Genomic DNA, 72089 nt, shown 5'->3' with positions numbered 1-72089 from the left:
ACGCGGCCACTCTTCGTGAATCTTTGCAAAATGAAACAAGCAAGAATTTGCAGCAGAATGGTCAGTCCAAAGGTATGAATAGTGGCGGAAAAGCTCGTGGGAAGAAACAGGGGCGTAAAAGAGATGTGGTCGATTTGAGAACTCTGTTGACACTCTGTGCACAATCTGTTGCAGCGGACGATAGGAGGAGCGCTGAGGAGTTTTTAAAGCAAATCAGACATCATTCATCTTCTATAGGAGATGGGATGCAGAGAATGGCCCACTATTTTGCTGATGGTCTTGAGGCACGAATGGCTGGTTCTGGTACTCAAATTTACAAGGCACTTATAACCAAGCCAACATCAGCCGCTGATGTTTTGAAAGCCTACCATCTATTTCTTGCTGCTTGTCCGTTTAAGAAGCTGTCAAATTTCTTCTCAAATAAGACAATTATGAATTTAGCGGCGAAGGCAACAAGGCTTCACATTATTGATTTTGGTATTCTTTATGGTTTTCAATGGCCATGCCTTATACAACGTCTTTCTTCTAGGGCTGGAGGTCCTCCAAAGCTTCGGATTACTGGGATTGATTTTCCGCAACCTGGTTTTCGACCAGCAGAAAGGGTTGAAGAAACTGGATGTCGCTTAGAAAACTATGCAAAAACTTTTAATGTTCCATTTGAGTTCAATGCAATAGCACAAAAGTGGGACACTATCCGAATTGAGGATCTTAAACTTGACAAAGATGAGGTTCTTGTTGTCAACTGCATGCACAGATTCAGAAATCTGCTTGATGAAACTGTCTTGGTAGACAGTCCAAGAGATATTGTTTTGAACCTTATCAGGAAAATGAATCCAGATGTTTTCATACTGGGAACTGTAAATGGAGCTTATACTGCACCATTCTTTATCACGCGATTTCGAGAGGCTCTTTACCACTTCTCTACATTGTTTGATATGCTTGAGACAAATGTGCCTCGTGAGACTCCAGAGAGGATGCTGATTGAAAGGGAGATATTTGGTCGTGAGGCAATGAATGTCATTGCATGTGAAGGTGCAGAAAGAATTGAAAGGCCGGAAACTTACAAGCAATGGCATGTCCGTATGTTGAGGGCTGGATTTAGGCAGCTCCCATTGAACCAGGAGATTATGCAGACGGCAAAGGACAGGGTGAATTCGTACTACCATAAGGATTTTGTGATTGATAAAGATGGACAATGGCTGCTGAAGGGGTGGAAGGGACGGATTGCTTATGCACTCTCTTCTTGGAGCCCAGTTTGCTGAAAAACATGAACTGTTGTGTTCATTAAATTCAAGTTGAGGGAACTACCATGGTGGTGGACTTACCAACCATGAATTTGATGGTATTGATAATGATTTGATAATCATCCAAAGATCTCTCTGCCATCAAACAGTAAGTTCTTATATTAGTGTTTTTATATTAGTGTTCTTATATTAGTGTTCTTTCTGTGTTGATGTGTTCTATCACATTTCTTAATAATATAAACCATCTGATTACTTGTTGATTATTTATTTTAGGGAAGCAGCTTTGTTAGAATGAGAAATTTGGCTGCTACCAAATCATCTTCATACTTTATAAGATATTAAAAGACATGCCTTTCAAGCGGGAGAGGTAGAAGGGCCAAACAATTTATGCCTGAGCGAAGAATCAAGAATGAGTGAAAATGCCACACTTAAAGCTATATGTGAGCTTTGTTGTGCATAGTCAAGAGCTAAATATATATGTTAAGCTGTCTCCAGTAGTAGTCAAAGAAATTGCAACAGCATAACATGCACAAATGTTTTCAATTAGTATCACTGTGCAGCAGATGTTTTTAGCCAGAAAATTTGTTTATTTAGTTTGACTTTTGAGAGAAGTCATGGGGCTGTGTCAACAATGATGTCGACCTTGGAACTTCTCAGCGGTTATTGGTCTCTCAATATTGTTTTTTTTTTTTTAATTCACAGACGTCTCTGACCATTGATTATGAAATGAAAAACAATTTTTTTTAGGCATTATCTTGTGGAAACTAATGTGAACTCTTTGAGCCCCACTATCTACCCATACATGAGTTTGTATGAGTGCTGTCGCTTCTGAATCTGCCCTTTTTGACGTTTTGTGGTACAGTGGGCCTATCTATCTACCAAGTTCATTCACACATTGCTTTCTCTTCATTTAACGCTGCTATTTTTTATTTATCGTTTGTTCATTTAATATCAAATCCTAGATCTGCTTAATTATTTCCATGTCTATTCTCAATTTTTTCCCAGGATTTTGCCATTGTTTGAGGATTTTAGCCAGGACATATCATGATCATTATTATTAGTTCCTTTATACCAATATTTACACTTCAAACTCCAATTATTTACCATATTCTCCGTACAATTATTTGAAGATTTTGATTGGTTAAAAACTAGTATCATTTTTTTTATTTTTTTTATTTTACTATAAGGATGTTGGGTAATATCATTAAAACTATTCAAAGAATTGAAAGCCGGTTCATTTTCGATTTTTTATTGTATTTGTAACACTTACGTACTTAAATTATTTTTTTGGTAGCGAAAATACCTTCTGTCCATGTTTTAGTGTAATTTAGTGTTTTCGTTTGTTTTGCAGTTAAGTCTATCACCATGACATGAAATTTTTTTATAACTTGGATACATTCGCCACAAATATATCATAAATTGAGTACTTTCGCCTTAAATATTCATTTAATTGGGCACTTTCGCCGCAAATATCTATTTAATTGGGTACTTTCGTCTATATGTTACAATTGAACTTAACAGTGAGAATTGACAGTTGTATTAAGCTGCACAAAAACATGGACGGAATGTACTTTCTCTGCTAAAAAATAATTTGGATACTTAAATGCTACAAATATAATAAATTGGGTTCTATCTCTACAAATATCCCAATAAACTATGATAGAAACTCTTGATTGTGAGAAAGGTGAGAATTGACTTGTCCTTGTCTCCCTCACAACATGTTATCATCAATTACATCAAATTATATATATATATACTAGATACAAACAACATACATATTTGCTTAGTTTTATTCATAAAATTTATTAATTATGTTTAATAAATTTGTATCATTATCAAATAAATAAACAATATTATATATAAAAGAATGACATAAATATATTAAATAAAAAATTAAACCAAAATATTGTTTATGATTTTTTAAATATATATAATATGATAACATTTTTAAACATGTATATAATTTTTTTAATAAAAATTAAGATAATAATAATATTATAATAATTTTTTATAATATTTAAATTTATATTATTCTTGTATTAAAAATTATTATAATAATATTTTATAACATTTAAATTTATATTAATATAATTATTAAATATTTAATTTTGTATTATATATTATTATAATAATGATATTTATAACATTTGTATTTGAATTTATATTAATATAATTATTATATATGTAGTTTTATATTAAATATTATTATAATAATAATATTTTATAATATTTGAATTTATATTAATATAATTAATAAATATTTATTTTTAGTTAGTTTTAAATGTATATTAAGTTAAATATTTAGAATATTTTGTTAAAGTTAACAAAATAAGCTATCTACAAAAGAGATATATAGTTTGATAAATGTGTTTATCTCCTTTTATTCTTTTCTAATGTATGGTTGTGAAGATCATTAAAAAATGGTCGACACCAAAGAAAGAAGCAACTTCGGTATTGATGTGTTAAGCAATAATCTAATCCAGTGTTGTAGTAATATTCTACGAGGAGGAGGATAAAGAATCAATATAACACGGTTCCCTTGGCATAAAGTCCGGCTCAAATATTTTATTCTACTTCTTTATGAGTTTCTTCATATTGGAGAATTATCGGAATACCAACTTTTGTTTGGATTTTGAATTTTTAAAGAAAAACAAATAAATTCTAAAAGAATTCATTTTCTCTTCTTGTTTGGGTAAAAACAAAAAATTGAAAAATTCGTCTTAAGAAAAATAATACATGAATATTGTATATGTTATATCCATTTTTGAAGTATCATTACTCATCAGCTCAGATAATATCTAAAGCCTAGTCAATTGTAAATTTGTATAATTCTTGGGTCAAGTCCAATAACTTAAGTCCGCACTCAAATGTAACCCTAACTCTTCAATATAAATAAGAGGAGAGGGGAGAGGAAAAGGAGGGTGACAACTTTTCACAGAGAGAGCTCTCTCCATCTTCAATGGAGTCAAATAGTTAAGAGTTAAATACAAATGCAATCTATGGCTTGCAAGATTAGTAACAGTAACTTTTTGGGGCCGAACCGCTATAAAACTCTCTTTATCCATTATTTCTCGGCACTAGACACATTTCTTATACTTTATTTAGCTCTAAAAAATCTTCTCAATATTATTTTTTGAGTGTTAGACGAGTTAACGAAAAAACGAGTCAACATTTTGGTGCTTTTATTGAGAGCTGAATTCAAGAAAAAAAAACGTTGGTTTCATTGAAATTCACCCCAGAAATAGGCTGCCCCAAACCATCTATGTTCAACAATATTTCAGACATATATGTACAGTAGCTCGCAGATCCACATGTCTAGGGTCGCTTGGGAGTGCCTGAAGGGAGGAGTTACTTTGGAGCATTCCTTCTTCTGGGTTCCTAAAGGTCCTCAGGCCAGGAGAACCTTGGCCCTGGAGGACCTCTTGCCTGGAAGACCTCTCGCTCGGAGGACCTCGGGCCTGGAGGACCTCTTGCCTAGAGGACCTCGGCCGCGGAAGCCTGGAGTACCTCTCGCCCAAAGGACCTCTTGCCTGGAGGACCTCGGCCCCAAAGGCCTGGAGGACCCCTCTCCCAGAGGACATCTCGCTTGGAGGACCTCACTTGGAGGACTTCTTGAGTGGAAGACCTCTCGCCCGGAGGACCTCTCGCCTGAAGGACCTCGACCTCGGAAGCCTGGAGGACGTCTCACCCGAAGGACCTCACCTGGAGGACTTCTCGCCTGGAGGACCTCTCACCCGGAGGACCTCGACCCCGGAAGCCTAGAGAACCTCTCGCCTAAAAGACCTCCGCCCCGGAAGCCTGGAGGACCTCTCGCCCAAAGGACCTCAGCCCCGGAAGCCTGGAGGACGTCTCGCCTGGAGAACCTCGACCTCAGGCCTGGAGGACCTCGGCCCTGGAAGCCTAGAGGACCTCTTGCCTGAAGGACCTCTGCCTCGGAAGCCTGGAGGACCTCTCGCCCGGAGGACCTCGGCCTTGGGCCTAGGGGACCTCACCTAGAGGACTTCTCACCTAGAGGAACTTGGGCATGTAGGACCTCGCCTGGAGGACCTCACCTGGACGAAAACCTCAAGCCTAGAGGACAACCTTGTCATCGGCCTTAGAGGACGACCTCGGGAGTGGAGGACAACCTCAGCCATGGAGGAAGACATTAGGCTTGGAAGACAACCTTGTCCTTGGCCTTGGAGGTCGACCTCTGGCCTGGAGGACAATCCCGACCTTGGAGGATAACCTCGACCTTGGAGGACAACCTCAAGCCTGGAGGACAACCTTATCCTCGGCCTTGGAGGATGACCTTGGGCCTAAAGAACATCCTCAGGCTTGGAGGACAACCTCGACCTTGGAGGAAGACCTCAGGCTTGGAGGACAACCTTGTCCTCGACCTTGGAGGTCGACCTCTGGCCTGGAGGACAACCTCGGCCTTGGAGGACAACCTTGACCTTAGAGGAAGACCTCGGGCTTGGAGGAAAACCTTGTCCTCGACCTTGGAGGACAGCCTCAGGCCTGGAGGACAACCTCGTCAGGCTTGGAGGACGACCTCAGGCCTGGAGGATAACCTTGACCTTGGAGGAAGACCTTTGGCCTGGAGGACAACCTCGACCTCTTTCCTGGATGACAACCTCGACCTTGGAGGATAATCTCAGGCTTGGAGGAAAACCTCGGCCTTGGAGGACAACCTTTGGCCTGGAGGACAACCTTGTCCTCGGCCTTGGAGGACAACCTCGGCCTTGGAGGAATGCCTCATGCTTGGAGGACTGTCCTCGACCTTGGAGGTCGACCTCTGGCCTAGAGGTCAACCTCAACATTGGAGGACGACCTCGGGCCTGTAGGACAACCTCAGGCTTGGAGGACAACCTCGGCCTTGGAGGAAGACGTCAGGCTTGGAGGACAACCTTTTCCTCGGCCTTGGAGGACAACCTCAAGCTTGGAGGCCAACCTCGACCTTGGAGGAAGACCTCAGGCTTGGAGGACAACCTTGTCCTCGATCTTGAAGGTCGACCTTTGGCCTAGAGGACAACCTCGGCCTTGGAGGGCAGCCTAAGGCCTAGAGGAAGACCTTAGGCTTGGAGAACAACCTTATCCTCGGCCTTGGAGGATAGCCTTGGCCTTGGAGGAAGACCTTTGGCCTAAAGGAAAACCTCGGCCTTTGAGGATAATCTCAAGCCTGGAGGACAACCTCGGCCTTGGAGGACAACCTCAGGCTTGGAGGACAACCTCAGCCTTGGAGGAAGACCTCAGGCTTGGAGGATAACCTTGTCCTCAGCCTTGGAGGACGGCCTCAGACCTGGAGGACAACCTTGTCCTCGGCCTTAGAGGACGACCTCGGGCCTGGAGGACAACCTCAGGCTTGGAGGACAACCTTGTCCTCGGCCTTGGAGGAGGACCTCTCGGGCCTGGAGAACAAACTCAGCCTTGGAGTACAACCTTAAGCCTGGAGGATGGCCTCAGGCCTAGAGGACAACCTCAGCCTTGGAGGGCCCAGAGAACAACCTCATGCCTGGAGGACAACCTCGGCCTTGGTGGACAGCCTCAGGCCTGGAGGACAACCTTTTCCTCGGCCTTGGAGGACAAACTTGACCTTGGAGGACAAACTTGGCCTTGGAGGAAAACCTTGTCATCGGCCCTTGAAGACAACCTCGGCCTTGGAGGACAACCTCAGGCCTAGAGGACAACCTCCTCAAGCCTGGAGGTCGACCTCAGACCTAGAGGACAACCTCAGCCTTGGTGGACCTTGCCTGGGGGACCTTGTGACCTAGGGAACTGAAGAAAAAAAAGGAGCCTATATGGGGCACCTTAGAGTAATCCTAGTGTGACTATGCTTCTGAGAAGCCTGAAGTCTCTTAGACTCGAGCATAGGTTCCTCGGCATTGGAGGACCTTGGACAACTCAGCCCTGGAAGACCTCGAAATCTGGAGCATTCATCTTGATTGGTTCTTGGAGGTCCTAGGAACCATGAAAGACAAATTTGTCTCCTTGAGTCACTTGGATCTTCAATCATAAGAATTGGCTAAGGTCTTTAAGCAGCTTGGATCTTTTTACTGTCACTATTTTCCATGCTCGGGTCTGAAGCATCTCGAAGGGCTTACAAGACAACTCGTGAGGCTATACGCACCAGAATCACTATTAAAAGAACGACGAAGTTAAGTAATGACATGTCCAAGGCCTAAAGGTTTGGTCCTCGTGAAGAGAAACCTGAATAGAGTTCACACGATAAGTCAGCCTTATGCAAACATGAAGACTGACTTGAGGGGCAATTGTTATACCCATTTTTTGAGTATCACTACCCATCAGCCTAGATCATGCCTAGAGCCTTGTCAATTGTAACTTTGTATAATTCTTGGGCCAAGCCCAATAACTTAAGCCTACACTCAAATGTAACCCTAACTCTTCAATATAAATAAGAGGAGAAGGGAGAGGAAAAGGGGGGCGGCAGCTTTTCACAGAGAGAGCTCTCTTCGTCTTCAATGGAGCCAAATAGCTAACAGGTGAATACAAATGTAATCCATGGCTTGCAAGATCAATAACAGTGACTAAGTGGATGCATGCCATCTTTTTGGGGCTGAACCACTATAAAACTCCATCTTTCCATTAATTTTGGGCACTAGACACATTTCTTATACTTTATTTAGCTCTAAAAAATCTTCTCAATATTATTCTTTGGATGTTAGACGAGTTAAGAAAAAAACGAGTCTATAGTATAATTTCATAAAATTTCGAACAATTATATATATATATATTTAAAAAGAAAAAATATTTCAAAAAATCTCTAATAAAATTTTAAGACAATATTTTTCCTTTAATTTTTTTTTGTCACAAATTTTTTGTCTTCTGAAATCCAAAAATTCAAACAGAATCCGATTATTCAATGTTTCGATATATATCTTTATATATTATAAATGTGAGTTTAACAGATATTGTTGTTTTCCATTAGATTTAACATTTTTTTTATTGTTTTCTAGCACCCTTATTTTTAAAGTCATCTAAATAAGGTAAATAAATTAAAAAAAATAATAATATATGAGTCATAATAATTTCTCTTCACATATTTTAAAATTTCATATTAAAGTAAATTACTCTATCAATTATGTTTTCAAGACTATAATCCAAAAATATTTGTGTGCTTAAATTTATTTTTTTCTTTCTTTTATTAATTATTTATTTGATCATTTAATGTATTTTGTTTATCCAAACATATATGTAATAGTAAAATAAGACATAAATATACATATTTTTATATTTTTCTGTTTAGTTTTTTTAATAAGAAATTACTTATTTTAATTGTTCTAGCCATTAATTAAATAATTTGTATTTATATATAATTTTTTGTTGGCTTTAAAATTTTTTTAAATTAAATTTGATCAAATAAACTTTTTAAATTCATAGCTTTAATATAATTTTTTAATATTTTATTATATTAAAATTCATACATATTTTTTCTAAAATACAAATAGAAAAAAAGTAATTAATTTAAAAATTAGAATGTTCAATATCTTTATATATAAAAAATTTGTATCTAATGGATTACTGGTTTAACATATTTTTATTTATTTTATTTTTTTAAATTATCTTATTTTTTATTTAGAATTTTTAAAACTATAAATAATGTTTTGATTTAATTTTTTTAATATGTTTATGTTATTCTTTTATAATAAATAATATTGTTTATATATTTAAAATTCATATGAAAAATAAAAAACATAATAAGACTAAATTAATGTATTTTTTTAAAAATAAAACTATATAAACACGCATTCAATGTGTTTTAACCTAATATATATATATATATATATAAATATTAGTTGTAGGTCAAATTATATATAAATATATATTATTTAACTAATGTTTAGAGCAATTAAAATATGTAATTTCTCATTAAAATAACTAAATGGTAAAATAAAAATATGTATATTCATATCTTACTTCATTATTACATATACTTTTAGATAGATAAAATATATTAAATAATTAACTAGGTAACGCGGTCCTACACAATTAGTATAAAATGAAAATCTTCACCTGATGAGGATATATCTTTGTTTGTTTGCGTAATCCCATCATCTCATTATCCCATATTAAAAAATGCATTTGAATTTTGTATGCAACTCACAAACATTCCATAAATCGCTAAAAGACTTATTACACTAATCTAATACAAAGCCAGTACAGAAAATGAAAAGAGTACAAGTATAATTACATAAAATTTTTAATTAACTCAGAAAAATAACTTTTTTAGAATTTTATATTGAAATTTAGTTCAATTGTCTTTTCCCCTTAAATACATATTTTGTGTTAAAACATTAAGCAATGTTAAGGGAAATTCCTATTTTTCAATATGTACCACCAGTATAACATTGTTATGTTGGATATAACAAAGTGTATTGAAATATTAGTTCTTTCTCTTTCAAGAAATATATTTTTACACAATGCAAAAAAAAAAAAAAAAAAAACCAATAAATGAAAAACACCATAACTTATTTTTGCCTATTTTTGGATTGAATTCTACAATGACAAAGCAGGACAATACTACCAAGTAATAGTAAGCATGATAAGATACATGTAGCCTTGCATATGGGAAAAAATTAAAACAAATAAATATTTCACTTGCGATGAATACAACCAAGAGGGAGGCTTATTATTATTATTATTATTATTGTCGTGAATAGCAAGGCTTATTATTAATCCAACATAGTTTGAATCAAATACTCCTGTTAAATCACCAAGCAGTTATCTAGTCTCTATACCACCGAAAATAGTAACAGTAAGTTCTTACATGTGTACATGAGGAGCAAGAGAGAGAGAGAATGCCTCTATTTCTTTTACATTTAAGAAATATTGAAACAACAAGCAAATGTATGGTTAAACAAAAAGACAGAGGGAGTGATATTGAAGCAAAACTGACCATTCTTGCTGCGACGACATCATTTCCAAGGGGAGCTAAGATACCAAGACCTTCAGATGAAACTCTGCATTGTGAAGCACATATGTCTCTCTCTACCAGAATACTCTACCAAACAAAAGGTTAGATGAATATAGATAAAAATTTCAATCAATGATTTAGTGCAAGCATCCTAAAATTTGGGCACCTAAAAATTAGAATGTGTAGAGTTTTGTTTAGTATATCCTATTCTTGAGGTGATCATTGTATGACCATGTGCTCACACAAAATGTGCATTCTTATATGTAAATAGGTGAGCATATGGTCATTTTTTAAAATAGATTTTGTTAGAATTTACATATAAGAATGCATATTAGAATTTATTAAACACAGCATGTGCTCACACTTGTTATTTCGGAATTGAAATAAAATATGGAACAAATTACCGATAGAAATTTCTGGCAAAGTCGTGGACTATGTCGCTTTCTTTAAAACGTTTTGCACCTCTATCCAAGTGTGCACGGTATCTTATCAATTGTAATGCCTCAAATTTCCTAATAAGGTTTAAGACCTTGATTAGGAGGTCGGGAGGGCCATAATTGATCTATTATACCATTACATAATTATATGCATGTTTATGTGAATTATATTATAATATAATGATAAATGCATGATATGGGTTCATTTTTAATTATAAAAGCATTTTTGGTAATTTGGCCCGTTGAGGGCATAATTGTGTATTTTGGTGCATATTTGTGATTAATTGATAAGGCCACATTGCAATGTGGATTTGTTCGAACCATTCGACATGAGACGATCTTGAGTGCAAAGTAGCGGTTTAGTCATAACGGGATTAAGTTCGGGGTTCGGGGTTCAGGGTGAGTCTCGGGGTGATTTTAATGATTAGAGCATTGCCGAGAATTAAAGGGTACCAGGATATGAAGTATTGGTGTTTGAGAATTTTGAGAATAACGGGAATTGGAGGGCGTTAATTATAATTAACGAGATAGGCAGGAAATGACGATTTTTCCCTTGGTAGCCTTAAGAAGAGTTTTATGAAGCTTAGGGGCATTATGGTCTTTTGACCTAAAGGATATATATTAACCATTAAGGTTGTAGAAAGCTGTAGAAAACAGAGTATTGCTCTTCTTCTCCTCCTGATGGTTTTTCCCTCATTTTCTCTTTGAATTCTCAAGCTCTTTTTGAGGAATCAAGCCAAGGAACCGAGTCTTGATGATCTAGGGTTATGCTCTACCATTGAAGAAGGTGTGATTCTGAGATTAAGGTGAGTTTCTAGCCATAAAAACATTAGTTCTTGCTCTGTTTTTCCATTTGAGTTTCAGCTGGTTTGTGAGTTGGAAAGTTGAGTTTCAATGGATATTTTTGGCTAGGGTTCTTGGGGTTGTGATGCCTAGGACATGTGGGGATGGTTTTTGGGTTCATTTGGGACTTAAAATGAAGTTGGGAAGCTTTTGGTTAAGGTTGGAAATGGAGGAGTCGAAGGAGAAAGTTTCAGGGCACTTTCTGGCTAAGTGTAGCGCTGTAGCGCCCACTAAGGGGCGCTACAGCGCTACTCAGGGTGGTTTTGGGTGTTTTGGTTCTGATTAGAGCATAGGGGCGCAACCCTGTTCCATCAGATTCCCGTTTTAGGCATTTTAAAGGGTTTTTGGCTCAGGGTTTCAATCCTTAAGGCTCGGGATCGAATCTACTCACCGTTTGGGTACAATTCGGGGCCCCGAGAGTGAGGTTTAGGTCAAGACCCTATTATTGTTGATTTTCATTAATGGAAGTTATAATTGGTTATGACTAGGTGACCGCTAAGGGATCAAAAGATCGATCGTTCTCAACGGTCGTTCAATTGTTATTTCTCGCTCGAACCAGAGGTAAGAAAACTGCACCCAGATTGTGATGCATGTGATGCACGAGAAACATGTGAATAGGGCATGCCATGAATGTTGAGTATGAGATTGATCAGAGCTTGAGTCTCTGTGTTTGTGCATGATCATAATTATGCTAGCAACTATTAAGTAAGCATGTTGAATGCCCTACATTTTGACATATGATATATGCCTAGTAGCATTGCTTACTTGTGTGTGGCACTGACTAACTAGTCAGGATTGGCAATGGTGTCAGTATTAACTGTGAAGCTGTGACCTACTTGTCAAGTTCGGCAGTAATACTGAGCACTAGTCACATGGCATTGACTAAAAAGTCAAGAAGGGTCTTAGCGTGTTTAATGCAAGTCAATAAAGATTAGATCTAATCGACATCTGCATTGAATGACTCAAAAAAGCATTAATGCCGGACCGACCTCAAGTTCGATGAAAAGTAAAAGCACTTGTCTAGCCAAATGCTAGTTACTTAGAGCCAGGGCCAGAGAGCCCCAGTGACTGTTTAGTCACATGGCTATGGGTGCTAAGCCCCATAGTGATTACCCATCAGTCACTCAACTGTTTAAGCAGTGACTACCCATCAGTCACTCAACTGTTTAAGTAGTGACTTACCCATCAGTCACTCATCTAATTAGAGCCATTGCCAGAAAGCCCAGGTGACTATTTCGTCACATGGCTATGGGTGCTGAGCCCTGTAGTGACTTGCTTGTCAGTCACTCATTATGGTTAACATAACCTCAAGTGTTAAATCACTCATCTGATTAAGGCTATAAGCCTCAGCATGGTTAAACAGAACCTCAAAGTGAGATTCACTCATCTGCTCAGGGCTATAAGCTCTGCATGATCATAATGATCATCATTCGCATGGCTGTGGGTGTTGAGCCCCTGGTGACTTGCTTGACAGTCACTCATTTTGGTTAACGGAACCACCAGTGTTGAATCACTCATCTGATTAGGATTGACTTGATAGTCATCCACTCAGGTGGGCAGGATTTCTAATCCTGGATACCCATCATTATTTGAACTTATTTGCATGTGTGATTAAGGATATTATGGCTAGGCATGCACTTTATGATTTGTGACATGGTATTATTGTCCATGAGCATATTGAGTTTTCTTGCTGGGCTTCGGCTCAAGGGTGCTATGTGGTGCAGGTAAAGGCAATAGAAAGCTCGACCATCCTTGAGTTGGAGAGCTTAGGTGACGATGTGTACATATGCGGCTATTCGTCCGCCACGGCCGAGGGTTGAAAAGGAACTAGGGTTAAACCCTATTTTTCCGCTTAGATCGGCTGGTTGTAAATATTTTCTTGTAATGAACCTTTAAATTATATTTTTTTGGGATCCCAACGTATACAGTAAATGTTTTAGAGAAACCTTATATCTTAACCAAAATTTTTAATCCCTAAACCGCTAATCATACTTAGTTACACGATTATGACCAAATGACTCGATTAGCGAGTTTAGCACTGTTTAAAATGCACACTGTAATGGTCCCTGGAGTTAAGGCGTTACATCTACCACGTCGTCCCCAGGATAAAACAACCACTGTATACGAAACCCTTTTTGCACCGAAAGGCGTCGCTCTCATACACCCTAAAATTGCTCTGAGAAAATTCGATTTTTAAAAGATCATTTTTTCTATAAAGGAGATGTTCTCTCCCGTTATTCTGATCTGACTTATGTAGAGAAGTCGATAAAAAAAAATGGTAAGAAAAGTTTATTAGTTCGTGGGAGGAATCGTGGTCATACGTAGTTAAGACAGATCATGTTTACTGCTTCTAATAAAACGTTTTAAAATTAATTAATAAACAAATAAAAATATTTATTTTATTAAATAATTTTTCAGCAAAAGCAAAAATAAAGTGTGACACCACACCACCCACTAGCTCAGCTCAGCAAGGTCGGACGGACGTTGGCGCGCGCGCGCGTGTGGTGGTCAAGTGTGTGAGTCCTCACCCATGCACACAAAACTGGGTGCCCCTTAGGGCCCAAACCCAATTCTCAAAGTTGTTTATGATATAACCTTATGAAAAAGTATTCTTATCCCATGTGGGACTCTTTCTACTATCACACACTTAACACTTCTTTATTTTAAAAAATTCACACAAAGTTCCAACAATCCCCCACTTGAATTTTTTTAAAAATATTTTCTCGAGCAATATCAGAATCTATAAGATTGTGCATAAACAAATGTATCTTTCGATTTGAACATTTGTGTAGTGAATATGATTTAGATTATACTAGAGTGACTCTTAGTCTTGAACTCTATCTCTAACAACGTACCACACACCAATCTTTCAAGGGTGTAGTCAAAAGCCCGTGCGTTAATGGCCATGCACGTCTATTCCAGTATAGTGAATGCTCTAGAAATTTTACCCCAAATTTCATAGGAAGCGGCCCCACTTCCACATTCACATAGGTGAGTCTATCAAGAGTACTCCTGTAGCTCGGTACTCCACTCCACATAGAGTATAGATCTCATTAAGAGTTTCTATTAACTCATCCTCGTATCGCTTCAGGACTTCATGCTTCTATTATAAAAATAGCATGAACAACACTTATCACCTCACAACTTGTTATTACCCATTGAACCTGATTCTTGGAATCTTCAGTCTTTAGGTTGGGTTACCATCATGGGTGACTCATCATTCTAAGGGCAATAGTCTCATTCCCTTTTGAAGTTCTATGGACTTTCTCTCTAGCTAGTCCTTTCGTCAAAAGATCTGCTAAATTATCATCAGTGCGTACATGATCCACTCTAATAGCTCCTGCTGAGAGGAACTCTCTCACAGTGTTGTGCTTACGATGTATTTGTCGTCTCTTACCGTTGTAATAACGGTTCTGTATTTTTGCAATAGCCGCGGTACTATCGCAATGGATCAACACAGCTGGTATCGGTCTTTCCCAAAAAGGGATCTCAGCTAGCAGGCTTCTCAGCCAACTTGCTTCTTCACTAGCAGTAGCTAGTGCTATCATTTCAGACTCCATGGTGGATTGAGCCAAAACAGTCAGTTTCTTTGATTTCCAAGAAACAACTCCACCCGCTATACTAAAGATATAGCCACTTGTTTCTTTGGAGTCATCTGACAAAGTGTTCCAGTCTGCATCACTATATCCTTCAAGAACAGCTGGAAACTTCTGATAATGTAATCCAAGGTTCATGGTTCTCTTAAGGTATCTTGATAACTCTACAAAATAGAGTTATTTTATCATATTTTATATGCTAATTGTTGCTTAGTTCTTGAGTTTTTAATTGATTTATTAAGTAATTTTAAATTTATGAGGTTTATTTTGATTTTATATATCTTTGTGTGTTTTTATAGTTATTTTGTTGTAGTTTAATTATTTAAATTATTGTGTTTAGTTAGAAGTAAAAAAATGTGTGTTTTATTGAAACTAAATGTTAAATTAAATTAAGTTGTAATTAATATTTTCGAAGAATTAATATGATTTATTTTATAATTTAAAATATTTTATCATGACTTAATTTATATTTATTTTGTAGGAATTATGTTGTATTTAGCTCTTGAAAGCCAAGAGAAAGAAAGACAAAAAAATGTGTGACAAATCTGAAAACCAAGGCCCAAGCTCAGCCCTCACCCAACCAGGCCCGAAGCCTTCTGCCTCCAGCCACGGCCTAGGCCCACCAGCCATCCCAGCTGCTCCCCACGGGCTCACCCAGCCAGCCCACCCGAGCCTTCTGCATCCAGCCACGGCCCAGGCTCGCTCCTGCACTCAAGCCCAGCCTCCTGCAGCCTTTCTCCCAACCCCTTGGGCCTGCGCCACCTGCCAGCAACCCCACGGTCCAGCCGCCTGCCAGCCCACCAAGCCACCTGCAATTTTCCCCTTGAGCCAAACATGGCTCCCTTATCCCCTAATGTCCAAAAATGCCAAATTTTTACCTAATTTTTCTATAACATTTTACCCAAAATCATCATCACCCCTACAATTTGCCCCTACTTGCCATATTATTATTAATTTTATTAATCTAATCAATTTAATTAATTTAAATTGATTATTTTAATAATTTCATTTTGGCTAAAAATATAGAATTTCAAGACCATTTTTTGTATGCTTAATTTTTGGGTAACCATCATCTTTTCTACCATTTCTCTCTATCATTCTCTCTTTCATTTTAGTATTTTTCAAGAGCATTTTCAAGTATGTATTTTATTTATTTTTTAATTTCTATTCTAGTTATGTGCTTCTAATCTTTTTTATAAGATTATTAAGATCATGATGAAACAACTTGTAACTAGATAATATTTATGTTGTATGTTGATTTCCCTTGTTATGCAACAAAGTTTATGGATTTTTCTTGTTCATATATGTCTTTCATCTTTAATATCTCATATTTTGGATTGTTAGATAGTATTGTACTTTGTTCTTTATTTTCCAAAACATAATATTCTTTGTGTAAGATGTGTCATTAAATTGTACACATCCAATGCTTATAACAAAAATATTATGTTTTGCCTTATTAATATTGTTATTTGATTTTTTGTTGTTTAATTAGGTTAATTCACATTAAATGCTTTGAAATTATACTTTTTTTGAAAAGTGAAGAAAAATTCTATATTTTTAAAAATAATTTGTGCTTAAAATTATAAATCTATTTGGAAAATAATAGTTTGACTTATTTTAACTATCACTAAAACTTGAGAATCAATATATTAATAAGTATTATTAAACTTACATTTTGTGGATTCTAGTATTTTAATAATCTTTATTTTACAACTTATTTTCAAATCATAATTGATTTATTTTTATTCTCTTAAATAGCTTTATTTTAAATCTTTTATTTTATGTTCATGACATTAAATCTCATCAATCTTTGGAGCTAGGTTAGAATTTATTAATTTTGGTTTAAAATAGTTTCCTTTTTTATTTTAGACAACTCATTTGGGTTCGACATCCTTGCTTACACGATCACTATTCTATATGAACGATTTGTGTGCTTGCGATATAAATATTTAAAACATACCCATTTTTGGGTTCATCATATCTCATAACCATTTCAATAGCATGCCAATGCTCTATACTAGGTCTACTAGTAAACCTGCACAATAACCCCACGACATAGGCAATGTTGGGTCTCGTACAATCAGTGGCATATCGAAGACTACCAATGATGCTCGCATAGTCAGACTGCCTCACACTGTCCCCAGTGTTCTTAAATAACTTTACACTTGGATCATATGGTGTGCAAGCAGGTTTACAGTCAAAGTAATTGCATTTCTTTAGAATCTTCAAAATATAGTGAGATTGATCCAAAGAAGTTCCCTTTTTAGACCTAGTAATCTTAATACCAAGGATTACATTTGCTTCTCCGAGGTCCTTCATATCAAAGTTAGCACACAACAGAGATTTCACAACATGAATATTCGAACCAAACATGAGCAAGTCATCCACATATAGACATGAAATAGTGCAAATGTCATTCTCAAATTTATAGTAAATGCATTTGTCACTTTCATTCACTTTAAACCCATGTGAGATAACTAAATTGTCAAATTTCTCATGTCATTGCTTAGGTGCCTACTTAAGACCATAGAGAGATTTATCTAACTTGCAAAAACCTTATGTTCCTAGCCATGGATCACAAACCCTTCAGGTTGATCCATATAGATCTCCACTTCTAATTCATCATTTAAAAATGCAGTCTTAACATCCATTTGGTGTACAACTAGATTGTGTATGGAAACTAGGAAAATAAAAAATCTAATGGATGTTATTCTAGTAACCGATGAAAAAGTGTCAAAGAAATCTATATTTTCTCTCTACCGAGAACCCTTGGCTACCAAGCGGGCCTTGTACTTATCAACAGTACCATCAGTTTTCAACTTCTTTTTCAGAATCCACTTACAACCTATAGGCTTGCAATCGGGAGGTAGGTCTACTAAGTGCTAGGTTTTGTTATACTCAAGAGATTCCATTTCATCGTTGATGGCCTCTTGCCACAGGCCGACATCTAGAGAAGACAAAGCTTATTGGAGGTTAGCAGGATCCTCCTTTAAGGTATAAGCACAGAAGTCTGAACAAAAATATTTTTCTTTTCTAGCTCTCTTGCTCCTTCTAGGTTCTATTTCCGTGCTTTCAATGTTCTCATTATCCATAATCACATGAACATTGCTAGTAGATGCGCCCCCACTATTTCTCAATTTAAAAGGAAATCTATGTTCATAAAAATCTGCATCATTAGATTCCACAATTACATGCACATTCAAGTCAAAGAACCTATATGCTTTGCTATTAATTTCATACCCAATAAAAACACATTCATAGGCTCTACTAGCTAATTTAATCATTTTTGGATCAAGAATATGAACATAAGCCAAACAACCCCGGGTTCTAAAATAAGACAAGTTTGGTTGTCTATTTTTCAATATCTCATATGGTGAAATTTTGCTTTTAGATTTAGGAACTCTATTCAGAACATAACAAACAGTTAATAAAATTTCACCCCACCAATGAGATGCAGCACCAAAATTCAACAAAATAGCCACAACAGATTCAGTAAAAGTTCTATTTTTTCTTTCAGCTTTATCGTTCATTTCAAGTGAATATGGTACAGTTTTTTCGTGTACGATCCTGTGTGAATTATAAAACTCAATAAACATGCTTGACTCATATTCAGTTCCTCTATCATTATAAAACCTTTTAATTTTTTTATTGAATTGATTCTCAATTTCAGTCACAAATAATTTGAACATGTTAAGCGCATCACTTTTATTTTTCATTAAGTACACATAAGTAAAGTCAGAACAATCATCAATAAAATGAAATAACATTTACCATTCCTAGTTAATGTTCCATCAAGTTCACATATATCTGAATGAATTAAATCTAAAGACTCAGATTCTCTAGAAACTGATTTATGTGGTGTCTTAGCTATTTTTGCTTGACTACAAAAATCACATTTTTCAAAATCATTTTCTGACATTTTATGAATTAAACCAATGTTACTCATGTTCTTAATAATGCCTTATTAACATGACAAAATCTAGCATGCCAAACATTAAAATCACACAACATATAAGCAGAAGGAGAAACTTTATTAAATTCAACATTTAATTTAAACATGCCATCAGTAGCATAACCATTCCCAACAAAAATACCATTCTTAGTGATGGTGTACAAATTAGCCCCAATAGTTTGAGTAAACCCAGCCTTATTAAGTAGTTTACCAGAAACCAGATTCTTTATCATTTCAGGAGTATGCATTACATCTTTTAGTATTAAAGTCTTTTCTGAGGTGAACTTAAGCTCCACATTCCCAATCCCAGCAACAATAGTGGTGTGGGAATCTCCCAACAACACTTTCTTATCATCAACAGCAGTGTATGTTTTAAACATAGCACGATCATAGCAGACATGGCGAGAAGCGCCAGTGTCTACCCACCACCCATCTGATCCACCAATAAGGTTGATCTCAGAAATCATAGTTGTAAAAGTTTCTTCATTCAAGTTAGCCCGCGGAGCTGTGCTTGGCTTGTTCCTACACTTGTGTGCCATATGACCTGGCTTGTTACAGTTGTAACAAAGGAATTGTCCAGAGTCATTCTATTTAGGTGGAGGTTGCTGCCTTCCATGTTGGTTCCTGTTATGGTTTTGTTGACGCGGTTCTTCGCCAATAGATAATTATATGAATAAACAGGATGGATTAGTGCTAATTAGTGAACCGTAATAGGAAAATAGTTTACTTCTAGGCTAGGGAAATTAATAACATCGGAAAGTGATCACTCCTTTCTTTTTAGGTGGTTCAGAGGTTAAAATGCCTCTAGTCCACCAGTCGATGTTATTGATATTTCTTGACTATTCCTTACAGAGTGTTTCTTTACAAAAAATATGCCCCACCCCTTGCAATGCCCAGGGTCTTGGTATTTATAGGGAGAGGATACCTGGGTTGGCAAAGGGGGTCATCCCGTGACCCCTTTACCCCTCATGTCATCTCTGTGACACTGATGATTAATTCCTAAAACATGATAGTGAAGTGTGGTCTAATCAATAGGTAAGGAGGGATAATGGGCCGCATGGCCCAAACCAGTCGTGGGATGTCTGAATACACACGTTTATACTGCGTGCCCGAGAATTCAGGAATGGAATAAACACGTGATGTATGAGAAGTGCACGTTTATATTGCGTGGTTGACTTTACAAGTAGTCGGGGATGTCAGGCCTCTGATGCACTCCGAGCTAAAAATGGTACCAGCTCGTGGCTCTCACCAAGTCGACACAATGGCTCCGCGGATTAGCTAGATAGTTTAACAAGATCGGGCTGGTTAAACTAGGGGATGGTAAACAAAAGCTCCGGACGGACGTCTGACACATGGCAAATCGAGTTGGGCCCTTATCCAGCCCGCCAATAGCTCGCGGATATTTAGGGCGTACAGGTTCCAACTCTGATTGTTGTTTCGAAGAGTGTTCGGGTTGTTGTGGTTGGAATTTGAATTCGAGTTGCAGTTTTGATTCTTAAAATTTTGCCATTAGGCTTCAGAACCGCAGGTGTGGACTTCTTGGGGTTACTGATTGAAACAACAAGCACCTCTTCTTTCTGGCCTTGTTTCCTTGCTTCCTCCCGATACGAAGGCGGGTGATCAAACTCTCTAAGGAAAATTCCTTAGTCTTATGCTTGAATGCATTTTTTAAATCCTTCTAGGAATGAGGTAATTTTTCAATTAAAACAACAACTTGAAACTGTTCATCAAGAGTTATACCTTCTGAGATAATCTCATGCATGATTTTCTGAAGTTCGTGAGATTGGGCTTCCACAGATTTATCGTCCACCATTTGACACTTCAGGTAGCAACTGACGACGTATTTTTTAGTTCCCACCTCCTCTGTATCATATTTCTTTTGCAATGCCTCCCAAATTTCCTTTGCTGACTAGTCTGAATTATAACAATCATAGATGTCATCAGATAAACCGTTAAGAATAAAATTCTTACAGAGAAAGTTATTTTCAACCCAGGAATTGTAGAGTCCCAGAATGTTTACTTAGCTAGCTAGATAGTAGTAGTAGTAGTAGTAGTAGTAGTAGTAGTAGTAGTAGTAGTAGTAGTAGTTGTTGTTGTTAGAGAATATATATTAATACTTCAATGGAAATATGGAAAAACCAAATACAACTCTATGCAAAAATACAATGGACAAGATAATATTGATTAAATAAACATTACAACTCAATTGCTCAAAATACAAGTAAATAGAAATAAGATGTAGAGGAAGAAGATTACAAGTTCAATACTATAATAATACAAATAAATAAGAAGAACAAGAGGAACAAAAAAATGAAAACACAAACAAACTCTCACACAACCAAAGTGTAGAGTAGTGGGATCACCAACTTGAACAAGGTTCAAGACCTTTGTCCAAAAGATTATTTCCCCCTATTCTCTAAGCACTAAGGGATCTCTCTAGGAAATAGCTCTCTAGAATTATCAAGCCTTTTGGTGTATTTTCCAGCCAAGTGCTTTGTGGATGGAAAATTGTGTGTCATACAAGTGAGCATTAGGCTCCTATTTATAGAGTTTGAGATACCCTTTGGATTTCAAATTCCACCAACCCCCATGGCTGTTACCAATGTTTAATTGGATTAATATGGAATTAAAATTGAGATTTGGGAGTTATTTGGGTTTTTAGAACCATTCAACACATTTGGAAAAAACTGAAAATTTGGCCTGAAATGCACCTGTGGCCGCGGCCAGGGACATCAGTGGCCGCGGCCACTGCTCTCTGTCCCCCAGGCCGCGGCCACCATCATTCAATGGCCGCGGCCACAGCCCATTTTCAGCACTTGAAAATGTGCTGTTTTTCCAAACGGTTCCAAACCCTCCCAAATGATTTTGTAACTCCCAAAACACATTATTGGGGTTAAAATCATATCTCCAACAGCCATATTTCATAATGGCTTTATGAAATCCAATCTCAAATGTGTAACATATAATATACACATTATTGGGTAATATTTGGGAGTTACAAATTTGTAACTAATTTTGTAACTCCAAAATATGTCACATTTGGGCACACACATGTGTCCAATTTTGTGACTCTCAATAATATGTTACAAGATGTGACAAATCACATTTTGTCACATTATTTAATCTAATATTATATTATATGAAATAATATAACATTCCCCCACTAGATTAAATAATCACTTTTTGTAATATTCCCCCTACTACTACTACTACTACTACTACTACTACTACTACTACTACTAATACTACTACTGCTACTACTACTGCTACTTCTAGTAGTAGTAGTAGTAGCAGTAGCAGTAGCAGTAGCAGTAGCAGTAGCAGTAGTAGTAGTAGTATTTGGGAGTTACAAATTTGTAACTGATTTTGTAACTCCAAAATATGTCACATTTGGGCACACACATGTGTCCAATTTTGTGACTCTCAATAATATGTTACAAGGTGTGACAAATCACATTTTGTCACATTATTTAATCTAATATTATGCGACTGACAACGTATTTTTTAGTTCCCACCTCCTCTGTATCATATTTCTTTTTCAATGCCTCCCAAAACGTATTTTTTAGTTCCCACCTCCTCTGTATCGTATTTCTTTTTCAATGCCTCCCAAATTTCCTTTGCTGACTAGTCTGAATTATAACAATCATAGAGGTCATCAAATAAACCATTAAGAATAAAATTCTTATAGAGAAAGTCATTTTCAACCCAGGAATTGTAGAGTCCCGGAATGTTTACTTAGCTAGTTAGATAGTAGTAGTAGTAGTAGTAGTAGTAGTAGCAATAGTAGTAGTAGTAGTAGTAGCAGTAGCAGTAGTAGTAGTAGCAACTGACAACGTAGTTTTTAGTTCTCACCTCCTTTGTATCATATTTCTTTTGCAATGCCTCCCAAATTTCCTTTGCTGACTAGTTTGAATTATAACAATCATAAAGGCCATTAGATAAACCGTTAAGAATAAAATTCTTACAGAGAAAGTCATTTTCAACCCAGGAATTGTAGAGTCCTAGAATGTTTACTTAGCTAGCTAGCTAGATAGTAGTAGTAGTAGGAGTAGGAGTAGGAGTAGCAGTAGCAGTAGCAGTAGTAGCAGTAGTAGTAGTACTACTACTACAGACTGACAACGTATTTTTTAGTTCCCACCTCCTCTGTATCATATTTCTTTTGCAATGCCTCCCAAATTTACTTTGTTGACTAGTCTGAATTATAACAATCATAGAGGTCATCACATAAACCGTTAAGAATAAAGTTCTTACAGAGAAAGTCATTTTCAACCCAGGAATTGTAGAGTCCCAACATGTTTACTTAGCTAGCTAGATAGTAGTAGTAGTAGTAGTAGTAGTAGTAGTAGTTGTAACACCCTAAACTCCAGGGACCGTTACGGTGTATCTTGTAAACAGTGCTAAACTCGCTAATCGAGTCATTTGGCCAAAAACGTGTAACTAAGTATGATTAGCGGTTTAAGGATTAAATTTTTTGGTTAAGATATAACATTTCATTAGAACGTTTACTGTATATATTGGGATCCCAAAAATATAATTTAAAGGTCTATTACAAGAAAATATTTACAACAAGCCGATCTAAGCAGCAAAACAGGGTTTAACCCTAGTTCCTTTTTCAACCATCGGCTGTGGCGGTCGAGCAGCCGCATATGTACACGTCGTCACCTAAGCTCTCCAACTCAAGGATGGTCTAGTTTTCTTTTGACTTTACCTACACTACATAGCACTCGTGAGCCGAAGCCCAGCAAGAAAACTCAACATGCTCATGAACAGTAATAACATGTCATCGAATCATAATATGCATGCCTAGCAATAATAGCTTCCGTCATGCATTCAAATAAGTTCAAATAAATGATTATGGGGTCCTGCATCTGAATAGAAGACTAATGAGTCATTCTCTGAGGACATGCTTCCTAAATAGATGACTAGTAAGTCAATCTTGGAGTGGGTGACTAATGAGTCACACCCCGCATAGGTGACTAATGAGTCACACTCTGTATAGATGACTAATAAGTCATACCCTGTGTAGATGACTAATGAGTCCATCTCTGTCTAGGTGACTAATGAGTCACACTCTGTATAGGTGACTTATAAGCCACACTCTGTATAGATGACAAATAAGTCTATCTCTATGTGGATGACTAATGAGTCATACCCTGTATAGGTGACTAATGAGTCACACTCTGTATTGGTGACTAATAAGTCACACTTGGTATAGATGACTAATAAATCAATCTCGGTGTGGATGACTAATGAGTCATACTCTGTATAGGTGACTAATTAGCCACGCTCTGGAGGTCCCATACCCTCCTAGCCATGTGACATGTAGGTCACCTTAGCCTTTCTGGCTCTCGCTCTAACTAGCTAGCCCTTAGACTAGACAAGCGCTTTTAATTTTCATCGACCTTGAGGTCGGTCCGGCATCAATGCTCATTTGAGTCATTCAATGCAGATATCGATTAGATCTAATCTTTTATCGGCTTGCGTTAAACACGCTAAGGCCGTACTTGAGTTATAAGTCAATCCCATGTGATCAGTGCTCAATACCACTGCCGAACCTGACTAATGAGTCACAGCTTCACAGTTGATATTGACACCATTGCCAATCCCTGACTAATAAGTCAGTGCTTCCTCATTTAGGTAATACAAACAGACATATATCATATGTTGAATATTCAGATATAAGGCATTTGGCATGCTCACTCAGTAATCAAAAGCATAATTATAATCATGCACAATTACAGAGACTCAAGCTCTGATCAATCTCATAATCAATATTCATAGCGTGCCCTAATCACATGTTTCTCGTGCATCACATTTAATCACTTGGCATGCCTCAACAATAACCATGCATGTCACATTTAACCATCCAACATGCATCAAGAATAACCATGCATGTCATATATACACAGGGTGCATTTTTCTTACCTTTGGTCCAAGCACAGGTTACCAATAAATGAGCCACAAGCACGATCCTGATTCAAAGCCCCTAGTGATAACCTAGTCACAATCATAATATAAAACCTCATCAAAATGAGTAAATAAATACATCTGAACCCAACCCAAGCCTCCGGGACATCGAATCCCACTCAACTAGGTAGTAAGATCGATCCCAGGCCCTTAGAGTTAAGTTCCCATGCTCAAAACATCAATTTGGCCAAAAATGGCATCAAGCGCCGCGGCCCTTAGGCTTATCAGCAACCTCCACCTGCTTCAACAAGCCAGGGCTGCGCCCCAACCACGAACCAGCCATTTTTCCTCATTTTCTCCATTTTAAAACCTTCCAACAACCTATCCAAACATCCCTAAATCATAAAATCAAAGTTCCCAAACATCCTAATCATCCAAAACCATTAAAACCCAAGTTTCAAATCACCCAAAAACTCATTAAAACACAAAAATCCAATTCAAGCTTAAAAACTTTAAAAACTTAGAACTTAAAACTTGGATTACCTCCGATTGAGTTGTTTTCCAACTAAATCCTCCAGCTAATAAGCTTCTAATCTTCCCTAGAATCGCTATGCCTCGATCCTCGCTTGAATCCGAGTCCTAGAACTCAAGTTTCCTTCGAAAATGCGAATGGGAGACGAAAATGGAACTTTGAGGGAGAGAGAACGTACAGAATGTTCTTATTATTCCTTTAAAGGTTACTTCAAGCTTAAGTAGCCTCAAACAAATCATAACGCTTGGGGTCCCAAAAACACCCCCGGGGACATAATAGTCAAAACCTCCAGAATTTCCCCATGATCTTACTAACTCCCAATTTATCATCAAATTCTTGTTCCCATTACCCAATAACCCGGTAATTCTCTAAATACCCCTTGACTTACTCCGAGTCAAGAATAAATCCCGTTGTGACTTTCCCATTAGCTTACCTCCTAGGATCGTCATGTGCTGAGTAACCCTAGCATAACCAAATAATAATAAAGCACCCCACACATATCACATATATGCCAAATATGCCCGAAATGGCCAAAATATGAAAATCATCCAATTAATCAGAAATGGGTTCACATGCATATTTAATACTTCTAAACATGCATATAATCATTTAATAATATAATAAATCAATTATGGCCCTCCCGGCCTCCTAATCAAGGTCCTAAACCTTACTAGGAAATTTGGGGTAGAAGTAGTAGTAGTAGTAGTAGTAGCAGTAGTAGTAGTAGTAGTAGTAGTAGTAGTAGTAGTAGTAGTAGTAGTAGTAGTAGTAGTAGTAGTAGCAGTAGTACAAGTAGGAGCAGCAGTAGTAGCAGCAGCAGTAGCAGCAGTAGCAGTAGCAGTAGCAGTAGCACAAGTAGCAGCAGTAGTAGCAGTAGTAGCAGTAGTAGTAGTAGTAGTAGCAGCAGCAGCAGAAGCAGTAGTAGTAGTAGTAGTAGTCGCAGGCAATAGTAGTAGTAGTAGTAGTAGTAGTAGTAGTAGTAGTAGTAGTAGTAGTAGTAGTAGTAGTAGCAGTAGTAGTAGCAGTAGTAGTAGTAGTAGGGGGAGTAGTAGTAGTAGTAGTAGGAGGAGGAGGAGTAGTAGTAGTATTAGTAGCAGGCAGTAGTAGTAGCAGTAACAGGCAGTAGTAGTAGTAGTAGTAGTAGTAGTAGCAGGCAGTAGTAGTAGTAGTAGCAGGAAGTAGTAGTAGTAGCAGGCAGTAGAAGTAGTAGTAGTAGTAGTAGTAGTAGTAGTAGTAGTAGTAGTAGTAGTAGTAGCAGTAGTAGTAGTAGTAGTAGAAGTAGTAGGAGGAGTAGTAGAAGTAGTAGTAGTAGTAGCAGGCAGTAGTAGTAGCAGTAGCAGGCAGTACTAGAAGCAGTAGCAGGCAGTAGTAGTAGTAGTAGTAGAAGTAGTAGTAGTAGTAGTAGCAGTAGTAGTAGTAGTAGTAGTAGTAGTAGTAGTAGCAGGCAGAAGTAGTAGCAGTAGTAGGCAGTAGTAGTAGTAGTAGAGGTAGTAGAAGTAGTGGCAGTAGTAGCAGCAATAGCAGCAGCAGTAGTAGTAGTAGTAGTAGTAGTAGTAGCAGGCAGTAGTAGTAGTAGTAGTAGTAGGAGGAGTAGAAGGCAGTATTAGTAGTAGTAGCAGGCAGTAGTAGCAGTAGTAGTAGGAGTAGTAGTAGTAGTAGTAGCAGTAGCAGGCAGTAGTAGCAGTAGTAAACAGTAGCAGCAGCAGTAGTAGTAGTAGTAGCAGTAGTAGTAGTAGCAGTAGTAGAAGTAGTAATAGTAGTAGCAGTAGTGGCAGTAGTAGCAACAGCAGCAGCAGCAGCAGTAGTAGTAGTAGTCGTAGTAGTAGTAGTAGGAGGCATTATTAGTACTAGTAGCAGTAGCAGTAGGAGCAGTAGCAGCAGTAGCAGTAGCAGCAGTAGCAATAGTAGCAGTAGCAGAAGTAGCCGTAGTAGTAGTAGCAGTAGCAGTTGCAGTAGCGGCAGTCGTAGCAGTAGCAGTAGCAGTAGTAGTAGAAGTAGCAGTTATAGCAGCAGCAGTAGTAGCAGTAGCAGTAGTAACAGTAGCAGTAGCAGCAGTAGAAGTAGCAGCACTAGCAGTAGCAGTAGAAACAGTAGTAGCAGTAGCAGTAGCAGTAGTAGCAGTAGCAGCAGTAGCAGTAGCAGTAGCAGTAGTAGTAGCAGTAGTAGTAGGAGGAGTAGTAGTAGTAGTAGGCAGTAGTAGTAGCAGTAGTAGGCAGTAGTAGAAGCAGTAGTAGCAGTAGCAGTAGTAGCAGTAGTAGCAGTAGCAGTAGCAGTAGTAGCAGCAGTAGTAGTAGCAGCAGTAGTAGTAGTAGTAGTAGCAGTAGTAGCAGTAGTAGTAACAGAAGTAGTAGGAGCAGTAGCAGCAGTAGTAGTAGCAGCAGTAGCCGTAGCAGCAGTAGCAGTAGTAGCAGTTGCAGTTGTGGCAGTAGTAGCAGTAGCAGTAGCAGCAGTAGCAGTAGCAGTAGTGGCAGTAGTAGCAGCAGTAGCAGTAGTATCAGCAGCAGCAGAAGTAGCATTAGTAGCAGCAGTAGCAATAACAGTAGTAGAAGTAGCAGTAGTAGCAGTAGTAGAAGCAGCAGTAGCAGCAGTAGCAGTAGCAGTAGCAGTAGAAGTAGCAGCAGTAGTCATAGCCGCAGTAGCAGTAGCAGCAGTAGCCGTAGCAGCAACACTAGTAGCAGTAGCAGTAGTAGCAGTAGTAGCAGTAGCAGTAGTAGCAGTAGTAGCAGCAGCAGTAGCAGCAGCAGTAGCAGCAGCAGTAGCAGTAGCAGTAGCAGTAGTTGCAGTTGCAGTAGTGGCAGTTGTAGCAGTAGCAGTAGCAGCAGTAGCAGCAGTAGTAGTAGTAGCAGTAGTAGAAGTAGTAGTAGTAGCAGTAGCAGTAATAGCAGTAGCAGTAGCAGCAGCAGAAGTACCAGTAGTAGCAGTAGTAGCAGCAGAAGTAGCAGTAGTAGCAGTAGTAGCAGTAGTAGAAGTAGTAGTAGTAGCAGTAGTAGTAGTAGCAGTAGTAGTAGCAGCAGTCGCAGTAGTAGCAGTAGTAGCAGTAGTAGTAGTTGCAGTAGTAGCAGTAGCAGTAGAAGTAGAAGTAGCAGCAGCAGTAGCAGTAGTAGCAGTAGTAGCAGCAGTAGAAGTAGAAGTAGCAGCAGCAGTAGCAGCAGCAGCAGCAGCAGCAGCAGTAGTAGTAGTAGCAGTAGTAGAAGCTGCAGTAGAAGTAGCAGTAGCAGTAGCAGCTGCAGCTGCAGCTGCAGCAGTAGAAGTAGAAGTAGCAGCAGCAGTAGCAGCAGCAGTAGCAGTACTAGTAGTAGCAGGAGAAGTAGTAGGAGTAGTAGTAGTAGTAGTAGTAGTAGTAGTAGTAGTTGCAGTAGCAGCAGTAGCAGTAGTAGTAGCAGTAGGAGTAGCAGTAGCAGTAGGAGTAGAGTAGTAGTAGCTGTAGTAGTAGTAGTAGCAGTAGCAGTAGTAGTAGGAGTAGTAGTAGTAGTAGTAGTAGCAGCAGCAGCAGAGTAGTAGTAGTAGCAGTAGCAGTAGCAGTAGCAGTAGTAGTAGCAGTAGCAGCAGTAGTAGTAGGAGTAGCAGCAGCAGCAGCAAGTAGTAGTAGTAGTAGTATTTGTAGTAGTAGTAGTAGTAGGAGCAGCAGCAGCAGTAGTAGTAGTAGTGTTGACGGTGAGAATTGTGAGAACTCGTCAACCAAGTTAAGTTAGAAAAATAGAAATAGTAGTAGTAGGAGCAGCAACAGCAGCAGCAGTAGTAGTAGTAGTGTTGACGGTGAGAATTGTGAGAACTCGTCAACCAAGTTAAGTTAGAAAAATAGAAATGTAAAGATTATCAAAAGAAAAACTTTAAAGATCTAATTGGAAACTCAAAGAACACTTGCAGAAAAAATGGTGAACTGAATTTGTATTCTTTATGGTCTAGTGCTACAGTGTTTTTTCCAACCCCTTTCCATGTGGAAGTGGGGTTCCTTCTATAGTGGGCTCTAATGGCCCTTGATACATAGTGGTCCAGGGGACCAGGTGGTACATAAGTACACAGTCAGGAGAGTGGTCTCAAGGGTAGTGGTGTTGGCTCTAGTACGTGGCTAGATATCATGAGGATGTCTCCACTACCTATTTCGTACGAATGTCAGAGGAGTGGTGCCAGGCGTAGTGGTGTAGGTGGTGGTGGTGTCGATTTTGACATCTGACCATAGACACACAGGCCATGTCCCCTCTCCCAGTATTCCCACTACTTGTCTGGCATGAGTATCCGTATCAGACATACGTGGTCCTAAAGGCCGTACCCCGTACAAGATTGTACTAGTACGATCCTTTTGAATTATACTTGGGCTTTTACCTCTAAATTTTGGAGTCTCGATAGGCTTTCATTGGAGACACTCACTTAAGGTGTAGGGTGCGAGACACTTGGTGCTTGCAGGGGTCGTGGTGCGAACTGGGGCTCTTGGGCCCTTGGCGAAACACTTGCTGGCGCGCAAAACGGTCGTGGGTGTCCGAGGTGACCTGACCTTGCAAGGCGTCTGGGCGTGCGAGGCGAGGCTCTCCCTCGCGAGACCCTGGAGGCGCGGATGCAGGTGGTGTCGCGAGGCCCTACGCGCGGATCCAGGTGGTGGCGCGAGGCGTGTCGTGAGGCCCTGTGCGCGGATCCAGGTGGTGGCGCGAGGCGTGTCGCGAGGCCCTGCATGCGCGGATGCAGGTGGGGGCGCGAGGCGTGTCGCGAGGCCCTGCGCGCAGATCCAGGTGGTGGCGCGAGGCGTGTCGCAAGGCCCTGCACGCGCGGATGTAGGTGGGGGCATGAGGTGTCTTGCGAGGTGTGTCGCGCGCGGGTCCAAGTGGTGTTGCGAGATGGGTCTCGCGAGGGGCTGATGCGCGTGACACGGGGCGCTGCTTGGTGTGCAAGCCGTGGCCTCACTGGGTACGCCGAGTGGAGGCGGTCGCGAGATGGGTCTCGCGAGAGGCTCTTGGACGAGGCGTGGCCTCGAGGGGTGTGTGGGTGCTAGGCACGCCGAGAATATCATCACTTGCCTCCTTACGAGAAGATGGTGGCCCAAGGGCCTTGGGGCACAAACGTGTATTTAGGCGTTTAGGGGACCTTAGCGTATTCTTTGGACCTTTTACATGCATGGAATTTTGAGCATCTACAAGTAGTAGTAGTATGTTAGTTACCGTTCAAGTCAGAACTTAGTTGGAAACTCGTAGCAACCATTATGAATTTTATAAGTTTAACCTATAGTTTAAGAATATTCATTATAACATAAGGTTTGATTAATATTGTTGTTCCTAGAAATATATTTATTATAACCTAAGGTTTAGATAGAACTATTAAGAGCATGACACTTGTTATAATCATGTTTATTTAAGGATTTAATTATAGTTTAAATAAAAAAAGTTCTAGAAACTCTAGAATCTTACAGAACCATTAAGAGCATGACACTTGTCATAATCATGTTTATTTAAGGATTTAATTATAGTTTAAATAAAAGAAAGTTCTAGAAACTCTAGAATCTTCCAGAACCATTAAGAGCATGACACTTGTCATAATCATGTTTATTTAAGGATTTAAGTTTTTTTTCTTTTAATAAAAGAAAGATCTAGAAACTCTAGAACCTTCCAAAACCATTAAGAGCATGACACTTGTCATAATCATGTTTATTTAAGGATTTAAGTATTTTTTTTAATAGGATAGTTTCACTCCTCAAACTCTATAAATACGACCTAGTATTTTCTTCATTCTTCAAGCTGTGTTCAGAGCCTTCAAGTTGCTAGGGTTTCTATAGAGAGATACACTTGGGTTTTGGGATAAAAGCTTTATTATCTTAAAGCTTTATAAACACTTAGGTAGTGAGATAAAGTGTGATTTCGATATTGAAGTGTAGATCGGTTCTAGTTCATCCAAGGTAATATTATTCATAAGTTCCATTCTTTATGATTCCTTAGTTTTCCTTAAGTTTCTTTCAGATCCTAACTTCTGTTTATGGTTTTGTGGTTAGGTGTTTAAGTTTTTTAATTTAAGGTTCTTCTCGGTAAGTTTCTTCTTTGATGGTTTAGTTTTCTTTTCATCTCTTTTCTTTAGAAACTCACCATTTTTACTTTTGGTTTTAGGAGTGTTCTAATCCCGTTCTTGTTCTCAAATATCCTGGTTGTGGTAAGGAAAATAGGATAGATTTTATGTGCTTATATGTTATGTTATGTTTATGTCATGATATGTGTATTTTATGATATGTATATAGAATATGTATTTAGTCGCTTGGGCACATGACTTCCTTAGATAAGCAAGCCCCGAGAATCTATGATTGGGCATATGACTTGTTAAGATAACAAGCCCAAAGAATGGATGATTGGGCATATGACTTGCTTAGATAAGGAAGCCCCAAAAAGTTATATTGGGCACATGACTTGCTTAGCTAGCAAGCCCCACAAATTTATGGGCATATGACTTGCTTATTTAACAAGCCCCAATAATTTATGATGACCATTATTGTTATAGTCATATATGATAAATGTTGTTATAGTCATACATTTTATAGTATATGTTTATGACATAGTTGTATGCTTATGATTTATGTTATATGATTGTTAGTAGATTTTCCTTGGTGGGCATTAGGGTCACTCCTTTATTTTTAGTGTGATGCAGGAAAATAGATATGGAGGTGGAAGGATTCTTGGCAGCTTGACTTATGTGTTAGGGATGAAGGGATTCAATGGACTGCGTGTCAATTGAGGATGACGTTTATTTATTAGTCTTTTTATGTTCTTTTGTAATTTCACATTTAGTTTTTGAACAATTGTTTTAAAGTTATGTTTTATGTTTTATAAACAATGGGTACCCATGCCATATTACATTTTAAATTTATAATTTTATTTTATTAATACAATATTTATTTTGGAGTTTTAATAAAGTTATGATTATTTCTTATGTACGTTTTCTCCAAAAGTAGTAGCCATGTCTAGTAGTTTTAATGGTCCAAGTCTTAGAAATAATTGGGTCATTACATGAGTCCAATTCCTTCTGTTGCTTCTCGCGCTCAATCTCTTTGTCCTTGTTGGTCGAAGGTTCAGAGACAACCGACTTCACAACAGTGAGAACAAACGCAACCTTCTTCATGGTCAGATAAAATAGCATCTTTTGTCTCCAACGCTTAAAATGAAAACCCTCAAAATGAAATGTCTTGTTAATATTAGTAGAAGCAGAACTAGAAAAATCATTGGTAGTAGCCATAGCGGAACAAAAATGTCTTAAAATTATTATTTCAGACTAATAAAATGTGGAACGAATTACCGATAGAAATTTCTGGATGAGACGCGGACTATGTCGCTCTCTTTAAGACGTTTCGCGGCTCTGCCTAAGTGTGCACGACAGCCTATCAACCAAGTCGTCCCTAGGATAAAACAACCACTGTATATGAAGCCTTTTTTGCACCGAAAAGAGTCGCTCTCGTACACCCTAAAATTGCTCTGAGAAAATTTGATTTTTAGAAGATAATTTTTTCTGTAAAGGAGATGTCCTCTCCCGTTATTCTGATCTGACTTATGTAGAGAAGTCGATCAAAAATAAAACGGTAAGAAAAGTTGATTAATTCGTGGGAGGAATCGTGGTCATATGCAGTTAAAACGAATCATGTTTACTACTTCTAATAAAACGTTTTAAAATTAATTAATTAATAAAATATTTATTTTATTAAATAATTTTTAAACAAAAACAAAAATAAAGTGTGAAAATACACCACCCTCAGCATGGTCGGACAAACGACAGCGACGCGCGCGCGCGTGGTGGTCAAGTGTGTGAGTCCTCACCCATGCGCACAAAACTTGGTGCACCTTAGGGCCCAAACCCAATTCTCAAAGTTGTCTATTATATACCCTTATGAAAAAATATTCTTATCACATATGGGGCTCTTTCCACTATCACACACTTAACACTTCTCTATTTTAAAAAAATTCACACAAAGTTCCAACAACACTGAAATACACTGCAGTGTTTAATAAATTCTAACTAAATCTCTTTTCAAGAGTATTTAATGAAATTTTGCAAAATGGAGGAAGAAATTGACTTTAAAAACAATTTTTCAAAGCAAGTAGCCTAATAATTGCTTCATAAAAATGATTTGAAAATAGTAGAAGTGAATCATGAAGTAAGAATATTTACTCTTTTTTAATATAGATTCATAAAGAGAATTCAATATTTATGATATGCATATTATTTTCTTCTTTTTACAACTCCAGAGTTGGAACAAATTAGAATTGTGAGGACACAATGTTTCTATTAAGAGTACATTACTCCTATGAATGTGCAAAGGATATACAGACACATAATCAAAGTTGCCACCATTTCAAAGACACGAAGACATGGAATTGACAAGTGAAGGAATTTTAAATGAGAAAGAACTGCATCCAACTTCAATGCATAATGAAAACCTGAGCAATTTTGTTATTTCCATCAAAATTAAAGACATATTTTTAAGAATGGAGAACACTAGCAATTAAACACATTATATGAATGAAATAAAGTTTGCCTCAACTTTTAGCAACACCATGCAGTGAGGGACAAGTGTTTCTAATAAATGGGAGGTTAATAACAACTTGAAAGTACACAACTAAACCCCGTACATTCTTCTTCAAGTCCATGGAAACTACTAAGTTTAAGAAAAGATTACAAAAATGGAAAGTTAACAAAGAACTCATCTACCTGAGAAGCCTTTCAAGGCAGATATTAATATTAGCTAATGAACTATATTGAATTTATCATATTAGCCAATATCACTTAACCTCTTCTAAGAGAAATTACTACAAGCGATCAGAGAGCAAGAGCGAAGGTACGCAGTGCCCTCACTGTATGAATATGTCTATATAAGAAAAGATAAGGATGAATTTTGTTATCAAATGGTGAGTAAACAAATTCAAATTGGATTATCGTTTCTTGAAAAAATATCTAACTATACATGTTTTAGCCAACTAACCTCATTTGTGAAATCCCAATGGGGATAATTACATACAGTATGTGCAATGGCACCAAGAAGAAGAAAATTTCATATATGGAGAAGTTACATTCAAAATGTTCATATAAGAGAAATGAGAGTTTAGTAGAATTTGAACCTGTGGAAGTTCCCTAATGGGAGAGATATAGACCAAATCTGTTGACAATTTTGGGCATAAAAAAAGAGAAAACAACTGCCAATGTGCTATAATTGGACAAAGTAATGATGAGAAAAAATAACTTGTCTTGCTGCTTTACATACTTAAGAAGAAGAAGAAAGAAAATAGGGAAAAAAAACAAAAGTGAGAACAGATTGGGAAATTTTGTCAGAAATTTTTGTCTTATATGCATGTAGAGAGTGAAGTAAATATGTTCAAGTTTGTTAATGTCTGTTTTGGGGCTCTGACGTGTTTGGTAAAATTATTTTGTTGTTTTGTCTGAGATGTCTTATGTTTTATCACTATGTTATTTCTCTAGTTTCGAATATGTTGGTTAGTCGGTTAAAAATTTTGTAACAGTTTTCTGTTTAGTTAGACATTTCTCATGTGTGGCTTGGACTTGACTATAAATAGGCTAATAAACTATTTCGTGCTAACAAACTCTGATTTCTTGGTTCAAGCTTTATTGTTTTAGGTAGAAGAACTTAAGGTTGAAGAAGAAGGTGAAGAAATCAAGCTGGGTGTTGTAGATCAGAGAGGAAGAAAAAGCTTGGTTCAGACAGAAACTGAAGGGATTTCAGTCAGGTCTTTGAAGTGAGTTCAAAGAGTGTGATCTGTTGAAGCTTGCTAGTTTAGAGTTGTTCTTTTTCCATTCTTTACTTGTTATTGATTCATTAAACAATCTGTTTAGTGATACTTGGAAAGATTGTACATGTATACTTCTCAATTTCTCGAACTATTTCAAATTTGTAATTTCTTACTTAGATTAAGAAATTGATGCTTCTTTGATTGTCATTTTTATCAACTGTGATTGATTTTCTCCAATTAACAAAAAATACTTTAGATTTGTCATTAAAGTAGCAAAACCATTTTCAAATTGGTATCAGTGCATGGTTCTTTAAGTTCGATCTCTATCTGTTCAGTGCTTTGATTGGTTTTATTTGCTTTTGTGACTTTGTTATTTTTAGATCTGAGTTCTATGTGATTGTTCGTGATCCATCATACGTTTTTCTTGTTGTATCTGGGTGTTGTCATTTTTTTTGTAGACCAATGGATTTGTTCAGGGAAGGGGGTTCTACATCAAGACCTCTGATGTTGGAAGGGACTAACTACCCCTACTGGAAGACCAACATGAGGGCATTTTCAAGAGCTGTAGATGAAAGAGTATGGATGGTAGTGGAGAATGGATGGAAGGCATCAAGTGTTACTGAAAATTGAGTTGAAAGAGTTAAGTCGATGAGTGAATGGTCTGAAACTGAGATTGAAAAGGAAAATTTCAATTCTAAAGCTCTCCATGCTATCTTTAATGCGGTCTCTACAAATCAGATGAAGGTCATAGCCAACCCTGAAATTGCTAAAGATGCTTAGGATAAATTGAAGACAAAGAATGAACGAACTCAAGTTGTCAAGAAAGGAAGAATAAGGGCTCTAGCTACTCAGTTCGAGAACTTGAATATGGTGGATGGGGAGACTGTGGCAGATTTTCACGCCAAGTTGTGTGATATCTCAAATGAGTCCTATGCACTCGGGAAAAATACACTCAAATGCGAAATTGGTAAGGACGATTCTTGGAGTCTTGCGCAAAACATTCAAAGCTAAAGTTACATCTATTAAGGAAGTTCATGATGTGGAGGAGTTAGATCTGGATGAGCTGATTGGTTCTTTGCAAAACTATGAGATAACTTTAAAAAGGAGGTGCAAAGATAAGAAAGAGAAGGAAAAGGAAAAGGGAAATAGCAGCTTTGCATTTGTTCATAAAAAAGAATTAGAGAAGAGTGATGCATCAAAGTGTTTGACAGAAGACAGGTGGCCTTTCTCACTAAAAATTATGCAAAAATCTTGAAGAAGAACATGAGAAGAGGTAACCAAGTTGAGAAAGAGAATGTCTTCAAGAAAAATGCGCCCTTCAATAAAAAATCAATGATCCATCAAGGAAAGAAAAATAAAGGCATACTGTGTTGAGAGTGTGAGGGGTTTGGTCATATTCAACCTGAGTGTGCTAATACTCTGAAAAAGAAGAAAGCAATGGATGTCACTTGGAGTGAAAGTGATGAGGATAAAGAAAAAACATGCAGTGATTACTCACATCAAGAGAAATGTGTGGTGGCATTCATGGCTACATCTAATCAGAAGAGTGAAAGTGACGATGATGAGTTTAGTGAATCTGAGACAGAAAGTCTAGATCAACAAACTGCTTGTGAACAAATGTATGAGAAATGGGTGAGTATGCTAAAGAAGGTGAAGTAGGTTGAGGGAAGGAATCAATAATTGATACTTGTCAACAAGAATCTTGAAGTCAAAGTAAAAAAGTTAATGAGAGAAATTTATGATAAGAATGTTCAGCTGCAGGCTTTATGATTTGAAAATCTGAAAGTCAAAAAACCTCAGGAGGAGTTTGGAGTGGAAGGTTTCCGAAGCAAGATAAGGATATTAAACAGAAATGGAAAAGAGACAATTATTGATGGCCCCTCAACTTCCAAAATTTTTCGACCAAGTGCTGATCTATCTGTTAATTCTCAGTCTCAAGAAGTTGAATCATGGTGTAGATCTAATAATGTAAAAAGTTCATCAGAGCTTCAGTCTAGTGGAAGATTTGTGCCTATATGTCATTTCTGCAATAAATGTGGATACATTCGGCCAAAATATTTCAAGCGGCAATCATATCTTTAAAAGTTAGTTGACAGAAATGAGGGGTTGAAGTCTATAGCTAAATCAGAAGAGAAAGTCAAAATGGTACCCTTTGATATTTGTGCAAGGGAAAATCCAGTTGACATGAAAGCATGTGTGGCTCATATCTCTTTATCAGCTTTTAAGGAGGATCAATGGTATTTTGACAGTGGTTGTTCACACCATATGACTATAAACCTGAATTTGTTGATAAACTACAAAGAAAAAACTGAAGGAGTAGTGACTTTTGGTGACGGTAACAAATGTGCTATACAAGGAAAATGTGAGCTTGTCTTGAGGAATCTGCCTTCTCTTAAAGATGTTTTGTATGATAAAGGTCTTAAAGAAAATCTGATTAGTATTAGTCAGTTGTGTGATTCAGGATATTTGGTTAATTTTTCTAACAACTACTGTTCTGTAGTCTCATCTGATGGAAATACAGTTTTGTTTGGCAAGAGATCTAGTGATAATTGCTACAAGCTAGAAGTGACGTTCTGTGTCAAAGTATTATACCTGAAAAATCAGAGTTGTGGCATCATAGAATGAGACATTTGAACTACAAGGATCTCCAAAAGCTAGTCAAATTGAAGGTAATAAGGGGAGTTCTAGATTGTAAAGTTAGTCAAGAAAATGTGTGTGGTCCATGTCAGATAGATAACACAAGTTAGATCATCTCATCCTTTTGTTAAGTTTTTGCAAACCTCTCGAGTGTTGGAACTTCTTCATGTGGATTTAATGGGACCCATGCAGACTTAGAGTATAAGCTATAATAAAAATAAATTAATATTTTTTCTAAATAAAACTAAGTAAATAAATGAGAGTCCTAAGGATATGAAGTGACACTCTAAAATTACTCTAAATCACTCTATCTATTTTATTATTATTTTTTTATCATTTTTATTCAACTTTTTCTAAAAAGATTTACTTTTATTCTACTTTTCTATTTTATTTTATGTTAGTTTCTAAATATCTATATATATATTTAAATTACTTCAAAATTAAACTATAACACAATTATAGTAAAGAATATATATTCTGATCTACTATATTTTAATCGAATATTATTTCCAAAAATTCAATACTAACTTTTTGTTCGATAAATTTTTAATAATTTATTTTACCATTTACAAAATAAAGGATATAAATAAGTAATCGACCAAAATATATGTTGTTCAAATAATCTATATATATATCTATTTGTAACGTTTTGACAAAACACGAGGTCCAAAAATTAATTTTTTAAAATAAAGGGTCTAAACAGGTAATCAAATACATGTGGTTCAAATTATCTATCCATATATATACCTATTTTCAACGTTTTGGCAAAACATGAGGTCCAAAAGTTAATTTTTTTTTAAATAAAGCAAAATTTTAATAATTTATTTTACCATTTTAAAAATAAAGGGTTCAAATAAGTAATTGACCAAAGTACAAATGGTTCAAATAATCTATCTATATATATATATTTAACGTTTTGACAAAACATGAGGTCAAAAATTAATTTTTTTAAAATAAATGATCTAATAAGGTAATCGAATACACGTGGTTCAAAAAATGTATATATATACCTATTTTTAACATTTTGACAAAAACACGAGGTTCAAAGTTAATTTTTTTTAAATAAAACAAATTTTTAATAATTTATTTTACAATTTTAAAAATAAAGGGTCCAAATAAGTAATCGACCAAAATACACGTGGTTCAAATAATCTATCTACATATATATGTTTAACATTTGGACAAAACACAAGGTCCAAAAATTAATTTTTTAAAATAAAGGGTCTAAACAAGTAATCGAATACATGTGGTTCAAAAAATGTATCTATATTTATCTATTTTTAATGTTTTGACAAAACACGATGTCCAAAAGTTAATTTTTTAAAATAAAGGGTCAAACCGAGTGATCGGCTAAAATAGAAGGTTCAAAATAGTATGAACCCTTACACAAAATATATATTATATATAATTTACTTTTTATATAAAATTTTAAATCTTTTGAATACATACATGGTTCAAAAGTTAATTTTTAAAATTAAAAGGTCAAAATGGGTAATCGGTTGAAATGAAGTGTTCAAATAATCGATCTATCGAGTACTATTTTTAAACTTTTGACAAAACACGATGTCTAAAAGTTAATTTTTATAAATAAAGGGTAATCGACCAAAATAACCATTACAAAAGACTGCGCGAAATGTGATTATATTTTCTAGTGTAATTATAATGAGTAATCTCACTACTTTTTTTTCATTATTATTTTTGTTTTTTATATTGGGATAACACTATTTTTGAACCCTCTAATTTGACTAAATACATGTGATATTTTGTTTTAAAAATACATTTTAGACTTTGTGTTTTGTAAATTAATTTAAAATAGTCACATAAATTTGATTATGATTAAAATATTTTTGCTCTTAGATTTTATTTACGAGTCACCAACTTGGAAAATGTGTTGAACTCCGACATGCACCAATGTTATAATTTAGAAATATTTTCACCAAAATCAGGGTATTATATTTAATTAATTTACAAAATATAGGGTTAAAAAAGTATTTTTCAAAATAGATGGTTTAAATAGGGTATTTAGTAAAAATAGAGGGTATAAAATAGTATTTTATCTTTTAATTATTTTTAAAATTTTAATTTTGGGTTTGTTGTAATATTGTGACAGACTATAGGGTTTAGGGTTTTAACATTTGCAAAGAAAAGAAATACACAAACAACATTTGCAGAGATGAGTGGAGCTGGAGCTCCTGATTTCTTCTACAGAGAAGCTCAACGCCTTGGCTATGTCGCTCGCTCTGCTTTTAAGGTATCGTTTTTCTTTCTTTCATTCATTATCATTTATGTGTGTATATTTTATATTTGTGTCTTTGCGTGTGTTGTATTGTTCTGCTTCTAAGTTCTTCCTTTGTTTCTTTTAAAGCACAGCTACTTCAGATACAGAAGCAGTACAAGCTCATAACATCGGGATCATCTGTTCTCGATCTTGGTTGTGCTCCTGGTGCTTGGCTTCAGGTTCCTTCATCCACCCCTTCAATTGTCACTATTTCAATTTTATTGTAAATTTTAAGGAGTTTCTTTTATCTTTGTTGATTTTTACTATGACATTCATGTTTTTTGTGTTTTTTCAAAACTATGCAATTCCCAGGTAGCATGTCAAAGCTTGGGTCCCCTCAATAAAGGTGGGGTTGTTGTGGGCATTGATATTAAGGTCTGATTCTTTGATTACTTCAGTTATGGAATATTTAAGTGTTTCAATTCATTAAACTATTTCGTTATGAGCAATGTTGAAACATTAGGTGGTGATGTAAGATCTTTTGTTGATTTTCTGGACTGTTTTTTAAGATATTGATTTGTAAAAATTGGAATATGCAGAACAGAAGGTGAAGGTTCCTCAGCATCACTGTGATTCAAGAGCTCAAACTGTTTGCGGTGATGTTATGAACCTACCCAGAAATCGAATTCGGGCACTTTCTCCTCAGGTTGTTGTTTCCTGTGTCTTAGATGAGTTTTCCAATTTCTTGGTCTCAAAAAAGGACTGGAAAAATAATACGATTTGCTTGTTCTATATCTTGCAGCAAAAAGGCTTTTCTGTGATACTGTCTGATATGTGTCCCCCAGTTTCTGGAATCACTACCAAGGATTCAGCTTTATCAGTCGAATTAGGTATGCGAGCTCTGGAAGTTGCTGTGGGTAGAGCCTCCTTAGTGCAGACAGAGGCTAATTTGGAAGGTTTAGTTGCTGGTGTGGATGATGATGACGACGATGTTAATGGTCTATTGCAAAGGGGTGGCCACCTTGTCATTAAGCTTTTAGAGAGCGAAGATGGGCAAGGTATCTCTGTCTTGTACTTTTCTTCTATAATGGATGCTCTTTTATTTCTGATATCTGTGAGTTTAATTTCTTGTAAATGCAGAATTCGGCCGGATTTGCAAACCATTGTTTAGAAAAGCGTCATGGTTGAGACCTAAAGCTACAAGATCTTCATCAAGGGAGATTTATTTGATATGTCAAGGTCTACAGTCCCAAGCGAAGAAGTAGAGTGCGAGCCATTATTTGTAATGACAAGCCATTCATTCTTAAGAGTTAAAAACAAACGAGTTTTTTTTTATAAAAGTTGCATTAGTTCAAATAAAAACTTATTACATAATATATAATGACAAGCCATTATTTGTAATGACAAGCCATTCATTCTTAAGAGTTAAAAACAAACGAGTTTTTTTTTATAAAAGTTGCATTAGTTCAAATAAAAACTTATTACATAATATGTATGTGGTCAAGAAATAAAATGATGAAATAATTAGTTCAAATAAAGACTTGTTTGGTTACATTCAAAATTTAGTATTGTACAGCAAAAAATAAGTTTATACTATACAAAATTCGTAATATTTTTGTAGGTTTTGATATATCAAAAAAGAAAAACACTATAGGGTTACATACAAAGCTAATACAAAAACACTCTATTATGGTCCCCATTTACACTTCACACTGCAGAAAGATCACCGAATCTGGGTTCGTCCTAGTGACCAAAGACCAACATCTTTAACCGGTGTCTGAAAAACATAGTGGAGTAGAGTTAGTCAAGCACATCATGGCAATAGGAAGGAATATATCATCAACATATCTTTTTTATCATATTAGTTCAGTCATGCTTACCGGTGTTTTCATGGATGGGAAGATATTCCAGAATCTGAGCGTTTCATCTCCAGCACCAGTAACTATGGTCTGCATTGTAATGACCAAATTTAGTTAGATTCTAAAATTTTCCTTCCCCACTGACAAGGAGATTATAAAAATAGTACGCAGAATTTTGCTCTGGAGAAACATAATTCATTTTACCTGACCATCAGGTGACATTGCAAGGTATAGCACTCGCATGTTATGCCCAGTTAGAGTGGCTACCTATATAAGAAAAGAAAAACAAATCTCATTTTAGAATTTGTTGATAGATTAAAAAACTAAAAGCAAAATTGTATAGGGGCCGACCTTTCCCATTGATGGATACTTCCAAACCATAATTTGATTCTGGGAATAACCATGAGTGCTGACTATCTCATTAACGTTCTTACTCCATGCAAGGTTGCATACCTGTGCAAGCAATGATAGTTAAACTTTAATGCTTAGAATCTTAGAGAAGACAAGTACAAATAAAACATGAAACTTCATACCTGGCTTCCAGTGTCGACACTGTTCAGTTGGTGACCGTTTGTGGTGTTCCAAAAGCGAATACATCTGTCGGCTGTCCCGCCTCCAGATGCAAGAAGGCCGCTCTGGTGGGGTGACCAAGCAATGGCCTTAACAGCTGCTGTATGTTCTGTCAGTTTTAGAACTGGTTGTTGGCCGTGCTGATTCCATACCAAGAGCTGGTCGAATAACAAGCCCACTGAAGTTAGCAAATTGTATAGAGATAGGAGACCAAACCTCGTTGATGAGACGTACCAACATACCTGGTTATCATTGCCACCTGAAGCGAGTTCCCTGTCATCATGAGACCACTTAAGCCCACATACCTATAAGATTTGACAGCCTAACGTTAACTTCGTTGTTGTGAAAAATCTTTTTTGTAATGTAACGTTAAAAGATCATGCACAATTAATGCACACCACGAACTCCACACCTCAGACTTGTGGCCAACAAGCTTGCTGATGTAGTCACTGGAGACCCGAAGATCATGTTGAAATATGTTCCTGTCTCTGCTTCCAGATGCTAAAATGCGTGAGTTCCATGCCAAAACACCTGTTCTTGTTTGATGGCCTCCCATAGTTCGGACCCTTTTGCATTGTGTTCCGTCCCAAACCTGTAATAGGAAACCCCCACTAATTGTTGAGTCCCAAATTGTACTAAAACAGAGAGAGAGAGAGAGAGAAGTGTAACAGGTCATTAAGTAATTTACCTGAACTTGGCCAAGGCTTGTACCAACCGCAATGTATGATCCCTCCCGGGTCCACTGGACAGAGCATACTCCGTCATTAGGTCCCAAATCGCACAACTTTGTTACCTGAGGGGTTAAAAAAGAGAGAGTAAGAAAACAAGTAACGTCACTCACTCGATCTAGTTGGACACAACGACATAACAGGGTCTTTTATTACCTTGCTATTTGATGCACTCCATAGATAAACACAGGTTCCCAATCCAACGGCGAGCATATTTTGTGAGGACCAATCAACAAGGTTCAAATAGAAGTCATCTTGCAGAGATGGTGCATCTAAAACCTGCAACAGAATTCACTAATAAGCCACCAAAAAAGTAATAACACTAGTGAAAATCTTGTTATTATGCTAGATGAAGAAACAAATATTTTCAGTTTTAGATTTAGTCACTTGAACGAAAAGCTAGATTTAAAAAATAAAATAAAAAAGTATATTCTATCCTGATTCGAAAAGCATTCTACAGTGTAATAAATTAAAAGACAACTGCATGAAAAGCATTCTACAGTGTAATAAATTAAAAGACAACTGCATTTCATGGCAGTTGTAATCCTTGTCTTCTGTTCCCAAAGAAAAAGAAAAAAAAATACTAATTCAATAACTTACCTTATGGGGGGTTTTAGGGACCTTCCGTGGTGGCTTCGGAGGGGTAGAAGTTTCAGAAGAGAACCCGGCGTCGTGCCCCAAAATCGAAGGCGAAAAGGGAGAGCTTGGACCCGAATGATCGGTCTTAAACCTCAACATATTTTTACTGGGACTACTCATCGGCGAAGACCCGACTTGGTTACCACCTGCAGGAGAAAAGGAGCCAAAGTCAGACCCGAAAAGTTCCGATTTCAACAACCTCGAGTAGGCCTCATTGCTGCCTTCTTTGACCGGTGATGCCTTCTCTATTAGCCCAAAAGTGTGAAGCCTAGACGAAGATCGACAGGGAATGAACCGATCGCTGCAGGTGGAAGATTTGGATGGCGACGATAAGCTCGATATGCCCCGAAAGGAACCCGAAAAGGTCTCGAGACGAAGCGATGTCTCGGACATCCCAGACGGGAGATTTAACCCTGTTTTTTTCGTTTGAGGTGGGGAATCCATAGTTTGTGAGCTTGTAGCGAGAAAGATGGTTATGGGTTATGAATTAAAAGAAAGAAAGATGGAAAAAAAATGGAGAAACGGGATATCGGAAAGGCCACTCTCTGCAAGCAAAGAGGCCTTTTTTCAGTCAAGTGAGCTCTTTTGTTGTAGCGGAAGATCTGTAACGGTCGAATTTTGGTAGGGTTTATAGGCGCGGGTTTGAAGCTTTTTAATATAATAATAAAGATACGTAGTAGATAAATAATTATAAAAATAATTACTACTTGTTTATTTTGATTTTTTTTTTTGGTTATTCTGTTTCATGAAGTATTGTATCTAACGGTCAATTGTAATGATCAAGCTAATTTTAGTAGTCTAAGGTATAGTAACAAAATGTAGCCGTTGCTTTGATTTTTTTAATTTTTTTTTCTTTAACTGGAAATATATAATTTGATTATTTATTGGGTTGGTGGGTCACTCTGTTTTTGTGGATTTAGAAGTGGGAACAGCTTGGAATTTCGCACTTTCGTTAAGAAGTTTTCCTAAACATTACTAGCAGTGTTTGTGTTGAGTGCTCTTAGACATAGTTTGTGTTCAGTGGAAATCTTTAAGCATAAAATTTACAGTGATGATGGAAATTAATTAGACTAAACCTTAACATTATTATCAGTGATCCAAGGCATCAGTGTAATGATGGATATTTTTTAGGTCAATTACGAATATGACGTAAGATTTACATTTAATTTTTAGGAAGCACATGACGATAATTAATTAGACTAATGACTAGTATTAGTATACTTTGTCTCACGAGTGATGAAATAACACTTATTTTTAGATGATTCAATCTCGTGAAGCATTAACATTGTCATCTAATATCTTCTCATCTTATAATCAATAGTATGTTCTTTTTTATGATATGAGTTATGTTATCTCAATCTCACCTGTGAACTATATAAAAATTGTGTAGATAAATTCTTAATTTTATCTATCTGTTTTGTTACTTTTAACTAAATATTATAATATTTAACCAATATTTTTTTAAAATTAAATAAAAATAAATATTTATTAATTATATTAATAAAAATTTAAATGTTATAACATATCATTATTATAATAATATTTAACATAGACTACGAATATAATAATTATATTAATATAAATTCAAATATTATAAAATATAATTATTATAATAATATATAATACAAACTATTTAATAATTATATTAGTATAAATTTAAATATTATAAAAAATATATAATACTAGACTATATTTAAATAAAAATATATATTTATTAATTATATTAATAAAAATTTAAATGTTATAAAATATCATTATTATAATAATATTTAACATAGACTACGAATATAATAATTATATTAATATAAATTCAAATATTATAAAATATAATTATTATAATAATATATAATACAAACTATTTAATAATTATATTAATTTAAATTTAAATATTATAAAAAATATATAATACTAGACTATATATTTAATACTTATATTAATATAAATTTAAATATTATAAAATATCATTATAATAATACATAATACATAATCTTAATTTTTATTAAAAAAAATTATTTAAAAAGATTATCATATTATATACATTTTAAAAAAATCACAAACAGTATTTTAGTTTAATTTTTCATTTAATATATTTATATCATTCTTTTATATAAAATATTGTTTATTTATTTAAAATTTATATAATAATGATACAAATTTACTAAAAATAAGTAATAAATTCTATAAATAAAATTATGCAAACTTACATTGCACGTTGCTTGTATCTAGTATAAAAACAAGTGTGTATTTAACGATTTTTTTTGTTTTAACAATTTTTTGTCAACTTTAATGAAATATTACAAATATTTAACTAAATATACTTTAAAACCAATTAAAAATTATCGTAAAATAAATATTTATATTATAAATATTATATATATGTATGTCCATAATAATGGAGAATCATTATGTTACCCAAAAGTAAAATAACAGCATTAATTCTTTATTGTATTCAGAGTAGTTACTTGATTTTTTAGGACATATTTATCTATATAAATAAGAGTCATTCCCCTATTAAAATAACACATAAGAATTTCATTCTTCCTTAGTATTACTCTTTATCTATCTCTTTCTCTGCTTTAATATTTTAGTTTATATTATTCTAAATAATTTTATAATACGTTATCAGCATGAGTCTCTAGCCAATGTAAAAATTGTTAGTTAAAATTCTTGAATTGTTTCGAAGTCACCTTACATTATATAAATATATATATGTATACATACATGTAACTGTTGGGGTTTTATGCCCTAATTAAAACCCAAATTCTTTGTAATCTCATTTTATTATCAATAAAAAAATAGAAATCATTTTTTGACTTGGTCAATCACTTTGCTCACATGTTTTATTTTCATGATTATTTGTTTAATATAAACTTCTATTAAATCCCGAGCATATAGCTAATCTTATTTATAGTGACGTAATCACAGTGGAATATAAATATGATTATATGTTCAAAAATAAGTTAGTTCTAAGATTAGTCAGTGCACCGGATTTACACTGACTTGCCAATCTACGATATGATCTACTTACACATTACAGTGTTATGTTCTTTCCAGAACATTAGCAAAGTAGATAAGATCAGATGTATTTGTTACATCGGACCGATATTGACAGTTGATAAGATAAGTAAACATACCGTTATTATCTATTTTAGTCATATCATATAGTTGACCATAGGTCAATTCAATCTCAATTCTAAGTGGTTAGTATTCTAACTGATTGTATTATTTGAGTTCTTTGACTTGTTCGTTACCAGCTTACTCTACGGACTAGCCCATACTTACATCTTGGGAACTCGGTAGTATAATTGAGTGGGAGTGTTAATCATAGATATGAACATCTATAGCTTCTGATGAAGAAGTGAAACGATGGTTTCCTTTTAGTTTGGTTCAAGGTGTTAAATGATAGAGATCTCATTTCAGTAATTAAATTAGTTTACTGAAATATCATTTACAAGGAACTAAGTGTTTTAAGGATAAAATACAATGAGGGGTAAAGCGGTATTTTAGTCCTATCTCATTATAGACCGTCTATAGAGGATTGAGTGAAAATTATGGTTGTAACAATGGATAATTAATAGCGTATCTATATTTGTTATAGAGCGTTCTATGAATTCAAGAGTGCAATTCCGAGTCTATAGTGGAGTCACGAGGAATTAATAAGTTAGTAAATTTATTTGTTAGATTTATGATAACTTATTGGAGCTTGATTTCATAGGCCCATGGTCCCCATTGTACCTTGGATAAAATCATCTAGATAGTCTCAATTAATTGATTTAATTATCAATTAGAATTATCAAAGTTGACCGGGTCAATTTTGGATAGTTTCACAGAGTTGTGTAATTTTGAGAAGAAAAGAGAAATTATGGCAGATTTATTAATTAAGATAAATTGGTATCTAAATTAATAAATAAATTTAAATCAAGGTTCAAATTATAAATAATTAATTTGATAAAGAATTTAAATAATTATTTAATTAATTAAATCAATAGATTATAATACAGGCCTTGATTTTAAGTCCAATGGGCTTATAATCAAATGGGAAATTTCACGGGCCTATAGTCCATGATAATTTCGACCTAGGGCTTCAAAATGACTGTTATTTTATTGATTTTTTAATTAAATTAAATGACCTAATTGAGTCTATAAAAGGAGTGCTTAGAGAGAAGATTTTAGAGACGACAGATAAGTCACAAGTAAGATTTTCTGATAGTTTTATATTCTCTCTAAACACAAGTCCTTTCTAAGCCACTTTGTTATTTTCTCTTCTTCTCTCTATATCTATCTCATGTGTTGAGAATTGCCCACACTAGTCTAGGTGGTTCTAAGGATACATTGGAAGATTGTGAAGAAAATAGAAGATCGGTTCAGTTTCTTGATAATACTCTGCGACAGAGAGGATACAAGAGTTAGAGAAACTGAAGGAAGGACTCTTAATTCCGCTGCGTATACTGTAAGTATTATATTATTTGTTTCTCTTTGAATTCAATTTTAGAAACATGTGTTTAGGCTATCTTGTATTAATTTGTTTAATATTAGATATACATGAAAATAAATAAAGATCCTGTATAAGCTTTTTTTCAACAGTAACGCCCTGGGTAGCCAAGACCATTACACTGTGTATTTATAAAGGTACAAGACTTGCTAATCAAGTCTTTTGGTTAGAAACATTGTAACGACCCAAATTTACTAATAAGGCTTAAGGGCCTTGATTAGTGTGCTTGGAGGGCATAATGGGAAGTATGTGTGAATTTAATGATTAAGATGCATGATTAAGATTTAAAGCACGTTATATGACTATTTGAGTATTTGAGATGCGTGACTATGTGTATTATGTTATATGATAAATTTAGCCCGTTGAGGGCATAAACGTGATAATTATGTTATGTGATTTGTACTACGTGGGTGTGGTGATATCAATGTGATGCACGTGCTGAGACGGTCCTAGGGAGCTAGATAACTCAAAAGTCACAACGGGATTTTATACCCGGCTCGGGAGGAGTCTAGGGGTATTTTGGGGATTTTGTAATTTAGCTCTTGTGAGATAATGGTAACTGGTAATTTGGTAACCTGTGTAACTGTTAGTAACCATAGAGAGTAGCAGGTTTAGATGGAGAAATGGTAGAATTGTAAGGAAGTAGGAATGACAAAAAGGGCCTTGAGGTTTAGTTGGAATGGGAAATAGATGGAAGGGTAAAAGGGTCATTAGGCAAGGATTAGGATTACTTCAGCTGAAGGAGAAGGGAATACGTACTACACTTGATCACATTTTGGTTTATGTTGAATTTGGAAGAAAGAGCTAGAAAGAAAAGGGAGATGAAGAAGGGGCTGAACTTGTGACCTAGGAGGAGATTTAAAGGAGTTTGAGGCAACCAAAACCAGACTTAAGCTAGGATTGCTCAAAGGTAAGAATTGTGCTCTGTTTAAGTTGAATTTAAGTTTGAATTTTCAGAGATTGAGTGGGAAAACTTAATGGGAATATGGCTGGTTTTACTTGGAAATTCAATTAGGATAATCAAGAGGAAAGAGGTTGGGAGCTGGAATTGGGAGGAGTTCAAGCTGAGTTTGATTGAGGTAAGAATCTTTAGCATGTTTAATTTTCGTAATTGGTGTGGTTTAAGACTTTTGAAGCATGATTTATAGTTTTGAAAGCCATGGTTAAAGTTTTAGGAATTTGAAACTCAAGATAGGATCTTGGGGTGTGCTTGTGTGATTGGGGTTGTTTATGACGTTTATGGGTTGTTAGAGGGTTCATTTGGGGTTCTGAATTGATATTTGGGCTTAGGTATTTGTTTGGAATGATTTGGAATGGTTTAGGCTCGGGAAAAACGCAAGGAAAAACCCAGATTTATGGGCTCGCGAAGGAGCGTCGCGGCGCTGTTCTTGCGCATCGCGGCGCGAGGCAGTTTCTGGGCAGAGCAAGCTCTCTGACTTGCTGGGCGCCGCGGCCCTATTGGGCAGCGCCGCGGCGCTAGGCCAATTTCAGAACATGGGATTTTGCAATTTTGAGCCTTCGCTCCGGGGGTTCGGGGGATGTCTTCGGTGCATTGTTTTAGGGATTTGGGGGTTCCGAGAGTGTGGGATTGGTTCTGGGAAGTAGTTTTGGATTGGTTAGTGATAAAGGATGTTTCATTTGTGTTGTGACTAGGTCTTTGGTGAGGCTCGGGATAGAGGATCGTGCTCACAGCTTTGGGGCATCGGAAGCTCAGGATACAGGTAAGAAAGCTGCACCTGATTATGTGGCTAGGTTGGGACTAAGTGTTCCCTATGTTTGTATGCATTGTTATGTGAATGTGATTAACCATGTGGACACGATGGGACTAAGAGCTCCCTACATTTGTATATCATGTCATGAGATGGTATTATTATGCCATGGGACATGCGATAACCGGCCTAAGAGTGTTGGAATCAATATTTGCGCACAGGGCGCGGCTCGGCCACTGGTAGCTGAGGCAGCTTATTTATCACTAAGCTCGGTTAAGCTGGCCGGAGTCAGTGAGTATTACACTGGGGGTGGCCCAAGAGAGCCGAAGACAGTGTATTAAATAGAGGGTGCGACAAAGGGCGCTGACCCTGAGTATCATTTAATGATGTGATAAACTGTTGATTGTGAGCGTGAATATTGTGTTGTGACCGTGATTTGTTGGCTGTTTGGATGACAAACTGTTATTCTGTTGTAAGTTATTACTGATTGGATAAATGTTATGAAATGTTAAATTCCTGGTTGAGCGTTGTGAAGTATTTTATAAGTGTTGTTGATCTTGCTATGTTATCATGCTTTCTTGCTGGGCCTCGGCTCACGGGTGCTACGTGGTGCAGGTAAAGGCAAGGGTAGGCTGAATCAACCATGAGTTGGAGAGCTTTGGGGGCGAGGTGTACATTGTCAGCTGCTCGGCCGCCACGGTCGAGAAATTGTACAGGGACGGAAACCTAAAATGTATATTTTTCCATTAGAGTGGCTTGAAATACTTGTAACTCTTGGAATTTGTTGTAACTAAGACGTCTAAATCCTGTTTTGAGTTTCCATGTATCAAACTGTCATTTTTAATGAAAATAGCCTGTTTGTGACCAAAATCTTTTATTCCTACTCTGATGATGATATAGAGTTCACACTTTGTTTAAATGACTTGATTAGAAAGTCTTGCACTATTTTAAACACACAGTGTAACGGTCTTGGTTATCCAGGGCGTTACAAACGTGTTATTGAAACTATAATTGAACTAGGGTTAAAAGATTTTGGTCATAAACGATACATTTCATTTATATAAACATTTCGTACATGGGATCCCAATAGAACTAGAGTTTAAAGGACAGTTTACAAAATTCCAGGATAAATACAACTACTGGCCACTCTAAGGGAAAAATAGACATTTAAGGTTCCCCTGCTCCTGTCCATCCCTCGACCGTGGCGGTCGAGCATCTGACTATGTACATTCCGCCTCTAGAGCTCTCCAAATCAGGGCTGATCAAGCTTACCCTTGCCTTTACCTGCACCACGTAGCACCCGTGAGCCAAGACCCAGCAAGAAAACCATAGTATCACAACATGATCAATGACAATAATCAGATAAATCATAAAGCATAACCATATACTTAGCAATCCATAGTATTCACATAATCAGACATTCAGCATAACAAATTCATTAAATCAACATCAATAACCAAGTCATATAACAATCAGGGTCGATGCCCTTAGGTCGCACCCTCTGTTTACCCCACTGACTCCAGTCCGTTTAAACCGAGCTCAGTGAATATTAAGCTGTTCTCAGCTACCAGTAGCTGAGCCGTGTCCTGTGCGCCAATATTAACTCTGACACTCTTAGGCTGTTTATTTCATATTCACATGGCATAATACCATCATATAATAATGCATACAAGTATAGGGAACCCTTAGTCCCATAATAGACTCACAACCGGGTACAATTTTCATACCTTTAATTCCAAGCGTTCTGATTACGAGAAATGACCCTTGAGCACGATCCATTTTTCGAGCCCTAGCGTACACCTAGTCACAACCAAGATAAGGGATTCCATCAATAATAAATGAATATAGGTATTCGGTCCAAGTTCTAGTCTTCGGAAGATTGAATTCCACCAACCACGGTAGTGGAATCGATCCCGAGCACCCTAGGTTAAGTTCCGCACCTAAAACCTCCTCAAAGCCAAAAATTCCCTTAAGAGCCGCGACCCTAAGCCCTCCATGCCGCGGCCTTCCTCCAACCTATAGTGTCCCAGAATATTTACTTAGCTAGCTAGATAGTAATAGTAGTTAGTAGTAGTTTGTAGTATGATAGATTCCGTGGATTTTAGTTGAAGCTGGGAATTAGTTGGAAACTCATAACAACAGTTATGGATTTTATAAGTTTAACCTATAGTTTAAGAATATTAATTATGACATAAGGTTTTATTAATATTGCTGGTCCTAGATATATTGTTTATTATAACCTAAGGTTTAGATAGAACCATTAAGAGCATGACACTTGTCATAATCATGATTATTAAGGAATTAAGTATTTTTGATAGATAGTTTTAATAAAAGAAAGATCTAGAAGCTCTAGAACCTTCCAAAAATTGTTAGGATCGTATTATGACTCAGTCAAAGCTGTTTATCCAATTCAAAATATGCTGAAAAAGTGCAAATACGTGTTTTATATATCAACATATGCCGATATATCGCAGCTTAGGGGCTGATATATCGCCTACGGAAGATATAGAAAACACGTCGACTTTGCACGAATGTTCGAATGGGGCTCGGGATTAGGGTGGAGCCGATATATCACCCAGGGTAGGCGATATATCGCCCCTCATGATATATTTTTGAATGTTGATGATTTTTAAATTTAAAAATACCCTTAACCACTCGGACCTGCCTTTGAACGATTTTGATTCAAATATTTTTCATTTTATATTCATTTATTTATTCAAATTAAAAGGGGTTAGTTTCACTCCTTGAACTCTATAAATAGGACCTAGTACTCAGTCATTTTCTTCATTCTTCATGGAGTCTTCAGAGCCTCCAAGTTGCTAGTGTTACTATAGAGAGAAACACTTGGTTTTTGGGTTAAAGCTTTATCATTCTAAGCTTTTCTAAGCACTTGGGAAGTAAGAAATAGTGTGATTTAGATCATCCATAAGATCATTCAAGGTATTCTTATTCCTAAGTTCAATTCTTTATGGTTCTATAGTTTTCTTTTATTCAGATCCTAACTCTTGTTTATGATTCTTGGTTAGGTATTTAAGTTTCTTGAAACTTAAGGTTTTTCTTGGTAAGTTTCTTCTTGGATGGTTTAGTGTTCTTTTCATCTCTTTTTCTTTAGAAACTCACCATTTTTACTGTTGGTTTATAGGAGTGTTCTAATCCCGTTCTTGTTCCCAAATATCCCGGCTTTTGGTAAGGAAAATATGATAGATTTTATGTGCTTATATGTTTATGTTATTATATGTTTTATGTTGCGATATGTATATATATGTATGAATATGTCTTGTAGTCATCTGGGGCTTATAGTTGCTTAGATAGCAAACCCCAATCTTTTATGTTGCTTGGGGCTTATAGTTGCTTAGATAGCAAACCCCAAGATTATTTATCATTTTCATGGTTTAGAGTTATGATTTACCCTACCTCGACTAGTAGATGACCTAGATGGGTTATCATATACTACCATGTGATCTAACCTACCTCGATTAGTAGACAGAGGACCTAGATGGTTTATCACATGCCATGTTAATGAGTTAATGGCCATTAATATTGTAGTCCTATATGATATATGTTTTTATAGTCATATGTTTTATAGTATATGTTTATGATATAGTCTTATGTTTATGATTTATGTGTTAGTAGATTTTCCTTGCTAGGCATTAGGCTCATTCCTCTATTTTTAGCTTGATGCAAGAAAATGATTTATGGAAGGCGGAAAGATTCATGGCAGGTTGGCTTGTGTGTTAAGGATGAATGGATTCAATGGACTGCGTGTTGATCGAGGATGGCATTAATTTTTAGTCTTTTAAATTTTGTTTTTGATGTAATTCTATAATTAGTATTTAAAATTATGTTTTATGTTTGATAAACAATGGGATCTCATACTATATCACATTTTATTTTATATTTTTACCTTATTTTGTATTGGTACAATATTTTGGGTTTTCAATAAAGTTATGTTATTTCTTATGTTTGTATCAAAATAGTAGCTATGTCTAGTAGTTCTAATGGTCCAAGGTCTTAGCAATAGTTGGGTCATTACACAACCAGAGGCCCAGCCTCCCCAAACAGCAGACACGGGCCGCAGCCCAGCACTCCCCATGTCGCGACCCGCCCTTCACTTCGGCTCCCATCTGCTCTAGAGGGCCGCAGCACACCAAGAACAGGGCCGCGACCCGACCCCTTCGAACCTAGAAAAATCCCCATTTCCAACAGCCAAACCTCACTCAATTCAACCCAAAACCATCCCAATAACATACTTTAATTATCACAATAGTTCTAATATACTCCCAACAACAAAACCCATAAGAAAACTAGCTTAAAAACTCATCAAAATCACACTTCAATCCTTGAAACCCAAAAGCTCATAAACCTCTTATAACAGCCAGCAATTCCTAGAATTCAAATGCTAAACTATAATTAAAAGCTTACCTTTATTGAAGAACAAATACACCAAGTAGCTGTTAAGCTAATTCCCAAGTCCTCAGCCTCAATTCAGGAGATTCCCAGTCCAAAATCCCTCTTTAGCTTCAAAGGTTAGCTTGGGAAAGAGAGTGTCTTAAGGAAGCTAAAGTGAGAGAGAAGAAAGAGTCGGTTTAGGAGTTTCTACTGTTTTCCTTGGTTCTGCTTTATCTAACCTCAGTTAATTAAGTTAATCCCGAAGCTTGGGGTACCAAAAACGTCCCCGAGGGAAAAATGGTAAATTTCCCCAATATTCCCTCCTAAACTCTCCAACTTTAAATATATCTCAAATTATTTATTTTCATAATCCGATAACCCAAATAAATATCTAATACCTAAAATACCCCTTGACTTGCCTCGAGTCAAGTACTGGGTCCCGTTGTGACTTTCCCGCTAACTGGCTCCCTAGGGTCGCCTCGAGCCGCATGCTGCAAATATATCCACATAATAATGTGGCCGTACAATTATAATACATAATCACATTTATGCCCTCAATGGGCCAAGATTACAGATATGCTCATTTAAGCTAAGCAGGGCCTACATGCATACTAAAATTCATAGACATGCATTTCATATATCCATATAATCATATAAACATGCTTATCACATAATCATGCATTAAAATCACGTATAAACCAATTATGCCCTCCCAGCACACTAATCAAGGCCCTTAAACCTTATTAGTGATTTTTGGGTTGTTACAATACACACACACACACATATATATATAGATTCCAATGACCGAAACTGTAACGCCCCAGACTCCAGGGACCGTTACGGTGTGCCTTGTAAACAGTGCTAAACTCGCTAACCGAGTCATTTGGCCAAAATTGTGAACTAAGTAAGATTAGCGGTTTAGGTATTAAAAACTTTGGTTAAGATGTAACGTTTCACTAGAACGTTTAATATATACATTGGGATCCCGAAAATATAATTTCAGAGTCTATTACAGAAAATATTTACAACAGGCCATTCTAAGCGGCAAAACAGGGTTTAACCCTAGTTCCACTTTAAACCTCGGCCGTGGCGGACGAGCAGCTGCATATGTACACATCATCACCTAAGCTCTCCAACTCAAGGATGGTCCAGCTTCCTCTTGCTTTTACCTGCACCACGTAGCACCCGTGAGCCGAAGCCCAGCAAGAAAACACCGTATAACATGATATAATATCAACAGATAACATGACGTAATATCAACAGATAGCATGATGTAATATCATCAGGTAACATGATATAATATCAACAGATAACATGACGTAATATCAACAGATAGCATGATGTAATATCATCAGGTAACATGATATAATATCAACAGGTAACATGACGTAATATCAACAGATAACATGATGTAATATCATCAGGTAACATGATATAATATCAACAGATAACATGACGTAATATCAACAGATAGCATGATGTAATATCATCAGGTAACATGATATAATATCAACAGATAGCTCAATTGATAGGTGGTTCCTTCATAAGCTTGATCAGGATAGGTGCATGGTGATAGTCACCAACATAACCATCCTCCCGACTCTAGAGTCGTAACTAAGGACAGCGTCCCCCAGCCATGTGACAAACAGTCACCGGGGTCATATACCTTGGCTGAAATCATCTGGTCTTAGACCAGGTATGCGCTTATAGTTCTCATTGACCTTCCGGTCGGTCCAGCATTGATACCCTACATGGGTCATTCAATGCCGACCTCGATTAGATCTAATCTCCATTTGGCCCGGCGTTCGCAACGCACTGCCACTTCTGACTCTTGGGTCGGTGAAATTCGACTAGTGTTCAACCCGCTGTGAACTTAACTAATAAGTCACAGCTTCACAGACGGATCTGACACCATTGTCGATTCTGACTAATAAGTCAGCGCCATACACAAGTAAGCCATGCCACCAAACATATATCACATATCCAATATCCATAAACAAGGCATTCAGCACGCTTACTTAACAGGTACTAGTACAATTAGGTCCATGCACAACATAGAGGCTCAAGCTCTGAACAACATCATACCCAGTATACAAAGCATGTCCTAATCACATGTTTCTCGTGCATCACATGCATCATACTCAACAATCCAACATGCACTAATAACCGTCATGCATGTCACGTTCAACAATTAACCAACATGCATCAAGAATAGCCATGCATGTCATACTTAATAATCAACCCACATGCATCAGGAATAGCCATGCATGTCACATATACACAGGGTGCAGTTTTCTTACCTCAGATTCGAGCTAGAACGATTAAAAGAACGACCCTTAAGAACGATCAACTTTTAGTCCTTTAGCGGTCACCTAGTCATAACCAAATATAAGATATCATCAATAAAAATGGTCAACATAAATTCCCAAACCAATATCTAGCCTCCGAGACATCAATCCCCACTTAACCGGGTACTAGGTACAACCCCGAGGCCTAAGGCTTGAATCCCCAAGCTTAAAATACCATTTTGGGCTAAAATGACCTTAAGGGTCGCGACCCTCCCCAGCTACGCTGCGGCGCGCCCTCAAACAGAGAGGGCCTCCTTGCTAGACGCCAAGGGCCGCGGCGCTCCACAGCCGCGGCGCGGCGCTCAGCCCAGACCAGCAAAAAGACCACACGCGAACTCAGTTTTCCCCTGTATTTTTCCTCTCAAACCAGCCCTTCAAACCAACTCAAAACCTCCTCCAAACACACAATTAAACCCCTAAACATCACCCATAACTTTCCCTCATCAAAACCCAACCAAACACACACAAAAACTCCCCTTGATTCCCACTTTCTACATCAAAAACCATAAGCTAAAAAAAACAATAGGAAAACAGAGCACAACCTGATTTCCATAGCTAGAACTCACCTTAAAACCAACTTTGAACCTTCCTCAATGGTTAAACCAAGTCCACAACCTCAGCTCTTGAATTCCCTAGCAAAGAAACCCCACTTGGAACTCAAAACCCCAATGGAGAAAAGTAGTGTACGGGAAGAAGGATGAAACATCTCTGTTTTGCTCTGTTTCTACAGCCTTCCAAACCCCAAAAATGATATAAATCCTTAAGGTCAAAAGACCATAATGCCCCTAGGCCAAATAAATCCCTCTAAAGGCTTTCGAGGGTAAAACCGTCCTTTCCCGTCTATCTCGTTAATTATAATTAACGCTCTCCAATTCCCGCTATTTTCAATATTCCCAAATACCAATAAATCATATCCCATTACCCTTTAATTCCCGGTAATGCTCTAATCATTAAATTCACCCCGAGACTCACCCCGAGCCCCGGACTTAAACCCGTTATGACTAGACCGAACACTTACATCTCATGATCGTCTCATGCCGAATAGCTCGAACCAATCCACCTTATAATGTGGCTATATTAATTAATCACAACCATGCACCCAAAATATACAATTACGCCCACAGTGGCCAAATTACCAAAATACCCTTATAATAATAAATACTCCCATATGCATGCATTCACCATCATATAATAATATAATTCACATAAACATGCATATAATCATTAAATACTATAATAAACCAATTATGGCCCTCCCGGCCTCCTAATCAAGGTCCTAAACCTTATTAGGAAATTTGGGGCATTACAGAAACTATTTCAAGCAGCATGTTTGTATTTTTTCTCTTTCTCTTTTCTCTTTGGCAAGTTATATTAGAATGATAAGGTGTTTTGTTTTGTTTTTTTTATTGTTTCTATGTTGATTATGATATATAACAATTACGTTTGATATTCCATTTAATATATGTGGTTTATCAATTCTTTTTATCTATTCATTTATTTGTTTTGTCTATGTTATATATTCTGTTGACGCAGTTTTTCGGCAATAGGGGATTTAAAAATTCAAAAATAGAGAGACTAGGCTTTTGATAACCCGGTTAGAAAGAAATGACAAAAATCAATAGCACAAAATGCTCACATGATTTTACGTGGTTAAAATCCACATAGTCCACGGGTCACTCTTATTGATATGTTTATGACTCTTGATGAAATTATTTATGATAATTTCAGCAGAGTTTTGGCATACAAAAAGTCGATCCCTTTTTCTATCCATTCCACTTGTATTTAGAGGAGATTATCATAGAGATTTTTGGGTAACCGTACATGTATATGGTAACTTACAAATTTGAGTAACTTCCCAATTACATAAATACATAATTGCCTATTAATTCTATACCTGTTAATTCAGGTAATAAATACATGATAAAATCTAGGCATTTATTAGGCGTATAAGGAATCTACGAGTCTTTTGGGATCCTTCACTGTGCTTCATAGTTAGGCTTCCGCGAGCTGGACACACTCCTAACCCTGGGTGTTGTTGAACCAATATGAACTGACGTGGATGATGTTCAAAGTTTCACGAGGGTGATTTGGGCGATGTGTAGCTCGAGCTGCTCACTCTAGAGTTAACAAGATACTCATTATATGTACATTTTCTTCATACGCTTGTCTGTCAGCTGTACCCCTTGCTGAGTAATTCAATTCGTATTTTTGGGGTACAACATTTGCCCCCAAAGCCCCTGCTCGTGCATGACATCATGTCTGGCACGCACAGTAGGGGATTTTCTACTTTCGTTATGGGGAATTGTGCACACCCACCCACTCAAGTATGGGACACATGCATGCTCTTCACTGGCCTGTTCGGGTTTCAAGTACTGTGGTAGTTGTCTTGTCACCTTTTTACCGCTGTTCGGGATATTTAACTCGGGCCCTTAGATCTTGAACTGATCTAATCGTGCGACTTAGATTAGTTCCTGAAGTTTACGTATAAATAGGAGAACCGAACCTCATCACCTTTACATTCGACAATTTCCTTTTCACTTACTTCTTCTCTAAAACACTCAAAAAAAAATTCATTCCCTTGCTTCCCATAAACTTTTAGACTCTCACCTTAGATTTTGCTAGCATTTCCTGTTCTTCCCTTACTTTCTTCACTTCGTCGACCAAGAAACCAAACTGTAAGTATTTTTATATCTTTTTTAAATTTCTTTTTCTTATTTTCCAATAAGTTTTACTTAATTTTCTAGTATTTTTGACTTGTTTTGGCCTGGTACGAGTTTAGTTTAGGTTTTATATGTGTTGACGCAGTTTTTCGCCAACAATGGATTAAGGAATTCGAAAATAGAGAGATTATACTTTTGCTAAATCATAATTGGACAAACAAAAAATGTCAAGAACACTCACACACTTTTTACGTGGTTCAGTGGTTAAAATCCACCTAGTCCACGAGTCACTCTTATTAATCTGTTTAGGACTCTAGAGGAAAGTTTTTGTGACAATTTCAGTAGAGTTTTTGCATACAGAAAATCATCACTTCCTTGCATTACCCACCGTCGAAGGAAAGTTCCTGAACCAAGCTCTGTCCATTCTCGTTTGTATTTATAGGAGATTCTCATAGACAATTTTGGGTAACCGTACATTAATGTGGTATTTGAAAATTTTGGGTAACTTCCCATTTACATGAATATATGATTGCCTATTGAATTTACACCCTTATCTCAGGTAATAAATGCAGAATAAAACCTGGGCCTTTATGAGGCGCCAAAAGAATCTCCGAGTCTTTTGGGATCCTTCACTGTGCGTCACGACCACACTTTCGCGAGCTGAACCCTTTCTTCAAGCTGGGTGTCGTAGGACTAATCTGAACTGACATGGGTCAAATTTGGAGCTTCACGAAGGTGATCTGGATGACACACATCTCGAACTAAGTTGTAGGGGGCAATAGGTGATATGGAGACTCTCTGGTTGTCACAAGTTGTCGAGCTTGACTCGAGCTGCTCACTTCAAAGTCAGCGTCTCGGTTTCTTCATACGCCTGTACCAGCTATACCCCTTAACTCGTATTTTTGGGGTACAACAATGTGTGGCCAAAACTGACAGCATTAGGAACGACAAGGAATAATGCACCAAAAATGGGTCAGCTTCTAGGTTTGATAGATGAATGTTTGAATATTTGGGTTTGCAAATTTGAGGGTTTTTAGGTTCAGTTCTAGGTAACTTAAGGGTCACGATATTTAGAGTTGTTTTTTATTAAACCGCTTTCCAAAGAGGTATTAGGTCTGAAACATGAATCCCAAAGTATTAGGGTTTCCAGAGGTCATGGCATGTGATTTCTGATCATGCGTGAACTCACGTAATAGTATCAAGTGAGGATTTAGCTCGTAGGTTGATAACTCTACAAAATAGAGTTATTTTATCACTTTTTATGTGCTAATTGTTGCTTAATTCTTGAGTTTTTAATTGATTTATTAAGTTTTTAAGTAATTTTAAATTTATTGGGTTTATTTTTATTTTCTATATTTTTTGTGTGTTTTTATAGTTATTTTGTTGTAAAATGTTATAGTTTAATTATTTAAAATTAATATTGTTAAGTTAGGAGTAAAAAGATATAATTTTTAGCTTAAATGTTTAAGTAAATTAAATTTTAAATTAATATTTTCATGGAACTTTATTGTATATTTTATTATTGAAAATATTTAATTTTAATTTAATTTATGTTTGTTTTATAGGGAATTTGTTGAATTTTATTTGCTCTTGAAAAGCAAGAAGAATGATAAAAAAAGTGACATTTTTGTGAAAAGCAAAGGAAATTGGCCTTTTTGCCAAGCTGAAGGCCTGCAGCCACAGGCCCAACCGAGCATCACATGATGCCTCTAGCTTTTGTCTCCAACGCCTGGCCTCCTTCCCTTTCCGAAACTTCCACCAGCATCTCCTTTGCCAAGCAACGTCTCCACCTCACTCAGCAGCAGCCAGGCCCGTGCACCCCATCCAGCCCACCACCGAAGCCCAACGCCAGCAGCTGCCCCAGCTTCCTTGCCACATCCAAGCCCAATTTTCCCCTTCCCAGCCACCTGCCACATCCCACAACCCAGCAGCCAGCCACCCTCTTGAGCCCAACAAAAATGCATTTTGTCCCCTTGTCCCCTATGTCTAAAAGTGCCATTTTTTTACCCCACTTTCTTACAAATTTTACCCCAAAATCATCATTACTGTAACGCCCTAACTCCAGGGACCGCTACAGTGCACATTGCAAACAGTGCTAAACTCGCTAATCAAGCCATTTGGCCATAAATGTATAACTAAGTATGATTAGCAGTTTAGGGATTAAAATTTTTGGTTAAGATATAACGTTTCACTAGAACGTTTACTATATACATTGGGATCCCAAAAATATAATTTCAAAGTCTATTACAAAAGAATATTTACAACAGGCCGTTCTAAGCAGCAAAACAGGGTTGAACCATAGTTCCTCTTTCAAACCTCGCCCAAGTATTGGTCGAGCAGCTGCATATGTACACGTCATCACCTAAGCTCTCCAACTCAAGGATGGTCCAGCTTCCTTTTGCCTTTACCTGCACTACAAAGCACTTGTGAGCCGAAGCCCAGCAAGAAAACTCATATGCTCATGAACAGTCATATCATGATGTCAAATCATATCTGGCATGCCTAGCAAACATAGCTTTATTCAGCATGCAAATGAGTTCAAACAATGCTGGGGTATCCAGGATAAGAAATCCTGCCCTTCTGATTGGAGGACCCTCAAGTCACACCTAATCAGATGAGTGACTGCCAAACAAGTCACTAGGGGCTCAGATAAGAAATCCTGCCCTTCTGATTGGATGACTATCAAGTCAATCCTAATCAGATGAGTGTCGCAACACTTGAGGTTCCGATAAACCATGCTGAGTGACCAACAAGCATGTCACTAGGGGTCTCAGTGCCCAAAGCCATGCATATGATGATCAAAATGATCATACAGAGCTCATAGCTCTGATCAGATGAGTGAATATCACTTGAGGTTCTGGTAAACCATGCTGAGTGACTGACAAACAAGTCACTAGGGCCTCGGTGCCCATAGCCGTGTAACGACACCGTTACCTGGGCTTTCCTGCAATGGCTCTTATCAAATGAGTGACTGACAAGCATGTCACTGAGGGCCGGTGCCCATAGCCATGTGACCTAACAATCACGGGGCTCGCTAGCCCTGGCTCTAAATGACTAGCCTTTGGCTAAATAAGCGCTTGTTTATATTCATCGAACTTGGGGTCGGTCCTGCATTAATGCTCTTTGAGTCATTCAATGCAGAAGGTCGATTTGATCTAATCGACATGGCTTGCGTGGAACACGCTAAGGCCGTCCTGACTAGTGATTCAACCCAATATGACCAGTGCCCAGTACCACTGCCGAACCTAACTCATAAGTCACAGCTTTACAGTTGATACTAACACCTTTGCCAAATCTGACTAATTAGTCAGTGCCATGCACAAGTAAGCAATGCTATCAATATGTCATTCATCCAAGAGTAGAACATTCAGCATGCTTACCTAACAGTTGTGAGCATAATATTGATCAGGCACAAACACAGAGACTCAAGCTCTGACCAATCCCATATTCATCATTCATGGCATGCTCTAATCACATGTTTCTCGTGCATCACATGCATCACACTTAATCATCCAGCATGCCTCAACAATAATCATATGCAAACGGGCAAGATTGCCAAGCATTCACTATGCTATCAATGTTTACATTTAAACATCCAACATGCATCAATAATAGCCATGCATGTCACACATGGGGTGCAGTTTTCTTACCTTGGGTCCAAGCACAGGTTACCAACAAATGAGCCACAAGCACGATCCTGATTCCAAGCCTCTAGTGAAAACCTAGTCACAACCACAAATGGTGATCCAATGAGTTCAAGTTCTAAAACCAATCCTTGAACTAAAACTTAGCCTCCAAGACATCAATCCTCACTAATCCGGGTAGTAGGAATGATCCCGAGGCCTAAAACCATGTTCCCGGGGTCAAAACACCCAAACGGGCTCAAAAGCCTGCCTGAGCCGCGGCCCTAGAACCTTGAGCCGCGGCCCCCAGCACTACCAGAGGCAAGCACCGCGGCGCCCAACACCAAGGGCTGCAGCGCCCAGCAAGAGCAAAACGGGGCACCTGCTTCATCAAGTAAGGACCGCGGCGCCCAAGAACAGGGCCGCAGCCCAACTTCGGGGTTGCCATTTTCCTTCGTTTTTAACCTTTTAAAACCTCCCAAAAACATGTCTAAACATTCCCAATCATCAAATTAAAGTTTCCAAACTCCCCAATGGTCCAAAACCACCAAAACCCGAGGCTCAAACGAACTAAAAACTCAACGATTCACAAAATCCAATTCAAGCTTAAAAACTTTTAAAAACTTAAAACTTAAACTTGAATTACCTCCAATTGAGTTGTTTCCAACTAAATCCTCCAGTTAATAAGCTTCTAATTCTCCTTAGGATTGCTATGCCTCGATCCTCGCTTGATTCCGTGTCCTAGAACTCAAGATACCTTCGAAAACGCGATCGGGAGACGAAAAGGAAACTTTTAGGGAGAGAGAACGTACAGAACGTTCTTTTTATTTTCTTAAAAGGTTACTTCAAGCTTAAGTAGCTTCCAATAAAACCTAATGCTCGGGGTCCCGAAAACACCTCCGGGGACATTATAGTCAAAACTTCCAGAATTTCCCCCTGGTCTTACTAACTCCCAATTTATCACCAAATATTAATTCCCATTACCCAATAACCCGGTAATGCTCTAAATACCCCTTGACTTACTCCAAGTCAAGCTTAAATCCCGTTGTGACTTTCCCACTAGCTTACCTCCTAGGATCGTCTTGTGCTGGGTAACCCTGGCATAACCAAACAATAATAAAGCACCACGCCCATTTCACATATATGCCAAAAATGCCTGAAATGGCCAAAATATGAAAATCACCCAATTAATCACAAATGGGTTCACATGCATATTTTATACACCTAAACATGCATATTATCATTAAATAGCATAATAAAGCAATTATGGCCCTCCCAACCTCCTAATCAAGGTCCTAAACCTTATTAAGAAATTTGGGGTATTACAATTACACCCTATAATTTACCCCTATTTGCCATATTAATTATTAATTCAATTAATTTAATCAATTTAATTAATTTAAATTGATTATTTTAATACACTTTTTTTGCTATAAATAAGGGAGTTTAGTACTACACACTAGTACTCATATCTCATATGAGACAATTTTAAGTACAATACACATTCACTTAGCCGACTAGTTATTACCTATTGAACCTAACACTAGTTTGAGTAACTAATATTAAGATAGGTTACCATCAATCATGAATCTATTTAGGGAGTTTATGTCTCATCCCTCGAGATGTAGAATTGATTCTGTTGACTTGCTTTTTCGTCAACTCACACGGAGTGATAAATGAAGAGTTGTTTTGTGTGTAATACCTCAGAGTGAATCTTAATGATGAACAATGAGCTAAATAAACGATAAAATAAATGCAGTAATAAATGAATGTGACAATGATTTATAGTGGTTCGGCCTAAAAATATGACCTACGTCCACTTTAGTTAGTATTATTTATGAACTTTGAACCCTCAAGTGCAAGTTGAGTTTGATCTTGTTCTTGGGGCAGTTACAGTTATGGAGAGTAGGAGCTCTCTCTGAAAATGAACAGTTACTGACTTGTTTTTCTCTCTCTGATCCTTTTTTTCCTCCCCCTTTGCTACAGTACAGGTTGAACTATTTGTAGTCGTAGAGTTGGGAAGGGCTAATAGTGGCACCTTGTTTCCCGATCAGGCTAAATCTTGGTACACTTGGCTTGGAGAGAGGTTTGTGTCTCACCAGAAATGGTAGTTTGAAGTGTCATGTTCATTTAATGGTTGTAGGCCCACTCAGGTGCAGAATGAGGCTCGGGTGGCGAGGCCATTGGCGAGCAACGAGCGGCCTCGGCGAATGGCTACTGGTGACCGGTGAGGACCTCGGGGGTCAGCTATGGTCGATGGTGACTTTAGAAAATCCTTGTGAGGTGTGTTTTTCTGACTTTTTCATCTAGCTAGGGCGAATGGCTAGGTCCCTTTTCTTCTTACGATTGATGTTGGTGTGGTCGTCTAGGGACTATTTGGCTTCATGCAATGGGAGAAGTAGGCCGGTATTGGCGAGTCCTACCTCTCTTGAGTATTTGAGAAGTGGTGAGGGCCACGCCTTACGGCGGCTGGCGGTGACCATTGTGTCCTGCCACTTTGTCTTGACCCGTCATCACTTTGCGGGCCGCCACCTGAGGGTGACGCAAAAACTCAAAATAATAATATTAAGAGCGACTGCCTAGAGGCTGGCCTTTGATTACAAAAGTGGGGCATCGCCCTTGTTACTGGAAGTACTTCTTTAGGTGCTCTATGTTCCAATGCCTCAGGACCGCTTCACAATTGAGCCTCGCTAGCTTGTACGTTTCTAGTTGCATGACTCCATCTACCAAGTAGGGCCCCTCCCAATTCGGACCTAGGACCCCATCAGATGGGGAACACACAACGCAGGACGAGGTCGCCAATGGAGAAATTTATGTCCTTAACCCGAGCATTGAAGTTGCGAGCCACCCTTTGTTGGTAGGATGCCAACCGCAAGTTAGCTTGCTCTCGCCTTTCTTCAATGAGATCTAGGGACTTAGTAAGTAGTGTCTCATTGCGCCCTTGATCGTAGTTCATTCTTCTATGTGACGGGATTTCTACTTCGACGGGTAGCATGGCCTCGCATCCATAGGCGAGCGTAAAAGGTGTGTGGCTGGCAGAAGTTCGGGCAATGGTCCTGTAGAACCATAGCACCTCTGGAAGGTTTCCAGGCCAAGCTCATTTCGTTTTCTCTAGGCGCTTCTTCAGAGTATCTTTAAGGGTTTTTTTAACGGCCTCTACTTGTCCATTTTCCTGGGGGTGTGCCACTATTGAGAAGCTCTTCACAATTCAACGTTGAACACAAAAGTTTGTGAAGTGTTTGCTGTCAAATTGGGTTCCAATGTCGGACATGGTCTTGTACGGCAACCCATAATGGAAAATGATATTGATTAATGCAGATCGGGTCGTGATCTGACCCAGTTTTTTCTTCCTTTTTTAAGAAACTTAAAAGTAGATCGATTTATAAAACAATTAAACCAAAACAATTTTTTTTCTTTATCTCTTTTATTCTTCTTTTTTAGAGTAGATGTGTAGGCTATATATAGATAGATTGGGAGAGTATGTTATCACATTAATCTTTGTTGTTTTTAAAAAAAATAAAGGTGATGAGTTAGTGAATTGTGCTTAGTTTTTATAAACTAATTAATTTAATTAGCTATACAAATCGCTCATTTCAATTACCATGAGTGTTTGATTGTTCGTATTCATATGCTTTTGTGATTTATATTTCTTCTCATCAATTTCTATTTAAGTTGCAAAACTATTTATATTGTTAGGACTCATCAATAATTATATTATTAGATTTTCATAATTAGGTTTACTTTAATTGTATATGTTTTTAAAAAAAAAAATAATAATTTGTATATGTTTTATGACATTGAAATTAACAAATAAAGCTAAAAAAATAAATTGATGAAATTATTGGGTTAAAACATTACATATATACATGTATAAATTGTTTCGTTAAAAAAAAGTAAGAAAATTGGGTCGAGTATGACCCGCTCCAACTCATCGGGGCGGGTATGATTTGATGCACTTCAAAACTCATATTGGGGTCGGGTGAGGCTAACCCACCTCATTTACATCCTTACTCAGAATTGCTTGTATATAAGCTTTGATAGGAATTTCCTTCTCAGTAGTTTTTTTTTTATCAGAAAGAAAATATATTGCACCAAAACAGAATACATCCCACAGTTCTAGAAACTAAGACTCAAGAACAGAATTACAAATGTTGAATATAATCAGCCAATCTCAATTCATCAGCTTTCAACTTTGATCTAACTAAACCAAACAACCTGGCTTTAAGACCCATAAGAATCAGAGAGTCCACTTTCAAAACAGAAAAAGAATAAGAAGAAAAAACACAACAATTTCTGTTAATCCAAATATAATAAACAGCAGTTGCTAGGACAGCAGCAATAATCCTTTGGTGAAGCCCCCTAGGTCTCCCTTCCATCCAACTTAGCCAGCCTAAATACTGAGAAGGCCAAATTGCTTGACCTAGCCATGAATGAATCTGATGCAGCACCTGCTGGGAGAAGGCACAATCAAAGAAAAGATGGGCATGAGACTCAACTTCCATATCACAAACAGGGCATAAACTAGACTCAACCTGCACATGACATTTAATTAAGTTATCCCTTGTAAGAAGATGGCCTAAAACTGCTTGCCATATAATAAATCTGTGTTTTGGAATTGACAGCTTGCACCATACCAATTTAGCATAATGAACCTTATCCTTTTGAACCAACTGATTATATAAGCAAGAAGGATTAAATTTTCCTTTGTTAACCGAAGCCAACAAAGAATCATAAGAGAAAGCATCTCTCAGCTTAATAATCTTCCTCCAATACCAGCTCACATCAGATTTAAGGTTGTAAGCCCAGAAATTTTCCTCTGGGATAGATGGCTGCCACCTAGTTGACCCATAAAGAGTCCTGCTTAGTTCAAACTGCCCATATGTATTTGGCCATCAATATTGCATTCCATTTAGACCCTTCTTTAAAACCTATACCCACCAAGCTCTTAGGTAAACACACCTGCTCCTAGGAAGACAGATGCACCTTACTCCGGTTGCCCTTTGCTCCCCAAAGGAAGTTCCTGCATAATATATCAATCTCCTGAATAATTCTAGGAGGAAGCAAAAAAATACTCATCCAATAAGCCCTAATACCTAGCAAAACTGATTGAATAAGCTGAGATCTTCCAGCAAAAGAAAGGTTCCTACTAGACCATGTATGTAATCGGCTTTGAATTTTTTTAAGAATTAAACCACAATCCTCAACCTTCCATTTAGTAGGTCTAAGAAACATACCCAGATATTTTAGAGGGAAAGAATCCTCCTCAATCTTTAAGCACTCCATGATTCTCCTCTTTTCATCCGAATGAAAACCACCAAAATAGATGTGAGACTTAGATAAGTTCACAGTGAGACCAGAATCCTGACTGAATTTTCTAAAACTAGCGTGAAGAATTTGAACTGACCTAAAGGAACCCTTGCAAAAAAGAATGAGATCATCCGCAAAGCAAAGGTTGACAAGATTCAGCTTTTTACAGAGCGGGTGAAATCTGAAGTCCTTGTGTTGAGCAGCCTAAACAAGCAATCTAGTAAGATACTCCATAATCAATACAAATAGAAGAGGAGAAATGGGGTCTCATTGATGCAAACCTTTCATTCCACTGAATCCCCCATGTAATATGTCATTCAGTAATAAAGAATAAGAAGCCCCTTTCAAACAAACCATGATCCATTGGATAAATCGACTAAGGAAATAGTAAGCCTTCAATAGATCCTCCAAGAAATACCAATCAATGGAATCATAAGCCTTGCTTAGATCCATCTTTATCAAGCATCTAGTTGAAATATTATTCCTGGAATAGCCTTTGAGGAGATCTTGGAGAATGAAGATGTTGTGAGCCAAAGATCTATTTTTAATAAAAGCTCCCTGGTTCTGATGAGTAAGCAAAGGGAGAACAGTGGCCAGTCTCATACAAAGCATCTTCGAAATACATTTGTATAATGTGTTACAACATGCTATCGGTCTATAATCTGCTGCTATAGAAGGATTATCAGTTTTAGGAATAAGGGTAATAATCTGTTAAGAGCTGTTGGTCATCGGCCAGTTTAAAAAAAAATTCAAAATAGCAGTAGAAATCTCATCCCCCAAATCTCTCCACATGTATTTGAAAAAACCCGAACCAAACCCATCAGGACCAGAACTTTTTATAGAGTGAATACTAAACATGGCCATTTTAACATCCCTCTTCGAAAAAGGCTTAACTAAACTGAGTTGCTGGTCTAAATTCATAATAGAGCCAAACTTAAAACAATCTTGTTGAATCCTAGAAATAGCTGAACTAGGACTACCCATAAACCCCTTAAAATGATTAACCACATCATCATAACAGTCAACAATCTTACCATGCTCATCCAAGTAGGCTGTAATCCTATTACAAGCTGACCGCTGTTTTATACTAGCATGAAAGTAGGACGTATTGTCATCTCCAAATCTTAGCCAAGTGATCTTGCTCCTTTGCCTAAGAAAACTCTCATACATTTTGGATAGACAGGCAAATTCTAAACATGCTTCATGTTCAGCTTGCTGAAATCCTGTAGAGTGAGGTTCCTGCTAAAGGATAAATTGAGCATGTTGAAACTTTTCCTTGGCAGTTAAGTAGCGAACTGTGACATCACCAATTTGCCGATTATTAAATTTAGCCAAAACTCCCTTCAATCTGTTCAGTTTCTGAACAATTCCTAGAAGATTAGTTCGAAGAACCTTCATAGACCAACTTTTAAGAACAGTGTCTCTAAAATCCTCATGTTTAGACCACATGTTAAAAAATTTGAAAGGTTTTACCCCTGAAATCTGACTAATAACTGTCTTGATAATGCAATAACAATGGTCCGAAAGAATATCCCAATTAAACCGAGCCTCTGAGTTTGGGAAAGCATCAACCAAGCTTCATTACTAAGAGCCCTATCCAATTTAGAGAAGATACGAGACCCCTCCATTTGCTTGTTAGACCAAGTATAATGAGCACCAATCCTATGAATTTCAGTCATCAAACAACTAGCCTTCCAATTACGAGCATCTTCCATTTCCAGATCCGTTATAGGCCTACCTCCAACTCTGTCATCAAAATTAAACATTGCATTAAAATCGCCAGCTACTAGCCAAGGCTGGGCAGGAAACAGAAGTGAACACATAGCCTACCAAAGTCTCTTCCTCTCCTCAATCATGTTTCTGCCATATATCACTGTTAAGCAGAACTCCTTAGTAATCCCATGATCTTCGCACAACAATGAATGAACTGATCCTCAACTCCAAGAACTGTCACTTTAACTATATCACTTTTCCAAACCAGCAAAATTCATCCTTCTACAACCGGAACTGAATAGAACTCCTAACCCCTGAAAACTTATGTCATCATTTCCTCAATCTTAGAACCCCTAAGTTTCGACTCAAGAAACGCCCTTAACCCAATTTTATTGACCTTGCAAAAATCATATAGAAATTTCTGCTTATTCCTCTTATTTAGGCCTCTAAGATTCCAGCACAGCAGATTTCCTCCTTCCATTAGAATTTTTTTTTAACAATCTTTCCCTGTTTTGAAACCTCCAATTGACATTCCTATAACACACTATATTGGTTATTCTTACTAGGTTGAGACTCCTCATTTACATGTTTAGCTCTAATCACTCTTTTGGGCGTAGTCCAAACTGGTTCCTGGTCTTCTATAATGCTACGAGTCTCCTTCACAAGATCAGAAGATGCCTCCAAAACAATCTCAGTTTCAATGGGAATTGTTGTCAATTTATCTGAACCTGGTTCTAAGTCCTTCTGTTTAGGCTCACTCAGCTCCTCTACTGCATCTATTTGATCCACCTTTGGTTTCCAAACTATTTTCTGCTCCCTCCTACAACTTGCAGCAACATGCCCTAGGCTTTTACAAGTCGCACATTTAGTAGGCAACCATTCAAACTCAATAGCCTGTTTTACCAATTGTCCTTGTTCATTCAGAAAGCTTATACTGGAAGGAAGTTTCTCAGATATTTCCACATCCACTAGCACTCTTGCAAACTTCACCATGGATCTATCTTTAGTTATCTTATCAATCATCATGGGTCTACCAATGGTACTCCCTAGAGCACCCAAACATTTAGTACCCCAATATTGTAGCCCCAAATCATGTAATCTAACCCAAACAGGAACCGATTTCACTAACCTCAGAGTATCAATGTCAGTCGACCAAGGCCTCAAAATGACAGGTTTCCTATCAAAATGAACCACACTAGATTCTAAGACCAAGTCCCTCGTAGCTGTATCCCAAAATTTAACAATTGTAAACCCTGCATTCATCCTAGCCACCCTTTCAATGTCAAGTTTGCCCCACATTCTTTGAATGAACCCTTCAAACATAGCAATCGGAGGGTTAGCACCTAGCACAATACAGATCATAGTCGTATTCCAAAAGGAAGCCTGCACCTCAATCTCCTCTAGATCCAACTGCGCTATCAATTTCCCATCCCTGACCAAAGGCTCCTCATAGGTCAATTGAGCCCCACCCTGTTGGGCGAATGTATCATGAAACTGAGCCCACTTTTCTTTGGCTAGATCTTGAAATATCGAATTGTCTCCATCCTTCGCCAGAGAGGTATTGCCCAAATTGAACCCCTCACCGTGTGCCTCAATGTTAGCAGAACCATGACCATCTCCTTCGTATGTCTCAGAAAAATCAGCAACTGTATCCGCATAAACTTCCTCCACCAATTGCTCAGCATCTAGAGTCTTGGTTTGACTCTTTTCAGTAATCAGTCCCGTAGGAGAATCGATCACAACCTCAGAAGATTTAGAGACAGGCTTCTGAATCCCTTTCTTACGTCTCGCCATGGAGAAGAAGTGAGCAATTCGCACGCCTTGTTTTCTTCCTTCTCAGTAGTTAAAAACAAAGATTTTCCATCATTTTAACTGTTGGTATTAAATGTGTAAATCAGAGTATCTAGCGAAAGGTGTATTGCAAAAAAAAAAAAAAAAAAAAATTCCGAGCCAGGATCAGTATATGTATGTATACATTAAATCAAACACAATTAAAAATAGATTCAGATCTAATACATTTTATAGTTTATCAAGTATCCTCGCTATTTTTTAGTATATAATAATGAAC

General features: G+C 37.1%; 5 protein-coding genes across 5 annotated transcripts in view; 2 read left to right on the top strand and 3 right to left on the bottom strand.

Moving 5' to 3' along the window:
* LOC133798403 (scarecrow-like protein 9) overlaps nucleotides 1-2139 on the top strand; it is a 3895-nt gene extending 1756 nt beyond the window's left edge. The window contains exons 2-3 of the mRNA XM_062236671.1: nucleotides 1-1392; nucleotides 1518-2139. The exon at nucleotides 1-1392 is cut by the window's left edge and continues 1124 nt beyond it. Coding sequence (XP_062092655.1) covers nucleotides 1-1262 — 1262 coding nt within the window. The 3' untranslated portion in view covers nucleotides 1263-1392; nucleotides 1518-2139. The remainder of the gene's footprint in view (nucleotides 1393-1517) is intronic.
* Nucleotides 2140-39886: 37747 nt separating this feature from the next.
* Nucleotides 39887-41266, top strand: LOC133798402 (uncharacterized). The gene is made up of 6 exons (XM_062236670.1): nucleotides 39887-40017; nucleotides 40137-40223; nucleotides 40357-40419; nucleotides 40589-40690; nucleotides 40787-41042; nucleotides 41125-41266. Exons 1-6 carry the CDS (start codon nucleotides 39940-39942, stop codon nucleotides 41247-41249), a joined length of 711 nt encoding a protein of 236 aa, XP_062092654.1. The 5' UTR covers nucleotides 39887-39939; the 3' UTR covers nucleotides 41250-41266.
* A 226-nt stretch (nucleotides 41267-41492) lies between these two features.
* On the bottom strand, nucleotides 41493-44405 carry LOC133798400 (protein FIZZY-RELATED 3). The gene is made up of 10 exons (XM_062236669.1): nucleotides 43742-44405; nucleotides 43298-43420; nucleotides 43102-43206; nucleotides 42826-43005; nucleotides 42656-42718; nucleotides 42377-42571; nucleotides 42195-42296; nucleotides 42048-42110; nucleotides 41865-41933; nucleotides 41493-41761 (listed from the first exon to the last, which is right to left on the bottom strand). Exons 1-10 carry the CDS (start codon nucleotides 44222-44224, stop codon nucleotides 41708-41710), a joined length of 1437 nt encoding a protein of 478 aa, XP_062092653.1. The 5' UTR covers nucleotides 44225-44405; the 3' UTR covers nucleotides 41493-41707.
* Nucleotides 44406-67143: 22738 nt separating this feature from the next.
* LOC133796012 (uncharacterized) lies at nucleotides 67144-68761 on the bottom strand. The gene is made up of 4 exons (XM_062233493.1): nucleotides 68663-68761; nucleotides 67985-68512; nucleotides 67636-67872; nucleotides 67144-67533 (listed from the first exon to the last, which is right to left on the bottom strand). Exons 1-4 carry the CDS (start codon nucleotides 68759-68761, stop codon nucleotides 67144-67146), a joined length of 1254 nt encoding a protein of 417 aa, XP_062089477.1.
* Nucleotides 68762-69019: 258 nt separating this feature from the next.
* Nucleotides 69020-69478, bottom strand: LOC133796011 (uncharacterized). The gene has a single exon (XM_062233492.1). The coding sequence runs from the start codon at nucleotides 69476-69478 to the stop codon at nucleotides 69020-69022; it is 459 nt and encodes a 152-aa protein (XP_062089476.1).
* Nucleotides 69479-72089: the final 2611 nt, after the last annotated feature.

This window comes from Humulus lupulus, chromosome 8, assembly GCF_963169125.1.
Source record: "Humulus lupulus chromosome 8, drHumLupu1.1, whole genome shotgun sequence".
Classification (NCBI taxonomy): Eukaryota; Viridiplantae; Streptophyta; class Magnoliopsida; order Rosales; family Cannabaceae; genus Humulus; species Humulus lupulus.
This window is presented reverse-complemented; position numbering and strand designations above follow the sequence as displayed.

What these genes read in the sequence shown, in the direction of transcription:
- LOC133798402 (XM_062236670.1), top strand. Translation starts at nt 39,940, where the DNA reads ATGAGTGGAGCTGGAGCTCCTGATTTCTTCTACAGAGAAGCTCAACGC. An exon ending in TCGCTCGCTCTGCTTTTAAG is followed by an intron (nt 40,018 to 40,136) that starts GTATCGTTTTTC and finishes TTTAAAGCACAG; the next exon opens with CTACTTCAGATACAGAAGCA. An exon ending in TTCGGGCACTTTCTCCTCAG is followed by an intron (nt 40,691 to 40,786) that starts GTTGTTGTTTCC and finishes TATATCTTGCAG; the next exon opens with CAAAAAGGCTTTTCTGTGAT.
- LOC133796012 (XM_062233493.1), bottom strand. Translation starts at nt 68,761, where the DNA reads ATGGATCTAAGCAAGGCTTATGATTCCATTGATTGGTATTTCTTGGAG. An exon ending in GATTTATCCAATGGATCATG is followed by an intron (nt 68,513 to 68,662) that starts GTTTGTTTGAAA and finishes TTGCTTGTTTAG; the next exon opens with GCTGCTCAACACAAGGACTT. An exon ending in CAAAGGGCAACCGGAGTAAG is followed by an intron (nt 67,873 to 67,984) that starts GTGCATCTGTCT and finishes ACATATGGGCAG; the next exon opens with TTTGAACTAAGCAGGACTCT.
- LOC133796011 (XM_062233492.1), bottom strand. Translation starts at nt 69,478, where the DNA reads ATGTATGAGAGTTTTCTTAGGCAAAGGAGCAAGATCACTTGGCTAAGA.
- LOC133798400 (XM_062236669.1), bottom strand. Translation starts at nt 44,224, where the DNA reads ATGGATTCCCCACCTCAAACGAAAAAAACAGGGTTAAATCTCCCGTCT. An exon ending in GGAGTGCATCAAATAGCAAG is followed by an intron (nt 43,207 to 43,297) that starts GTAATAAAAGAC and finishes TTAACCCCTCAG; the next exon opens with GTAACAAAGTTGTGCGATTT. An exon ending in CAATGTCACCTGATGGTCAG is followed by an intron (nt 41,934 to 42,047) that starts GTAAAATGAATT and finishes ATTACAATGCAG; the next exon opens with ACCATAGTTACTGGTGCTGG.